The sequence below is a fragment of the Simochromis diagramma genome, unplaced genomic scaffold (assembly GCF_900408965.1).
Source record: "Simochromis diagramma unplaced genomic scaffold, fSimDia1.1 OVJJ01000060.1, whole genome shotgun sequence".
Taxonomy (NCBI): Eukaryota; Metazoa; Chordata; class Actinopteri; order Cichliformes; family Cichlidae; genus Simochromis; species Simochromis diagramma.
In genome coordinates, this window is record NW_024387073.1 from 1 (window position 1) to 52588 (window position 52588).

General features: G+C 40.5%; 3 protein-coding genes across 8 annotated transcripts; 1 reads left to right on the forward strand and 2 right to left on the reverse strand.

Annotated features, from left to right (window-relative positions):
• Positions 1-7874: 7874 nt before the first annotated feature.
• LOC120742204 (protein OS-9-like) lies at positions 7875-20357 on the reverse strand. 3 transcript variants are annotated; one of them, XM_040045372.1, is made up of 15 exons: positions 19815-20357; positions 19274-19456; positions 15822-15885; positions 15642-15718; positions 15452-15550; positions 13839-14040; positions 13499-13633; positions 13234-13349; positions 12124-12184; positions 11930-12009; positions 11627-11830; positions 11279-11480; positions 10708-10875; positions 10226-10335; positions 7875-9210 (listed from the first exon to the last, which is right to left on the reverse strand). In XM_040045372.1, exons 1-15 carry the CDS (start codon positions 20061-20063, stop codon positions 9073-9075), a joined length of 2088 nt encoding a protein of 695 aa, XP_039901306.1. In that variant the 5' UTR covers positions 20064-20357; the 3' UTR covers positions 7875-9072. The 3 variants fall into 3 exon arrangements, with proteins under 3 accessions (XP_039901306.1, XP_039901305.1, XP_039901307.1); XM_040045371.1 differs by having other exon boundaries at positions 11930-12012; positions 19815-20355; XM_040045373.1 differs by lacking the exon at positions 10708-10875 and having other exon boundaries at positions 11930-12012.
• Positions 20358-20813: 456 nt separating this feature from the next.
• LOC120742203 (beta-1,4 N-acetylgalactosaminyltransferase 1-like) lies at positions 20814-43986 on the forward strand. Of its 4 annotated transcripts, none has more exons than XM_040045369.1 (12): positions 20814-20999; positions 24689-24790; positions 35152-35374; positions 35452-35628; positions 36801-36907; positions 37151-37188; positions 37275-37455; positions 40372-40464; positions 40569-40756; positions 40836-40976; positions 41071-41308; positions 42300-43986. In XM_040045369.1, exons 3-12 carry the CDS (start codon positions 35160-35162, stop codon positions 42515-42517), a joined length of 1596 nt encoding a protein of 531 aa, XP_039901303.1. In that variant the 5' UTR covers positions 20814-20999; positions 24689-24790; positions 35152-35159; the 3' UTR covers positions 42518-43986. The 4 variants fall into 4 exon arrangements, with proteins under 4 accessions (XP_039901303.1, XP_039901304.1, XP_039901302.1 ...); XM_040045368.1 differs by lacking the exons at positions 20814-20999; positions 24689-24790 and adding an exon at positions 25026-26205 and having other exon boundaries at positions 42300-42388; positions 42544-43986; XM_040045370.1 differs by lacking the exon at positions 24689-24790 and having other exon boundaries at positions 20978-20999.
• Positions 43987-50659: 6673 nt separating this feature from the next.
• On the reverse strand, positions 50660-52102 carry LOC120742206 (rho guanine nucleotide exchange factor 25-like). The gene is made up of 5 exons (XM_040045374.1): positions 51999-52102; positions 51258-51308; positions 51084-51161; positions 50790-50981; positions 50660-50716 (listed from the first exon to the last, which is right to left on the reverse strand). Exons 1-5 carry the CDS (start codon positions 52020-52022, stop codon positions 50660-50662), a joined length of 402 nt encoding a protein of 133 aa, XP_039901308.1. The 5' UTR covers positions 52023-52102.
• Between the last annotated feature and the right edge of the window lie 486 nt (positions 52103-52588).

The following is a 52588-nucleotide window of genomic DNA, read 5'->3' on the forward strand; positions in this document are numbered from 1 at the left end:
TATCAAATGAAATATTTTGTCCCATGGATGGTATATATATATATATATATATATATATATATATATATATATATATATATGATATATATATATATATATATATACATATATATATATATATATATATATATATATCTATATATATCTATATTAGGGGTGCAACGATACACAAAATTCACGGTTCGGTTCGGTTCGATACTTTGGTGTCACGGTTCGATATTTTTTCGATACAAAAAAAATGGCGGAGTAGTCAAATGCAGATTCACTGAGCGCTCAAACACAGACAGCATCGTCAGAAGGAAAGTTGATAAAATAAATTACAAATTTTGTATTCTTTTTTTTTCTCCCCTTTGGTTTTCTTTCTTTCTCTCCCCCTCTTTCTTTCATTCTTTCCCCCTGTCCTATCCCACAGTCATGTCTGTCCCGTTTGCAACTGAAAATAAAATAAATTCATAATTATAATAAAGGTCAATCAAATGGACCAATATGATGATCCACTTAAAATAAATCCTCTTGGCATCTTTCTTGGCCTCAAGACAACAATTCTGATGGTTATAGATCCAAACGGGACACAAAAAAAAAAAAAAAAAAAAAAAAAAAAAAAAATTAATTTTTTTTTTTTTTTTTTTTTAAATTGTATTGTTCGATACATATGCGTACCGAACCGAAAGCACTGTATCGAACGGTTCAATATCGATACGAATATCGTTGCACCCCTAATATATATATATATATATATATATATATATATATATATATATATATATATATATATATATAACTCTCAAAATCTGGCAAAATACATTTTTTATCACACATTCAGCCTTAATTAAACAGTAACAGCTATTAAAAATGATCTCAGTTGCCAGATTATTAGGTAGACGAGCTGAAACAGAATCCATCCTGAAGTTTTCTCTGTTTAATTAACACATCCAGCTGTGCAATGTTCAAACTACACATAAAACATGTCTGAAACTAGTGTAGAAAGAAGAATTTATTACATGTGTTCTTAGGTCTACCTAATAAACTGGCAACTGATTGTATTAATATTTGATATAACCGATATCATACGTTACTAAATGTATTTTAGGAAAATATTTTGATTGCATACTCCTCAATAGTGAGGTGACTGTTATGCTTTAAAAGGAATCTAAATTTCTACAATGCAGCCAAAGATTTCACACAAGACCACAGTGAAGGCTGATGAGCCTTTTCAGCTGTTATATGTGGTTGAGCTAATTATGTAGTGACTCATGGCGCTTGTGGACTGAACAAAGAGGACTTTGTTTAGTCAGCAAAGATTTTCTGGGAAGGTCAGGTCGGATGAAGAACAAGTTAGTCAAACTTGTTTTTTCTTCTCTGGAATGAAAAATGATCTTAATCAACCGACCCACAGCACATTGTTACCTTTCTGTGTAACGTGCTGCACACAGTTTCCTGCATCTTCCTACAGTGGAGTCATTAGCTTGTGCCTTGTAAATTGAGATTGTATGAGCCAGCCATTAGCTGCACACTTGACTTAGCACTGTGACATGAGCGTGAAGAGAGTGTTGATTCAGATGGCTGTTTTATTTTACCCGAATCCATCTGTTGTAATGTGTTTGAGCTTCATTCAAGTCAGTGAATGTCTTTTTTGTTTTTTTAAGTTTGACGAAGTTGGTGTTATTTTGAAACTCTTTGCCAGTCAGGCCTCATTTGAAGTTGGCACACTTTGCACATGTAAAAAATAAAAGTAATAACAGCTCTTTTGCTAGTTTCTAACCAGACATTAAACCCTGTGGTAGATGCAGTAATCACCAAAGGTGAGCTTAAATGCTGAAAGAAGAAGAAGGAATTTGGCACATATCTGCAGAGTGACTAAAGGTTTTCATGGAACGGTGGCCATTTTTTTTCTTTTTCTTTTATGACCACATTTTCTTCAAGGTTAAAAATGTATGAGGTTGATATTTTCAAATATAACTTTGTGTTTACACTTGGTTTCTGTAGTATGTGCACGAACACATGCATGTTCACCAGAGCATGTTTTAAAAAAATGTTTTTTTCTTCTCATCTTTCTTTTGGCCGCTCACGTTCACATTTGATATCAGCCGCATCATTTCTAATGGTCCTGACAATCTTCTCATTTCAGAGTTTTCTTAAAGGGAATGTGTACAGTGCTATATTTATATTTGGAACATATTTATGTTGGAATTGAAATCTTAATTGAGTCGATACACATCAGTGTGGATATGAGTTCATTTTAATGTGTGAGCACACATGATATAATCAGTGTGCAGGGTTGTTTTTAGTGAAATGGTAATTTAATCACTATAAATAAAAGCATATTTTATTTTATATCTTGATTTTGTTTACATGTATTTGCACAGAGCATTTTTCTCATCACAGCAGAGGAACATTCATGCAGGGTTACTATGACTGTGAATAATATTTGATGGGCGGATGGACATTGTCCACAGTAGCCCTGAGGGTTACAGCGCGATGATACGAGTATGTGTCATGTCTTCATTAAACAAAGCGTTCCATCCTGAAAAAAAGACGTTACGTTTCCTTTTTTTTCTCCTCTCAAATCTGTAGGTTTTTTTTACATCAGCCTGCACGATCAGTACACCTGCCTCCTCTCTTCTGTATATACCACAGGGCATGGTGACTAGTCATACCCATTGCCAACAAAAGTAAAGTACCCTTATACTATCGGTAGAATGCAGCTAGACTATATGTTATATATTCAGCATGAACGTTATATATGTTTTTATGCCTTTACCCCCTCTATGTCTTAATGACTAGTTGTTTAAAAAAAAAAACCTTAGGATGTCTCAGTTTGGCAGTAGCTGTTCTTAGTCACGAGTGGGGTTATGGCTCCACTGAGAGGGATTGGTTTACTGTTACTGTTTTAACACCTACAGTGCCTTGAAAAAGTTTCCATACCACTTAAACTTTTACACATTATACACATACAGTGCTGTTCAAAACATTTTTTGAGCATGCAATTTATTGAAAACAATGCTTAACCTGAAACACATACATACATATACAGCTGATCAAAAGTTTAGGACCACACCTCCAAAAAAAACCATAAACACCCCCAAAACAAAAATCAAAATTCCAAACAAGAACAAGTAATGAGTAGCACCACCGTTATTGTTGATCACTTCACAAATTCTTTGCAGCATGCTTGATGCAAACGTTTCCACGAGGTGAGTGGGAACATTTCTTCAAGTGGTGAAGACAGCTGCACGAAGGGCATCTACTGTCTGGAGCTGTTTTCCATTTTTGTAAACTTCCCTTGCCATCCATCGCCAAATGTTCTCAATTTGATTTAGATCAAGAGAACACGCAGGATGGTCCAAAGAGTGATGTTATTCTCCTAGAAAAAGTCCCATGTTCCATAAATCAAACACAGACAAAGTCCACCTTTCAAATATTTATGAAGAAATGGCTGAGTGCTGCTGTTACTGCTGGTTAGAACAGCTGCCTCACAGCAAAAAGGTTCTGGGTTCAAATACACTATCTGGCCTTTGTGTGTGGGCTCTCTTTGGCTACTCTGGCTTCCTCCCACAGTCCAATGACATGCAATTACCGGGTTAGGTTAGCTGGTGATTCTAAATTCCCTATAGGTGTGAATGTGAGTGCGAATAGTTCTCTGGCTCTGTGTTAGCCCTGCAACTTACTGGTACCCAGCATCTAGCTCTATGGGCTCAAACCTCCGCGTAACCCTCATTTAGATAAGAAGAAGAAAATGGGTGGATAAGTGAATTACTGACTCAATAACTGGAAAGATACAAACTTACAAAAAACTGTGTGCTAGGAGCTTTATGGCATGGAGTGCCATTTCTGAGCAGCTCATGCAGCTGTAATGTGTAGGTCTCCCATATTTTTGTGCATATAGTGTGTTTAGATATGACAGTCATTTGCCATCATGCCATTGCTGTTCACCTCAATAAGCAATTCAAAAAGCAAGTTAAAATGGATTAACATAGCCATGGAGTATTGTATTATTATACAACCCTACATTATTAATTTATTATAGTTAAGCTAAGATTTTGTGAACTTGATACAAACTGATGCTACAGAAATACTTCAGATTCCATGATATAATCTCGGTTAATATAGACAGGTTTCTTGTTTCCAGCTAAAGTTACAGTGCAAACACATTCTTTAGAGTATATTTTTCAGTCCCCCATCAGTAACGTAAATTCTCTGCACTGTCATTAAGCAGTTTGTACACATTTGTGAAACATTCAAACCAGAAGACGTTTGCATTTCTCAGCAAAAAAGAGGTTTTATTCATATTTGTACACACTACATACACTAGACTAAAACTAGACATTTATATTTATGTGTATGTAAATCTCATCCCCATGTCAGTTTTGACTCATTAATTCTTGACATATTAAAGGCAGAGATTTAGTGTAAGTGGAAGGGTTGTCAGGCTCTTCTGCTGATGAGCAAAACAACTGGGGAAAGAAAGAACCAAATTACTCTCAAAGTTTCTACCTTGATCGGAATGGATACGCCTGCAGCACACCAAATCTGCAGAAACACTCCTTCACCAGTACCTCTGTCACTGTTGATGCCCATTGATCATGGGTTGGGATGGCTTGGGTATATTTTGAAGACACATCTATTAACTAACTTTTCAGTCATGGCCTACTTCAAAGCCTAAAACTCCAACTTCATAGAGCAGTTATTATGCATGTTACTCTCTGTAGGCCTAATGTGATGGCTAGCAAATGTTATAGGTCAGCTCTTCCCGGCCTATTTTTGAGAGAGCACTTTGCCTGTTCTCAGATGATGATTCAATTTATTTATGTTTGTACATTTGGTTTCTGAATATTTGATTTGTAGATTCTCCCTTGTGTTAGACCACTGGAAGGAGGCCCTTTTTCAAACTGCAGATCACCAGTGTGTTTCTGTGGTAGGGTTAACCACAAAGGATGGAGGACAGGTAAGGGACAAAGGAGAGGGAAGTGAAGAAAGTGACAGTAAAGGTATGTGACTCACGCTGTAGGTGACGTCAGATGCCGGAGATTTGGAGGAGAGAAAGCAAATGGTAGCTTAGAATGGTGCAGTGAGCTCAAGGGGGCGGTAACGGGGGCAGGTGAGCCACAGGCGGTAGTGATTGTTTAATAACAGTGTTTCTTTCTATTTGTCTATATAGTGACGGCAGAGTCGAGCAGGAGGGAGAGCTAATGGATTGGATTTATATAATAATAATAATAATAATGGATTGGATTTATATAGCGCTTTTCAAGGCACCCAAAGCGCTTTACAATGCCACTATTCATTCACTCTCACATTCATACACTGGTGGAGGCAGCTACGGTTGTAGCCACAGCTGCCCTGGGGCAGACTGACAGAAGCGAGGCTGCCATATCGCGCCATCGGCCCCTCTGGCCATCACCAGTAGGCAGTAGGGTAAAGTGTCTTGCCCAAGGACACAACGACCAGGACAGAGAGCCCGGGGATCGAACCCGGCGACCTTCCGGTTACAGATACGCTTCCTGGACATCCAGAAACGTGGAGAAACGTGAACATTTTATTTGTACTGTATAATCTGCAGATTCTGACCGAAATCTGCAACTATCCTTTGAAGCACTGCTCTTCTCTAAAACAGCAATAATGATAATTATTAAGCCATATGTAAATAACAAAATAGCTTTACAACTTAAAGCAAAACTGGGAAACGTAAAGTTCGAAACAAGTCTCTATATTAAGAGCCATCAGTCAAACAATATTTTTTGGTCTGGATCTAAACAGAGCACGTTGTGTGTGACGTGCTGCTTTGAGGGTTCACACTAGAGTGTGTTTGCTGTCACATTTTATTTGTAGTGTGAACAAGCAGACAAAAAAATTGGATTTGATCAAAAAATCGGAATTGAGCATTAAGACCTGCAGTGTGAACGTAGCCTTTCTTGTGTTTTTGAGAATATCGACTGAGAACATGCCATTTTCAAGCTGCCAAAAAGTGATTGTGGCCTATAACTTGTCACTGAAACAATTTTTATGCTTCAGACTTGCTAGATTTCATTCAGAAGGGTTATATGTGACACATTATACTGCAAACTTCAAGCTAGCCTTCATTGGACAGTGCATAGAAACTCAAATGTCCAAAACCTTGTAGTTCAGAAAATAATCAAAAAGGAGTAATGGCCTGATGTAAACAGGTGGGAAGAAGCTAGACTTTCTGCTGAAAAGTTCTCTTGTGGTCCTCTATAGCCTTGGTGGTGGGACCTTCCGTGTGCTGCGATTATTTATGCACCCATGGTTTGAGCTGCACCATAGTATGAGTAAATGGGTGACGGTGAGCTGCACATATCAGTTGATATCAGTGATTTTCTGGGCCTGGACTTAGTACACCCATACAATTCCTGTGAAATGGTCAGAATCTGTTCTGGATTGTCTTTTCCTCTTAAGGCTGATACTCAGTGGCAACTAGTAGTGATATATATGAGTGAGAGAAAGTGAGACATTTCACAATTTTGTCAGATAAATGCTTCAAATCTACAATCCATTGTCAGGTCCAAGCTGCGTCTCCTCCAAAAAGCAGACATTGGAAACAGTAAAGGGAATGCCTACTTACACTTGCCATTAGCCAGTCCTTTCATGAAAACACGTAACACAAAATTTACGATTCAGTCATTTTTTCCCCACTGTGCTATTTGAACATCATTTGTTCAAATAAGGATGGGTAGGGCTTAGCCAATTTCATACCAGCCACCTCTGCTGATACTTATTCTCTTCCCTAGGCTCCCCGTCTAGATGGTCATAAATAAAAAGCGTTTGTTCGACTGGCGAAAGATGTCGTCCCCTTAACAAGTCTGAACCCTTATCCACCCACTCAACAATACTTACAGCAGTCTTACCCCTGAACTATGGGCATTTCCTTTTACGAGTAAAGTAAATCAGTCTCTCAGTTATTGGAACTGAAATAGAAGAGTACCCTGAGTAGAGAGATTGGTGAAAACAGCACTGATCCCAAGCTGATCAGGTTCACGCTCTTGCCAAATTCGCCGATTCTGTACTTGCAGTTGGGTAGCAAGTCCTTTAGCTGGGCAAGCTCTTCCTCCATAAGAAAATAGAAGAGGAAATTAAAGTACCACCTTATAATTCAGATGTCCATCCTGGAGCTGCTGTTGGAAAAGGAAAAGTACAAATGCAACTATCCTGTCAATAACACCAGAATGTGGCAGCGTGACTGAGGAAAAATGACAGAATAAGTACCAAATTCCAGGACTCAGGGAATAGGCAACAGCTGCTCCTTATAACCAACCACTGATTAGATATCTAGTAGAGGGGTGAATGTTCGTGCTGCGTTCATAGACACCATGTGGGAACAGAACATCTTCTACAAAATCTAACCCTTCAGCTACTCTCTTCAGGGGTATCCACAGGAGCTCATCTGCCTGTATTTCACCTTGCATGCTCTCCTGTCACACCAGCCCTCTACATGTCCTCTTTCACTACCTTCATCCTCATAATAGATCACCCAGTTGAAAAGGTCTCTTATGTTCTTTGATTTTGAGCATTTCAAAAACTTTTCCAGCCTTCTTGATGCATCTGTAGACACTTTAGAAACTTGATAGCATTAAATTCAATCTTGTCATTTTTTTTAATTTCAACGTTTGATTAGTTGTTTTGTACTATTTTACATCCAAAAACAACTTGTCCTTCCATATGCTGCTCCCATCTTGTTCTCAGGTTAGCCACAGTCTTCTCAGTCTCAATATTTTACTAGTCGCCAGGGTTGGCCCACTGATCACTTTAACAGTTATAGTATCGGATGGAAATTTGTTGATACAGTTGGCCTAGCATACAAGTAGCCATACTAGTAAGGATTGTAACACTGAATGTATGAGATAATAAAAATACAAATGTCTAACATTTGGCAGTTTTAATACACAATACAAACAACTGAAAAGAGGCAGCAGAATTGTATTTACAAGATATCCGAGGTAACAGATGCAGACTTTTTAATACGAAAACACTACTGTGTCTGAAAAAAAGAGTGTGTATGTGATTTACATCTCATATGAGATTATTTTTCATAACAGAATGCAGAGTCAGGATTTTTAAAACTCATTTACTCAGGTAACTCCGTCGCAACTTAATCTGTGCTATTTTACAATAAATCAAAAACATATTGACACAATAATTATGTACATGTTGACTTGCAAGTACCCACAAGCATTCACAAAATTTACAAATTCAGCCCTTTAAGTGCATGTTTGCATTAACGTGGTGCACTGAATCTGATTGACACTGTAGATTTATTTGATTTCCTTTGCCAAGTTGAGATATATTAAATCCAGTTACTGTCAAAAAAAAAAAAAAAAAAAGTATTCAAAATTTTTCTGTTCTCTTCTGAATTCACAGGACATTTGTGAAAAAACAAAACAAAAACTATATATCAACTGCCAGTGTGTGCAGACACTGAATCTGTTTACTTGTTTGTTTTCACCAAATGGATCAAATCAGAAAGCTTCGAGGATCAGTGGAAACTGGAATTTGAGGGTTTTATCTTTTGTTTTCAACATTTTTTTTCTTTTACTTTTCAGTAAAAAGAAAGAAAGAAAGAAAGAAAGAAAGAAGAAAAAAAAAACGAACAAAACAACCTGTGCAGACACTCATACAATCTGCTGAAGTAAACAGAATTCCCTTGTTGACTCACACTACGGACGTCTCTGTCAATGGCAACACAGAAGACAAACACAAGTAATAATTTAATTGAGGATAAACAGTGTGCTGCAGACGACGTCGGAACTAATCGTGAATATTTAGTAAAACTGAAAACAAAAACTGAATCCCGTCAAAAAGGGGAAAATGCATAACTTCAACTGCACAAGTACAGCTGACACATTGTGCAACATATAAACGTTGCCCCATTAAAGACACTTGCATTATTGCCTATTCAAGCCACATGAACACATTTTCTGAATGTGTAAACAGCACAGGTTTTAACAGCAATGACCAAATCAAGTGGGCTTTCTCAAAATTATGACTAAACCTTAAGAGTCCTCCTCCCTCCTGCTCTCCATAGGAGTGCAACATCACAAAGGGTCACTCTGAATGAGCTCATATATCCACGTCATCTGAATCAGAGGAGCTGGATGACTTTGACTCCTCCTGGGAATCTCCCCAAACAAATCTATAGTTGTTCTCCAACTCCTGCTGCCTTTTCTCCTCTTTATAAACCTCTTCAGTGCCTCCAGTCTGGTGGTGGTCGGGGGGGGGGGAGAGTAAAAACAGGAATGGGTTAAAAACGAAAACAACAAATCGAATCCACTTTGCTGCTAGAAGATTCATCAAATCTTGCGCTAACACTCAGCTGCCAATCAAAATTCAGCAAAGTGATGCCTACAGAGCAGGATGAAAAATATAAAAGTCCTCTACTGTTTAATTTACCATGAAGATAATAAGAATAAGACCAAAAAAATGAAATTGCACATTTGAGAGTGTAGGATCTTCTGTTACATAAAGATGACACAGAAATCTGTACCATAAAGTCCAAACATGTAACCACAGTGCTCATGGAAGCTTATAAGAGCACCTTTCCTGAGCCCTCAGTCACACAGGTCTAGAGACCAGTTGGCAACTACCGTATCTGGCAATAATCGGTCGCAAAGGAAACTGTACCTACCAACGAATTGAGTAACTAGCCAGCAGCTCTTAATAGTGATGGAAATAGTTGCTTTTGGGTAGTGTGGCAGGAAATTGCACACACTATATTGCAAAGACAGAGGGGGGACGGGAATTCACTTAACATAAACAAATCTGTATTTAGAGTACAGCCAGTAAAAGAAGCAGAAGTGAAAGCTGGCTCCACTTCAACATACACCAGGAAAAAGAGATGATGTGGCAGTCATGAGGGTCTGCTGTGAAAGTGGCATTGACCTTTTCACCTGGTGACAAGGACATTTTGTTCCTTCTTTTCTTTAATACTGCGTCCACAATTCTGTTGAATTGTGCTTACTGACATCTCAACCGATGCCCCCAGCCTGAATAAACTTTAAATGTGTCATAACTACAATCCAATGAGCTTTTGGTTTCTGTAATTAATTTCTGTGAAAGCAGACAAACACACAAGAACAACAGCACACTCTGTTCTTTCTTGCAGACAGGAAAACACTCAGCAAACTGTACAGCGCTTCCGTCAGACACAGTCCAAGTCTGCAAGCAACAGCTAGAAGCATTCAAAGGAACCCAATAGAAGTACTACTTCAGTTACCAGGAGATTAATGAGTAGCTCCCTGAAGGACTTTGTATCTTCCTCAGTCAGCCACTGATCACCTGCCTCTTCTGCGTTTTTTCGTGTCAAGATCTTCACTTCGATTTTTCCTAACAACAAAGAAAAACAGACGGAAGACAAAAAAGGTTCAGCAGTTACGCCTAACACATCCAAATGGCGTAAGAAAACTGCTGAACGAGTCAACAATGACAACAGGATGATTGACATGAATGACACAAACATATGAGTGGAAAAACACAGCACACCTGGCTGAGATATGTTCTTTGATTAAGGTGAGCTTTAAGCTTGCTATTATTTTTTTCCTTAAATGAAAACATATTTTTCAAAATCTTCTCTTTTTAACTCATTAGACAGGTTTTTATTTTACATAGGATACGAAGAGAAATACAGTGCTGTACACTGAAGATAACAGATGGAAGAGAGAAAAGGCCGTGAGTGTTTCGGGCACTCTCCCTTCATACCTTCGGCCTTCAGTCCTGCCTTCTCTAGCTGTTCTTTAACCACGTCCTTTATGTGCTGCCACTGCGGGTCTCCTTCGCCCACCTCCTGAACTTTCACCTCCCCATCAGGGTTGATACCCGTCTTATACTTAGTTATTTTGATCTTAACATGGTCGTCAGCTGCTTGGTCTAGGGTGACGAGACAAAAGAGGGACAAACAAGACAGTTCACCTCAAAACCCACCAGTAGGGCCACGAGATGAAGGAGGCAAGAGCCTCCCATAGCATTGTGTTATGAACATAGATTAAAATACTGTGTCTGATTTCAGAAATTTTAATTTAGATTTAGATTAATGCAATCAAAAAGTCACCCACGGTGACATTAATGGCTGGAGAAGAAAGACTGCAACTGACCAAAAGTGATCTGATAACATAAATTCTCTGAATTCTTCAAATTCCATGTGTGGATCTTTCCTGAGATGGAGAATGTCGTAACACACATCTACTGCACAGACTGATGAATTATGAAGATGATTATACACAGAGGGTGTGGACATGCACATGACTACAAAAGGGTCAAGCCCCCTGGTTACCTGGGTGCTTCGGAGCCAGGCTGGGGCTCCCCCGGGCTGGGTCGCTGGCTCTTTGGCCTCCGGACGTTTTCTGCTCTGGGTCCTGAACGTCTTTCTCCTCCAAATGATCGAGTAGCTTATCCAGCGTCGTCTCCAGTGTCTGTGTTGCCTGAGTGCGGTCAAACTCCCCTTTCAGACCCTCTGTCTCGAGTTCCTGTTGAGCCTACAACACAGATAGAGCCAAGCAACGCCTAAAGTTGGTATTTAGTTTGGTCTTTTCCTTGTTACGCATCTGTCTAATCAAATTTTAGGTATCAACTTATATATATATATATATATATATATATATATATATATATAGTCTTAAACCTCGTTTATGATGTTGTCAAACTCCTTCTGCATTTCCTCCTTTATCTCTTCAATTTTATCTGAAGGCACAGAGAGGTCAGCCATCTCATCCTCAAACTCCTGTAGCACAGGGTCCTCTTCATCTTTCTCCTCCTCGTCAAGTTTCTCCGTTACTCTGTTGTGTCGTGCTGTCTCTTCTCTACTTTTGGCTTGATCTTGTGCTTTCTAAAAATAAAAACAAAACAAAAAAGGATTGGAAAGCCTATGCACTGCCAAGAGAAAAAAGGCAGTCATTTGCTGTCACTAACAACAGCAAATACTGACCTTCCTGTTACTCTCCTTAAGGTGCTGGACAAATTTCATCAGGTCTGCTGGGTCAGTGATGATTTTAAAGTTGAATTTTTCTACTAAAAAAGAAGAATATCAGAGAAGAAAAAGCTCCAGCTTGTATTTGCTTTGTTTTCTTTCTTTTTTAAAAAATAAGCTGTGCACTAAAACAGCACTATCTTTCTCAGTACCTTCATCACCATCATCTATGATTTCATTGTCTGCATGTGAGGTATGGCCACCATCTGCTGCCTGTCAGAAAGAGGAAAAATCAGGTTAGAGGGAGGAAATGGTGACAGAAAGCATCCGACTGCCCCCTCTAGTGGTTAAAAAAGCCAGATCGCACTGTCAAAAATACCTGGAAATTCAGTATTATACGATATACACAGTACTACATTTAATAATAATCAAAAGTGTAAGTAACAGTAGAATGATAATCAGAAGGTGTCAAAAATGTACCAAAATGAACATGTCATTGGACCTTGCAGAGCCAATTACAAATGTATTTTTATGGCTACATTTCAATTTGAGTTACTCACTGTTGTGTGTTTCTACCAAGAAGACAGACCATTGCATCCAGAATTGAATTCAAAATCCTGCTCCTCACATACAAGGTCTTAAATAATCAGGCCCCAGCTTATCTTAATGACCTTGTAGTACCATATCACCCTATTAGAGCACTTTGCTATCACACTGCAGGCCTACTTGTTGTTCCTAGAGTATTTAAAGGTAGAATGGGAGCGAGAGCCTTCAGGCCCCTCTTCTGTGGAACCAGCTTCCAGTTTGGATTCGGGAGACAGACACTATCTCTACTTTCAAGATTAGGCTTAAAACTTTCCTTTTTGGTAAAGCATATAGTTAGGGCTGGACCAGGTGACCCTGAATTCTCCCTTAGTTATGCTGCAATAGACGTAGGCTGCCGGGGATTCCCATGATGCATTGAGTTTTCCTTTCCAGTCACCTTTCTCACTATGTGTTAATAGACCTCTCTGCACTGAATCATATCTGTTATTAACCTCTGTCTCTCTTCCACAGCATGTCTTTTATCCGGACTTCCTTCTCTCACCCCAACCGGTCGCAGCAGATGGCCGCCCCTCCCTGAGCCTGGTTCTGCCGGAGGTTTCTTCCTGTTAAAAGGGAGTTTTTCCTTCCCACTGTCGCCAAAGTGCTTGCTCATAGGGGGTCATATGATTGTTTGGCTTTTCTCTGTATCTACTGTACAATATAAAGCGCCTTGAGGCGATTTTTGTTGTGATTTGGCGCTATATGAATAAAATTGAATTGAATTGCACCTGCTATACCTGATTCTCCTGTTGGAAAGTAGATGTTCTTGAACTTGCTGGCTTTGTCACTCCCTCCCAGAAGTCAGAGTCTTCTGCCTCATCTGACTCTCCATCTTTAGATACATCAGCAGGACCTGTTTCAAAACCAGAAATAGACACTCGTGTCAGAATCAGAATTAATACACACACGCCCATTATGGATGGATCGGCACTTTATTATTAGGTGCACTGACAAGTTACTACTGCGGGGTCGTTTGCCTCATAAGCATCAAAAAAAACTCACCTTTTCTGCGACTGCTAGGCGATGTCTCCTCTGCTGTTACCTTTACTGCACCATCTCCTCCTTCATTACCAGCTAACATCTCATCAAGACTCCTTAATTCTTCCGAGATCTGCTCCACTTTACGTTTTGTGTCCGCTGGGAACGGAAACAGGATGATTGGCAGAGGAATCAACCACAAGACAAAGGAGAGAGCAAGCTTGAAGTTTGAAAGCCAAGTTAGCTTCTTAGCTGGTATTTTTATTAAAAAGACCACAATCTGTTTTAAAATGCGAAAAATAAAAAAATCAAGAGGCCTCCAAGATGCATTGCTTTGCCCTTCAATGTTTTTTTATTCACTCACAGACTTGTGCCTTGACGTAATCCATGTACTGTTGGGCACTTAGTGCTGGCTGGCACACAATGCCCTGAGGCTTGGCAGTGGATGGTGGCCGCAGGAATGGGTGCTGGCAGGTGCGACTGGTGTGAATCGTCAGCACATATCGACATGACTGAGGTTCATCTACTCGCGCAATGTAGTCACCTGAGCCTTCTTCACATACAAACTGGAAACAAAACAGAGCAAAAGTATGCAAACTACTTTGAGCTGAATTAAATGCCCAACTGTTTGGGCGCTGCTGGGTTGCAACATATTTGGTTCTTTTTTCTTTTCTTTTTTTTTTTAGGTGAAAATGTTTAAATACAGTAAATAAACAGGGAATTAATCAACTGTTACAAATGCCAAAACACAGACAGATCAGTATAACCAACATTGGCCAATCTCTGCTTTATTCATGTCTTAACAAGTGCTTACGACTGCCAATACCTTGGTGACTGAGAATTTACAGAGAACCTTTTTCCTGTTTGTGAAATGTTTCCTATGTGACTAACACACACAACTGACAACTCAAATACTTTGACTCTACTCTCTTAAGGTTTCCTTCTGATCACTCTTCCACAGACCCCGATCATTTTCAGATCTTTAGTGAGTTCCTAAAAGGATTCCAGAGTTATTGAGTTTCACTACAACATCTGTGTAATCAGAGAATTATCATCTTCTGATAAACTTAATCTCCTGTAGAAGGGCTAAAGAGTCGACTAACGCCGTATCTCAAAACAAACAGCTGTATATGAATATCTGGGGACCGGGAAGCTTTCTGGATTTTATTTCTTCTCCTCTTTTAGTTCTTGTTCTAATAATCAGTCTCATCTGAGTGTGCAGTTAAGTCCCCATGTGAGCAAAGCACTTGCCTAAATTAATCTCAAAACCATTAGTTTTCAGATGGCAATTTGTCTTTTAATTAGTTTGGGGGTTTAGGGTTGTTTAGCACTAAAAAACTGGCTGCTCCATGAGATTAAGACAGTTGACTAGATGACGGGTTCCTTCATTTAATAAGGTCAAACAGGTTTACTTTTTGGACCCAATAAAGTATCAGGATGAGCAAAATACTTCACATGCCAAACTTTGTGTTTGGCATGTGAAGTATTTTTAGCTCTTTTAAGTACACAAAAAAGCATGCTGTCATAATCTGAACTAATGTCTAAGTCACAGTTTTCATTTTTCCAGAAAAACTAGCCAGCGTCTCCCACCTGACCTCCCTCAAAACTATTCATAAATATTTCGACACAGAAGGAATCGCAAAGATGACTCTGGCATTAAAGTGGAGGTAAAAATGGAGACAGTTAAGATGCTATAACTTGTTTTGACTAGACTACACTACAACAAAGAACAATAATAATTTCTTTACAAATTAAAACTCAACTGAGCCTTTTAAGCAAAGCAACATAAAACATATTCATGTTCAAAATGTCTGCTGCTTGGGATATATTTAAAAGTGAAAGTCTTGTAAATCTGCACAGGCATTTTGCATATGAGTGTTTGGATAAGCAAGAAGAAAGTCAAAAATCAAAAAGAAAAAAAAAGTGAAACACGCAAATCATCTCAAGCAGGATGAGTTCCAAATGTAAATATCTCACCCGGACTTCAGTCTCTCTGGGATTTCCATTTAGGTCACACTTAGAGCCATTTACATAGGTCTGGCTGTGGTACCTCTTTAGCCTGTGCTGTTTGGAGGCCTGAGAGAAAAAACACAATGGATGCACCCACGATTGTTTGGTTCATATTGTACAGTCATGCAAATCAGCCACAACATAGAGGCAACTTTACCTTTGCTGTTTCATTGCTCCAATCAAATTCTGACTCATAATAACCCAGGAAGAGAATGTCCCCTTTGATCTCTGTGTCTAAGGACAAAAGAACAAAATTTGTCAAAAACAATAACTGAAAGCCTCTTGTAGGTTAAAAAACAAAAAAAACAAAACAAAAAACAGAGAAGTGGCCTCTCACCTTCAAGGTGGTATTGTCTGATATGCTGGCCATGGCAGAACTCGTACGTCCACCAGTCCTTCGTCTGCAGGACAGGTATTTCTGTTAGACTTTGACACAGTGCCTAAGCCTGAAACGGTCCCACGCACATATTTGTAAATAGGGCTGCCACAAACGATTATTTTGATAGTCGACTAGTCACCGATTATTTTTGCGATTAGTCGACTAATCAGATCATGCATCCATTGGACATACAGCGTACAGCTTATTGCACCAGCACGCATCTGCTCTTATATAACTATCATTAGCTTAAAGCTTTAAGTGTTTAAGGTATGTGCTAACTAAAAATAAAGACAAGATGATAGTTTATTAAATTTTAATGAAATCTGCAGGTTGTTTCGGTGAAGTTTAACAAACTCCTTGCTATCTAAAATATAACAGGACACCGGAGTATATTCTCGAGCATCTCACACTTCTGATAATCAGTTGTCTGCTTGACATTTATTCAGCTGTGTAAAAACTATAACTTTAATCTCAGCCAAACCGATTTACTCAGGAAAAAATAAAATACTAAAAAAAAAAGCCAAACAATAACATTTTTAAGTTATCTAAGTGACTTATGTATGTTTAACCTGAGTAGCGAAAGACCGCGGTGGGTTTGAAAACGATTTGCCGGGAGTCCGGTGTTCTCACGGGCTCTAGTGAGCCTTGCCCCCGGCTAGCTATCGAGCTAGTGGGTAACAGACGTCTCCGAAAACGTCGGAGCACTTTTGAAAATATGTGGTGTCTTGATAAACTGAGCAGATATTTGAGGTTTACACAGCTACATTCTCGCCTAAAAATATGTTAAACGTTTATTTTGTGACCCAGAAAGAATAATAAGAGTAATATTAAAACTAACTAGCTGCCGCTATTATTGGAAACTGAGCTGGGCTGCGCTATGAATTCTGGGACAGAGCTACTTCTTCGGGGTTTAACGGCAGCTGGCATCCTTGTACATGCAGTGCTGCCATCTTCTGTTTCAGTCTGTTATTACACTCTTAAATACTACTACTTATTCCTGCGTCTTTTGTGATCTTACAAAGCTTCAAACGACGCGTAATCGTGACTAGTCGATTAATCGTGGCAGCCCTATAAATGAGGACTATTTTTCAGGAAGTCTTGTGGTTTAATCAGATGTAACTTTGAAAATCTAAGTCAGACTCCCATGTTGTTTTTAGAGAATATGCTCTTTTCTTCTGGCAGCCCTTCCAAACAAGTCATACTTGTTCAGTCTTTTTCTAACTGTACTGTTGTGAACTTTGGGGTGGCTGTAGCTCAGGTGGCAGAGCAGGTCAGCCACTAATCAGAAGATTGGTGGTTCAATCCCAGGCTGCCTCCTGGCTGCATGCCAAATATCCTTGGGCAAGATACTAACCCCATGTTTGCCTACTGGTGGTGGTCAGAGGGCCTGGTGGCACCAGTGTCCGGCAGCCTCGCCTCTGTCAGTGCGCCCCAGGGTAGCTGTGGCTACAACGTAGCTTACCATTGCCAGTGTGTGAATGTGTGTGTGAATGGGTGAATGACTGAATGTAGTGTAAAACGCTTTGGGGTCCTTAGAGACTGAGTAAAGCGCCATACAAATGCAGGCCATTTACCATTTTAACCAGTGGCGGCTGGCCCATAGGGGGCGCTCGGGCTCCGCCCCCCCAAATGTGGAGGAGTAAAAATATATATTTTTAAAAAATTCATCAATGATAGTTTTACTATGTGTGTGCCCATATACAGCCAGGCGTATTTTAACATTTTCACCAGCTGACTCATTAAAGTTCAACCAACAAACGGTGTTTTTCTTCTTCTGGGGCGCTCGTCAAAGCGCCCTTGATATGCAGCGAAATAGCCTATCATTAAATGGTTGCCAGGGGAAAATAATAAATATTTGACCTATTAGCGTCGCTGAATTAAATGGTTTGGGGGCGCTTAAAATTGCGCCCCTGCAGAAAACGCGCGAAGATTTGCTGTTCTAGAATTTTACCTCAGTCAGTAGCCTAAGTGAGCTATAAGGTCAGAGAGAGACGATGGCAGCGGTATTGTTAACGGTTGAGGCACAGCCTCCCCCAAATTCGGTTAGATCGCTTCTAACCTACCCTTTTGCCAGAAGGACAATGGCAGAAAAACTGCAAGTTAAAGAGTTGGGACCTGACAAGCCCGAAATTCAACTAACCCAGGCAACGAAGGAGAAGTCAAAAGCATACAACAGGACTTTTTGTCGGAGTTGGTTCCAGCGCAAGTCGTGGCTGACAGGCTGTGCATATTGATTTATATGATGCAGCCGGCTTTATATTGTTGCTTGATTACACCACACAACATTGGATTGATGTAGCCTAAGTAATGAGTAAGTGGACACATTCATTTTTGCTTAAAGGCTACTGGATGCTAATTTCTTTCGCTTTCTACCTGTAACTTATGTAGCTAGAGGAAAGCTTTCTGTTGTGTGTTGCCATCTAGTGGGCATGAGGTATCACTGTATGAGTTAATCACCTAGCAACAAATTAAAATTGTGTTGTTTGATGTACTCATTAAATGGGTCATTTTAGTCGATATCATAAAAATTGCCCCCCCCTGAGATTTTTTTCAGGAGCCGCCACTGATTTTAACATTTAACATTCTAACTGCGGCCTGTGGAGTTTGAGCTAGTCTCTTGGGTATTTTTCCAGTTTCTCTGAGGACTGCACAGGCTGACCTTGGGTTTTACTGGGACATCAAGTCCTGGGAATATTGGCGGCTGTCTCAAATGTTGGGAAAAATTCTTACTGTAGAATGATGGAGTTCATTTTGAAGGCAATAGCTTTATAACTCATCAAGACTGATGGGCAGAAACAACTGATTCTTTGAGATCTTTGGTATTGTTTTTCCTCGTTGGTACTGTGCTAACACACCTGAATGCTCCAGAGCACATGATCAATTAATCAAGCACATTTGATTAACAGTACCAGGCTGTGACTTAACCTCTTTATGCCTATGGAAGCGGAAAGTGAGACAAACTTTCTTTGTCTCATGACTATACAAAAAACACATTGTAAGGAGATACATGGATAAGATGCACTGTTAGGAAGAAGATAGTGATAAAGTACTTGTGGGCTTTTGGGTAAACCTTAAATTAACACATAAGCTGAACAATTGAAAACACAGGTACATTAACAGATGTGTGTCTCTTAGATATACTGCTTTTGTACCCAGTCACTGATGCAGACGAGCAACCTTTAATCCAATGAATACTGAATCAAGAGCCTCCCAGTGTTGTTTCTGGCAAGCTTCTGGGGCATCCATGTGTGTCTTTAAAATAGTTTACTTAAGCTGGCAAATATACACACGCTTTCGGTGCGTTTTGCTCTTGTGTTCTTATTGTTGTATTATTATTGTAGTCACACCACTGTGTAAACAGCTTAAGCATTTCACTGTTGGATTACACAGATAAGTAGTTAAGGACCAACCTTGAGTAGACATGGGGCATTGTGCATGGGCTTGAGCAGGTCTGGGATATCTGGCCCAGTGTAACCCTCCGAGTCAGGCTCAGTGGCGGGATCCTGATGAAAACGCACAGCCTGGGCTGGAAGTCGACACTCATAGAGCTGTTTGTACTTACTGGACACCATCATAACCTCCTCTGTCTTAGTCTACAAACGTAAGACAGACATGGAAAAGGGGGTGAATTTAATCTTGACACACATGTTCACACATTACCAACGCATCACGTGAATGCAAACAGATAAAAACATGGTTTGCGGCTTTACTTTTAGCTAGTTATAGACCTGTGGCAATGAACATAACAGCTGTCACAGCATGCTGTGACGTACTTCACCTGAGAATTACTAGTCTTCATGTAACTCTATAAGATTTATTTTAATATGTTTTGTGCTTTTATGACATCAGGTCTCACGCTTTGTGAATTATTTGACACTATGAATAGTAAATAAATAACGCTAGCTCATATTTAAGCTAACAAGCTATATCCGTTAGCATTTTCTGACTCACCTGCCCCAGGATGACAGGATCGGGAAGAATCTGAATCCCATATTTCATGTCATTAAGCTCCTCCAAATTCAAGAAGCCCGGGACACGGAGGGGACATGTCAACAAGAAAACGTACAGTCTCTTTAACAACCAAACCAAGGAAGCAGCCATCATTGACTCTCGCCTCTTACCCCTGTCTGACAGCAACAACACACAATGCCTGACATGGTAGCAGCGGATTGGTCGAGGTGAAAAGCCCTGCTTTGTCATTGGCCAATTTCCAAGTCAATCAAAGTTTTTCCCGAGTTCTGAGGTGCGTTTGGTTTTCATACCAGCGGAGAGACAATGAACGGCGTGTTTGTGCTATATTTAGCACGCTAATGAATAACAGCACATCTCCGCTGTCACCGCCTGTCTTGCGATGAAATAGGCTCACACATAAGCACGAAGACAAGGCGGGCTGTCGCATGGTAAAATGTTTGGTGGGGGGTGTCTTCGTTTGTTTCATTTTGTTTTGATGCAAAGCAGTCCCAAGTAACTGATTTTAAAGGTTTACAATAACAATTAGGTAAAATAATGACAAAACAATAAAACGATTCATATGATACCCAAAAAGTACACACCGAGCTGAGCGAAAAGTGCAGTCAAACTACTGGGTTTAAATATCTGGTGAGGAAAAAATCAAGACAGTTCCTTGAAGAAAAAAAGCATTCCTTAACAGAATACCAGAGAGGAGGGGAAGTACAGAGGGTGAGATACTATAAAAGCTGAATAAGCAGTACACATATTTATCGACTGTGTGCACAGACGCCCACACACACACACACACCAATCTAAACATGTATGTAGACATAAATCTTATTGTTTGATCATAATTCTCCTTTTTTTTTTTCGAGAAATCGTGCAGTCAGTTCAGTGTTATCCTCTCCTCTATGTCTGTGTGTGTGCGTGCTCAGCTGACTGACCGCTGATGAGTCTGATGTAGCGGGGATATCGGTGCGCTCACCGCTGCGCTGCAGCCGCTGTTGCTGCAGGGGGAGCATCCGTCCAACAGCCTGCAGTGCTGCGATGCGCGGCAGCTCCTCTCTGCGCCTCTTCCCCCCGCATAATCGTTTTCAAGACCTCCGAGGAACAGATTCGTGAGAGAGGGGCGAGCTCCGTGCCAGCAGGGAGGTGAAAGAGTCTGTAGTGTACGTCTTAACTGAGGTGAGCTGTGGGGTTATTTGATTTTTTTCTACAGTGGGGTGCTGCTTTAGGCCCGTGTCCCCGTCTTCGGCAGGGGATTTTTTTCTGGGGTTGTTGTTTTTCAGCTCTGACTGAACGTTTGACAGCTTCTTTGATAGACAAAGAGGGGATAGGCATGAGATTTTTTTTTTTAATTTTTGACATTAACATGGTGGTAAAATAACTAAATACACAGTATGTCTTTATTCTGGAGATGTTTTTCAGCATATTAGAAGTGTTGTTTAAAGATAATTTCGGATGCATGAGTTTTCTTGCGCTCTCACTCAGAATAAGGAGGGCTAATAGGCCTGTGTGTAGCCGGGTATTTATATTCGCTACCTCGGATTTCTGTACACACATTCGCATTATTTTTTCCATATTTTCCTCATGTTTCACAGTACGAAGGAAGGTGTGCTAATTTTGTGCTAATTATCTCAAATAGTCCGAAACATGCGAGCAAATCTTTGGTAAGGACCCACGGACTATATGCATGTCCATAGCATGTTCACCGCGGCACTCCCTACCATAGGCTCGTTTTTAGGTTAATTACAACAGCGTGCAGCACACAGCTATGTTCTGATTGGCTTAGATTATCTGTTATGTCTTAGGGCTGTTCCGCTATCGCTGCTAATTATCATTCAGACGGGGAGATCAAATCTGGGAGGCCTGCAGTAATGCAAAACAATGTTTTGCATTACTGCAGGCATATCTTCACAGATATGCATCGTGTCATGTTGTCTTACCTTACAATCTCTGTTGAAATACAGTACTGTGCAAAAAGACCAACCCCTCATTTTTTATATTTTGATTCCAGGAAGCCAGATTTATAATTATTTAAAAAGTAGACATCCTGACGGTCTTAAACATTTTTCTTTTAAAGTCGTTGGCTGCTTATTGACCTAGTTTCAGTCTGGTCCTTGTACCTGAGCAATCTCACAGGAACGTTTTTGTTATTGCTGTTTTGTAAGCCACTGATCTATAAACAATTCAAACATAATCAGGGGATGACCTGTGTGGTGTCCACATTTAGTAAATAACTTGGCAAAGAACCAATTCTAAATTGTATTTTTTTTAACGTAAAATTTGCTCCTATTTCATTTCCTTTTGGAAGGGTGGTGGTACAAGAAGGAAAACTGCAAGAAAACTCTGAGGTATAGCAGATTACCGATTACACAAGAACTAGACTGAAAGGTATGACAGTGAGTGGCCAAAGCCATCTGTAAGCCATCTGCTGATTTAGAGGAACATTGCTAGTTCTGATCCTATTAATCTTTCCCCTGTATTGATTTAGTTTTTCCCCTCCAGACCTTTGTAAAATGTGGAGATACAGAAATTCTTTTATTGCTGCCATATAACCTGCATCATTATAATTGCATTAATAACATTCTCTACAGCATTATTCCATTTAATAATATTTCTCACAGTATTGATATTGCATTAAAGTTGTTTATTGAAGATGTTAATTTAAGGATCCTTTCATTATGTTAACTTTTATTACAGATACAGCCAGGAGTATTTCATACACATTGCATAATATTTGTGCTCATTTAGAGTAGAGATGGACCGATCTGATATTACGTATCGGTATCGGTCCGATACTGACCTAAATTACTGGATCGGATATCGGAGAAAAATAAAAAATGTAATCCGATCCATTAAATATCACGAAAGCACCTCACAAAACTTGCAACACGCCGTAACTCACCTCAGAACGTTAGCACGTCAGCAGTATGCATCAGGTGATAGAGCGGCTGTGGCATGCAGGACCTGTCAGTGGTCTGGATAGCATTTGGAGCTTCGCTAGCAACCCGGCATTTCATCTCCGACAAAGTTATCCCGAGAGAAGTAAAGCAAGCGTGTAAGTCCATCTCTGAATGTTTGTAAAGCATTCCTGCGTTAAGCTTAACAAACGACTGCCTCTTCTTGCTGCTACTTCAATCATGAAACTGCTTAATGATCAGCTGATCGGCTGCAAGTCCGTGTCTCTAGTTTGCTTTTGGCCCACTTTGCACCAGAAAGAGGAAACCAGTGGATAAACAACAGCAGCACGTTTAAGCTCGATAAGCTGTTGTTAGAATTTATTTAATATTACTTTCTACTCTAGGATCTTTTTCTACGTAGCTGACGCTGGTAACTGTGCAGGGGCGGATCTAGCAAAGTTTAGCCAGGGGGGCCGACAGGGCATGAACAGGGAAAAGGGGGCACAAAGACATACTTTTCTTTCTTATTCTCATTTAAAATGTCTCGTTTTTAATAAATAATTATCTGAATCTTACACCCAAAGTTTTAATTTGATGCAAAATGAATAGAAGTCCATTACTGTATATAGTAACTATTAAGTCTAATATATATACCCTAGTAAGCTATAGTACTTTTTCCTTTGGGAAGGTACCATCTGTGCAGTCTGCAATTTTGTTGAAGAAAGATGTTGAATCTATTTAATATTTCTTGAAAAATAATTGATTTCTGTGCATTTTATTTCACACTGCATCAAATTAAGGTTGATTACGTCGATTAAGCATCATGAGGTGGAGCGTGAGGGGTGGTTCCCTATTTTTTATTTATTTATTTTTGTTGTTGCTGGGAGTTGGAACCCTATTAGTTAGGTTGCTTAATATTTACACTAAGTACTCTTTAAAATACCAGAATAGGGAGGATGGTGTAGGTTTAAGTTTATTAGATTGATCAGTATTGCTGAACTATGAAATTTTTTTTTTGCATACAGGTATAACAGAATAGCGTTAGTGTAGTTGTTGTTTTAAACTTGAGTATGAACTTATACAAAATGCAGCAAGATATTTAAAAAACAGTTTTGTTGATTAAAAAAACACTATATCGGATTCATATCGGTATCGGCAGATATCCAAATTTATATCGGTATCGGTCATAAAAAAGTGGTATCGTGCCATCTCTAATTTAGAGTTGTTGCATTAGTCTACAAGAAGGTCTTAAGCTTTATGAAGCGCGAGTCTTCACAATCTATTGTGAAAAGGACTAAAGCATAGAAGGATAATTGCATGCATGCTTACAATACATATAATCTAGGAATGTGTCAGGCCTGAGGCCTTAACTCATTTAGCTTCCAACTGCATTTTAGTCTACTTGGTAACAGATGACCGGAGTCGACAACCAGCCCTCAGAGACCTTGAAGGCTTGAAGTTATTACCTTGTTTGAAAGATGTTATAGAAATGAGAAGTTCTATGTCTGTTTATAGCCATCTAAAATTTGTGCTCATTTAGAGTTGTTGCATTCGTCTACAAGAAGGTCTTAAGCATTTTACTGTAACTGATGTCTTTAACCTATTTTTACGCCATGGGGGGGCGGATACCTCACTGCTTTAAAAGTGTTCTCAACATGTATTTTTGTCAGAAGACATATGCTGATGTTTTCTCCTGGGTGTTAATAAACTCACCGTTTGATTGCACTTTTCTGGGGCCTCCGTGGTTTGTGACACTGCTCTACATTGATTGATTTCGCGACAAAACTAATTTCCTCCGGCAGCTGTGGTACCATGCAGTCACTTAATGACACTACATGGTCACTTACCTCATGATAATATAAGTTTATATGCACTCCAGGTTTCTTAAGAGTACATTCTGTTATATTATTATTAGTTGTTATCCACTTTTTCAGTCTGTACTCTTTGAGTTGTTTTTTTTGTTCTTTCCAGATGGAGAAGGCGCTTGCTCATTTCCACAAATGTTTACATGGTTTCTGGAGATGCAGGTGTCAACAGAGGTTTTCCTTTCAATGACTGGATAGAGGCAGTGAGGTAGATATTCCTATAAATACTTTTTAAACTGCTAGAAATGAAAGTCTGTCTGCTAAATGGTTACAGAATGTTTAATTTAATGTCTTATCAGTGAATTTTGTCATTGTAAGCAAGCCTACACACACACACACACACACACACACACACACACACACACACACACACACACAAGAGACATAGAGTCTTGATTCCATCACTTCAAAGGTTTTCTACATTATTTCTAACACTAGACTTTTCCTACTCTGAACATAAACAAAGTCGTCATCATTAGATGTAAGCATTTATGTCTTTAACAAGAAGGCTGGGGGGGCGCTAGCGAGCGCGATGGAGTGAACACGCTTACTTCAGAGCCTCTGCACATTCCAGCTTAATTTGCATCAAAAATAGGCACTTAAGTTACCAATCTGCTTTCAAAGACAAGCTTAAACTTTTAAACAAAGTTCCTACGGATTTAAATCCAAAAAAGTCGCTTTTATGGCGGCAAATCTGCAGAAATACAAATACGAGGCTTCGTCGACAGCTAAGACCAGTGCAGCCGCGGGCAAAAGTTGTGACAACACCGCTAGCCAAACACCGAAGTCGGCACCGATAGCTAAAATGGATGTGGCAGACCTCAAGACGGATATTCTTACCTCCTTGCGACAAGATAGAAGCTGTCATCCAGCAGGAAGTCAGGTCTGCTCTGGCTGACAGCTTTGATTCGTTGAAAAGGGATATCCAAGACGTGAAGGCAGAAATCAATAGCAACACTACCGCTATTCGAGCCGAGCTGGACCAGGTGAGAGCTAACGTAAAATCTGTCGAAGCGGGTCTGTCGAATTGGTCTGACGAAATGGTGGCCGTACAAGACACGATGGAGTCCCTCACAAAAGAGGTGAAAGCCCTTAAACACAAATGTGAAGACCTCGAGGGACGTATGAGAAGGGGAAACATCCGGATTATCGGTGTGACTGAAACTCAGGGTTCCAGCTCTCCGGCGGCGGTCTCTGCGCTCCTCAAAGAGGTGTTTCAGCTTGACAGAGAAGTCCGCGTGGAAAGATCTCATCGTAGCCTGACTCAACGGAGACCCGGGGATACTCCGCGCCCTATCATTGCTAAATTAAACAGCGAAGGAGACGCGGCGGACATCCTTAGGAGAGCGCGCAGAGGAAAACTACACTTCAAAGGAAACCCAATTGCCATATTCCCCGACTACACGGCCAGCGTGGCGAAAGCCAGAGCGGCTTTCGCTGACGTGAGGAAGATGCTCCACGATAGGCCGGGAGTCCGCTTTGGCATCCTGTACCCTGCCAGATTCCGTGTCTCTTACAACAACGTTGAAAAGGAGTTTGTGGATGCTGCCAAAGCCATGGATTATGTCAAGGAAAATATACTCTCTCCAGCAGATGGTGATTTCTTCTGTCCCAAGGTGGAAGGTAACTCAGAGTTCTCTATGTCAGTAAGCTACATTACTGTGCCTGGTCGTTACTACGTTGTGCAGGGCCTGAGTTCCAATAGTGTTTTAGCAGACAGTACTGAGATTTGTTAGTGGTACTGAGACTGCTCGCCCAGCAATTTTCCCCGAACTTCAGTTCATCATTCCATATGAAGACATCTAAACTTGAGTTAGCTGCACTCGGGGTCCCTTTGACTTTCTGTCCTGCTGTTGTTACCCCTGTTCTGGTCCCTTGTTCTCCCGGGGATCTTTTGATGGGTAAAAAACTTGTACAATATAGTTTATATATTAGTTTCTGGTTTGTTGGTTTGATGGTTCTTTCTGTATTGTCCTATGCTAAGCAAAACTTTGGGTCATCATGGAGTGCAAATTTACTTGTGCCTCTCGGATATCTTTCAAACGTAACCCTAAACAGTCAAGATAGATTTGCTTAAAGTCATAAGCTATAATGTCAATGGCCTCCACAGCCCTATTAAAAGGAAAAAAATTCTAGGCCAGTTAAAAAGTTTCAATTGTCATATAGCTTTTCTGCAGGAGACACATTTATCTGACATTGAGCATGACAAGCTAAAAAGGTCGTGGGCACAGCAAGTGTTTTATTCATCTCACAAGGCTGGCAGGAAAAGAGGTGTGGCTATCCTAGTACATAGACAGATAAACTTCACCCCACTCACTACATATAGAGACCCACATGGAAGGTACATTGTGGTCAACGGCTCTGTTGATGGAGTACTGGTTTCCCTCATCAATATCTATGCCCCTAATGAGGATGAGCCAAATTTCATACATACAATTTCTGATTTAGTACTTCAAAAGTGTTCTGGTGTTTTATTGCTAGGAGGGGATTTTAATTGTGTCTTGTCACCTTATTTGGATAAACAACCAAATTCTAAAAGCCATGCATCGCAAATGAGCAAAGCTCTAAAACATTTAACAACTGAATTGGGACTAATTGATGTCTGGAGAAATAGGTTTCCTAGAGTCAGAGATTATACTTTTTACTCGCATAGACATGCATCTTATTCCAGGATAGATTTATTTTTTACTTCTAACACAGAAGAGCATAGAATTGACAATATTGAAATCTTACCAATTACACTATCTGAACATGCACAATTATCACTAGGGATGGGTATCGTTTAGGTTTTATCCGATACCGGTGCCAAATCGGTACTTTTGAAACGGTGCCGGTGCTCAAACGGTGCTCAAACCGGTGCTTAAAGAATGGAGAACACAAAATTGGTCCAAAAACCTCTCATGTTCAGCTGTTTTTTGTAAAAAGATAACAATGTTAGCCTTTTCTGCAGCTATGGGGCATATATAAGATAAGATAACCTTTATTAGTCCCACACGTGGGAAATTTGTTGTATGGTATCACTCTTGGCTGGAAGCAGTGCTTAAACAATGGAAAAACACAAACTTTATCCAAAAACCTCTCATGTTTAGCCGTTTCCCTCTTTTTCTTTGGTCATTTTAGCCTTTTTGGCCAGGGTGAAGGGAGTATCTGCCATCAAACAAGAAGACAGCCGCATGTAGCTATGATGATGTTTGCTAGTTCACCTTACCTGCATTAATGTAATAACGTGGTTAGCCTACTCAACGTAAATTACACACGGACAACATTAAGCTACTCACGCAGAGAAGAACGGCTGCTGCTGCATCATCATCCGTCATCATTTCTGCTACACTGGCAGGGCTAGGGGCCAGGACTCTCCTCTTCGTGTTTTTGGGGATGTTGCTAACTCCAGGTCCGATAACAGGCACCACACCCGCAGTAGATGTGCACGGTGTGAGGTCTCGCAGCAAGCTATCAAATACGGTGCATTTCTCGACTTTTAAAAAAAAGCCCGCTATGCGTCGCCAGGTGTTTCATCGGATTTGAGGTGTTACCTCCTTTGACAGTATCACAGTATCAGCTTAAAGCACTTGTTGCAGGCTGCTGAGTTTGCATATTTTGCTGTGAAGTAGGGCTGGGCCATATTATACCGTTCACGGTAATACCGGTATAATGTTAGGCAACGATAGGAAAATGAAATATCGCGATAGAATGGGAGTAAAATGCGCATGCGCAGTGCCTTTGTTTTCATACGCACATGGCCGATTGTTGAGTGAAACAGATGAACCAGAATTGGTTTGTAAAAATGGTGCAACTTCCGTGATATGGAACTGGTTTGGTGTTTGTCCGTCAGATACACAACAAAGCACATTTTTTTTGCAGAACATACAAGCGGCCGTCATTATTGTCGTATTTTTTCGGACTAAGAGGCTCTTAAATCTGGGAGTAATCTGGGTCCTAAACTCCGTATTCTTCAGGTCAAACAACACTGCAGCATCACTGAGAGTTAAAAACTGTCTAAATTCTTTCATCTTTAATAAAACGATCAGCATTGCTGCTTTACCAGGTGTAACTATAAAGTTTAACTTCCAGGCATCCATGAAAACAAAAGTTATTACATTTAACGGAGTTAGAAGTTAGCAGGAAGCTAGCGGAAGTTAGCTTGCTAGTTTCGCTAGTTACCTAAGCAGGATATTGCATGTTCTGGCTGAGAGATTTCTGAAAAAATTCAAACGTACAGCTCTGCTATCACTTCCAACATAAATGAAGACAGAAAACTAAACAGCAGTGACGTTTGTAGGGTTACTGAAGTTGGGCTAGCTGGTATATAATGATGTAATACGTGATCGCTAGCGACACAGCTATGTTAGCATAACATAAACAGTGAAGCTGGAGGACGAACACTAACACTTTTCCACTTATAAAAGTTAACGTGAAGGTTCCTCATGGTTAGAGACAAATGCAATCGCATGGCAGGATGCTGTAAACGGACCAAACTTCAGTCAGAACAACTGAGATAATCCATCCACAATACGAGGTTAGTCATTAATATACTGCAACAACATGGGAACAGAGCAGCTGTGATAGAATACAGCATTAATGAATCAATGGTACAGAAGTGGAGGAAGCAAGAAGAATGAGTTTAATAAAGTTTGATTTATCTGACTGCTTTGTTTCGCTTAATGTGCCTTATAATCCCGTGCACCTTATGGTCCGAAAAATGCGTACTGCACACTGCAGTTTAATGTTGCAAAGCACCCCTTTTTAACTTCAGTGGATATTATACATGGTTATGCTCAGGATATGTCAGCCCATTTCTACTGGAAATGCCTTTTGGTTAAACTTTCAGCAAGGAATTTGCATTTGCACTGTTACATTTTTATAAAGCTTTAATGTACATAAAAACCAGCTTCTTGTTTAAGTGAAAATAAATGGAAGGTTGTCTTTTTGCGCTAGTAATGTTGTGGAGTTGTATTTTGTCTCGCATCAATTATATCGTCAGTTATATCGTTATCGCAAATTTTCAAATATATATCGTGATAAATATTTTTGGCCATATCGCCCTGCTCTACTGTGAAGTACAGCCAGACTTTTGACCGCTTCGCCTTGGGCATTTTTAATCTGTAGCTCTGCTCTAAAAGAACGTACGTACCTGGACCCGCCTACTATCCTCGGAAACGTAAAATGATTGGCTAGAAGTGTATCACAGCTCAGGAAAAAAAAGCACAGAAATAAAGCACCGAAATGTGCGCTGCTTTTCGGTCTGGTTACTACCGTTTATGTGGACACCGGTACCCATCCCTAGTTATCACTCTCATGGGACTTAGGATTGACACCAAGACTAAAACTTTGGCGATTAAATGCCTCACTCCTAAATGATAGCCAGTTTTGTGAGTTCATACATACTGAACTAAATACTTACTTGGAGTTGAACACAACTCCGGAGATATCGCCTTTAACTCTCTGGGACTGCGCCAAGGCATACATTAGAGGTCGCATAATATCATTTGCAAGTGCCAGGAAAAAAAGAAAAGCGGCTAGGCGGTGTGAATTGGAGGCCAAAATAAAATACCTAGAGCAACAACACAAAAAAGCACAGACAGCCAATTTGCTTTCCGATCTTAAAATGTTACGTAGTGAGCTTGATAGTTTATTAAACGAGAAAATTGAGGGCAATTTAAGATTCATTAAACAAAAATACTATGAACAGAGTAGCAGGGCTAGTAGATTGCTGGCAATAAGACTCAGGAAACAGCAAACTCGTAATATGGTCCAAAAGTTGAAGTCAGATCAAACCCTAATTACTAAACCAAATCAAATTGCAAGTTGCTTTGCCAATTTTTTTCGAGTCATTATATAAAAATTCAGATACATGTAAAGATGACAATACACTATCTGATTTCTTAGAAAAGATCAATTTAAAAACACTGCCAGAATCTGTAGCAAAGGAGTTAGATGAACCAATTCAGGAACAAGAAATTTTACAGGTGATTTCAAACCTTAAAACTAAAAACAGTCCTGGCCCTGATGAATTTATTAACGAATTCTATAAAAAAAACTTAAGGACAAAGTCGCACCCTTATTACTGAAAGCTTACCACTGCGCTCTGGAGACTGGGACTATGGCGCCATCCTGGAATGATGCTACAATTGTCGTAATCCATAAAGAGGGCAAGGACCCCACAAATTGTCAATCATACAGGCCAATCTCATTACTTAATACTGATTCACGCATTCTCACCACGATTTTAGCCAAAAGAGTTAGTGAAATTATTACACAGGTTATAAATCCAGATCAAACGGGGTTCATTGCAGGAAGGCACTATGGGGACAATGTTCGTAGATTGTTGAACTTAATGTCCTTGTACAAGACCAAACAAGAAGAAACAATGATTCTGTCTCTTGATGCGCAAAAAGCATTCGACAGGGTTTCCTGGCAGTACTTGGGCCATACACTTGAAAGATTCAAATTTGGGCCAAACTTAATTAAGTGGATACAGATTCTTTATTCCAACCCAATGGCGGCTGTACGGGTAAATGGAACAATATCAGCCAGATTTCCGCTGGAACGTGGGTGTAGACAAGGATGCCCACTGTCGCCCCTGCTGTTCGATATAAGTATTGAGCCTCTGGCGCAGTTGATTAGAGACGAACATGAAATTCAGGGCCTTTCAATTAATGGAGAACAGCATAAATTGTCCATCTATGCAGACGATGTACTTTTATACATTTCAAATCCTGCAGTCAGTGTACCTCATTTAAAAGAAATTATTAGTACATACGGTCACCTCTCTGGTTACAAAGTTAATATTGACAAAACATTGGCAATGGATATAGGAGGAAACATTTCACAAACATTTAAGGAGCGATGTGGCTTTAAATGGCCAAACGAAGGTATCAAGTATTTAGGAATTCAGATTCCTCACTCATTATCAGACTTGTTTAAAGTAAATTATGAAGTTATAGTTGCAAAAATAAAAAAAGATTTAGAGAGATGGACAGTCCTGCCTCTGTCTTTCTTAGGTCAGATTGAGAGTATACGTATGAATGTATTGCCAAGACTTCTATACCTTTTCCAAATGCTGCCTATTAACATTCCCAACTCTACATTTGATAATTTAGATCAACTTTTTTCCAAATTTATATGGCAAGGATCAAGTTCCAAACATTAAAACTGTCAAAACTGCAGGGGGGATTGGCTGTTCCTTCTTCCTCCTAGCGTTTTTCCCGCTCGGTTGCAGGGTCCGCTTTTCTGCAAAGTCGTCTCCACTTGGGTCGGTCAAGGGCGTCGGTCAGATCGGCTTCGATCTTCTTCACGTCGTCCTTGATTCGGTCCATCCATCTCCGCTTTGGTCTGCCTCTAGGTTGACGTCCTTGGGGGCTGAGCCGCAGTGCTGTTCTCACCACTGAGTTCTCATCGCTCCGTACCACATGTCCGTACCACCGCAGCCTTGCTTCTTGCATCTTATCTGTGATTGGCGCGATTCCCATCCTCTTTCTAACGTCGGTGTTCATGACGTGGTCCCATCGTGTCAGGCCTAGGCACCATCGCAGCATCCGCATTTCCATCGTGTGAAGGGCTTGTTCGTGCTTTGCGGTGGCTGGCCAGCACTCGGATCCATAGAGGGCGACGGGGCGCACTACACTCTTGTAGATCTTTGACTTGAGGCGATTGGGCATTCTTCGGTCACACAGGACGCCGGTGACTTGGCGCCATTTCATCCACGCTGCGTTGATCCTGGCTCGTACATCTAGTAGGATATCGCCGTCATTGCTGATCATCGATCCGAGGTATTTGAAATGAGGTACTTTCGCCAGATCTTCTCCATCGACGCTGATCATGCCGTCGGTCTGGGGGCCAGCCTCTAAGTATTCGGTCTTGTTGGTGTTGAGCCTCAGGCCGAAGTCAGCTAGGCGAGTCTTCCACTGCTGCGTTTGGTATTGCAGTTCTATTCGCGATTCATCGGCCAGGAAGACATCGTCGGCGTAGAGAAGTGTCCAGGGATGGGGTGACTGGAGATCCGCCGTCGCAATGTCCATGCAAAGGATGAAGAGCAGCGGGGAGAGTGCCGAGCCTTGGTGGACGCCCACATTGATGTTAAAGGGCGGCGATGTTCCCACTGGGCTTCTGACCACGCTGGTGACTTGTCGGTAGAGGGGCTTTGTCCAGTTGACGTAGGCTTCAGGAACTCCATGTGATCGCAGGGAGTGCCAGATGAGGTCGTGTGGGACACGGTCAAACGCCTTTTCCAAGTCGAGGAAGGCCATGTGGATGGTCTTGGACTTCTCTCGGTGCTTCTCCAAAAGCAGGCGGGCAGCATGGATGGCGTCCGTCGTGCCACGCCCCCTGATGAAGCCACATTGGTTGGGCGTTAAGTTGACGATTTCTCGCACCCTGGCGTCGATGATCCGTTCGAAAACCTTCATGGTATGGCTTAGGAGTCGGATCGGGCGGTAGTTGGAGCATTCAGCCACATCGCCTTTCCCTTTCCAGATGGGCACTTGGCTGTTCCAAATCTGAAATATTATTTCTGGGCAGCTCAGATGAGACCCCTGACTGTATGGGTGCGGGATTTATCTGAAACTCAGTGGCTAAACATCGAGAAGACAATGTGCGAAAGATCATTGGAATCCTTGCTTTTTTCTAACATTTCAATTAAAAATTTGCATATGGGGGAATGGACAAGGGTCACACTAAAGATTTGGCGTAGAATCAAACAATCATTTGGTCTTCCAAAAGAAATTTCAATTTTATCAAGCCTCTCCTCCCTGCAGGGTTTTTCTCCTATTGTGGAAGACCCTGGCTTCAGAGCATGGTCAAATAGCGGGCTTTATAAACTATGTCATGTTGTGAGGAATGGGCACCTGAGCTCATTTGAACAGTTGAGAGGTCAGTTTCGGCTTCCTTCTTCTGACTTTTTTTTAGGTTTCTACAGCTAAGAAGCTTTTTGACAAAACATAAAGAATGGAGGCAAGTTTTGGAGCCCTCACCCATTGAGGAAATATTTCTAAAAATATTTCAAAGTAATTCCTCCCCAAAATTAATCAGTAATTTTTATAACGCATTTATGAGTTTCAATACAAATGCAACTTTGGATATTAAGGCAAGGTGGGAAGCTGAGACTGGCACTCAAATTTCAGAGGGCACCTGGGAAGAGGTGTTCGGCGAAGCCCATCTTGTGACTTATTCTGGGCTGTGGAGAGAATTTAAATGGAAGGTGGTCATGAGATATTTTAGAACCCCAGAGATAATGGCCAAAATGAAGCCTACAAATCCTGACACCTGTTGGCGAAATTGTGGTACTTATTTAGGAACCCATTCACATATATTCTGGTCATGCCCAAAACTCTGCTCATTTTGGAATGACATATTTAAAGTTCTCAACACAGTTTTCCAACAACCATTAACGAAAGACCAACAGCTAGCCATTTTAGGAGTATTACCAAATGGTTTTGCGGGAAACAATAAAAAGTATCTCTTAAGAATCTTGCTTACAGCAGCACTAAAGTGTATTACTATTAAATGGCTGAATCTTGACCCACCTTCATATAATATGTGGCTTGATAAAGTGAGAGAAATTTACCAGATGGAGGAAATAACATACGCTCTGCGGATTCAGAGAGAGTTGTTTACTGAGCGTTGGCGACCCATACATGCTTTACTGTTTCAATAATTTAGCATAGGTCTGTTTCGTTTTGTTCATTTATGGCTAGATTTGTCACGTTATTTAATATTACATAAAGTTTTTGTTTTTGTTTTGTTTTTGTTTTTGTTGTTTTGTGTTTGTTTGCTTGCTTGGGTTTTGTTTTGCTTTCCAGTTTTGTTTTGTGCTTCCTAATTGCAGTTCTTATTTTGATCTACATTTCTGCATTGCGGTTTCTGTAACTGTCCTACTTGTGAACATTGACAAGTACAAGTTACAATGTTGTAAATTATAATAAAAATTGAGTTTAAAAAAAAAAACAAGAAGGCTGGATTCCTACTATGTAGCTGTGTATAATATTTAAGTTCCCACAATATGAGCAATTCATTTACAAGAATACCATCTCGCCCACACCCAAGTGCATGCAGAATCAGAAATGGAGTTTTTGTTTTTCACAGCTGGAGGAGAAAGAAGTAATTGTGTGCTGGCAAGTTTCTAAAAGGGGGCACATCTGCATTCAGTTATATACAAGAAGAAGAATCGAGGAGAAAAAATATGGGAGGGGAATGAGGGATTGGAAGGCATTCATGATTTCGTTATGCTGATCCTTTCAGCAGATATATATAGATCTCTTTTAATGGCTCCACTGTGAGTGCAACCACAAAAATGCGAAAAATTTTCCATCGATCTGTAGCTGTGGTGACGACTTAGAAAATCTGCAATTAAACAACTTCCTGTGGGCTGTTTTTGGGGTTGAGCTGAAGTGGAAGGGGTGGTGCAGGGGGATGACATAACCTTTTAACTTTAGCAAAACCTCACAAAGTTGTCACACAAAACAGAGACTGTTGATTTTGTTCCCGTCACTTAAATCGCATTCCTGTTCGGAAATATCGTCAGAGTATAATTATAGAAACCAGAGCGTCATCCAGCATTCTAATCTCTGACAGGTTCCAGAATGCGGTCCATGAGGAAGACGGTGTTGCTAGTCATCTTGGTGTCTGTGGTGCTAGTACTGGCTCTCCTCCATTCGTGGCCCACTCGGGGTTATATCACAGTGGATGTTTGGCAGCGACCAGCGTTTATAGTAGAGAGGCATCTGGAAGAGAGGGTCCCTGAGTCAGACCATCGATTGAGCAATATTCCCTTCCATGTAAGGGATAATGTGGCGAGGTAAGTAATGCTATTTTGAACCAAAGCGGACAGACCTGAGTTTAAATCTGATCACATGTGTCTTATAATCTGTCCAGTTTGCTGGCACGTAATGGATGCATATGTGAGGGCGAAAGTGGGGGGGTAAACCTACCGTTCGCACAACTCTTGTTCCCGCGGGTGTCAGCTCACCCGCTGCACACTGCCTTCGAGGCTTCAGAGCTGGAGGAGATGAAGAGGAGACGGGCTAAAGAGTACAGCAGCTTTCAGACGAGGTAAGGAGTACTTAAGAGATGTTTCACATATTTTTATCTGTGTGGCTAAAATATTATGTGGCCTGATGTGTTGTTTTATTTAAATTAAATAATGATGTAACAAAATGTGTTACTTGAAATAATCCATCTGTCTCAGTGCACGCTACAGGAAATTGTTTTTTAGACTTATCTATCTCTAACATGGAAAATCATCCACGATCTCACATCACTATTGTCAAATCTGCTGATCTGCTTCGCTTTGTGGTTTGTTACTACGCGGTTTGAATATACATGCATTAGAACATATATAAACACAGACCTTGCTTTTTGCTTGCTTCCTGTACACAACTGGCAGCCTTAAAACCTCCCTGCATCTCTGTGGATCGTGCAGGAGTTGTGCATTAGTAAGGCTACATAGACGGGTATTTTTGAAAATGCAGCTTTTTCTGTTTGTTCGGGCCTTTCGTCCGCACGTAAAAGCGTTTTGGATCACTGAAAATAGAGGGTTTTTTAAAAACTCAAGTTTTGCGTTTACGTCTGTACAAAGAAAACAGAGATTTAGCCACGCAACGTCAAAGGTGAGCGCCTTTTTTTTTACGTCAAGCTGTGCGTCACGTTATTGTTTACATGAGATGAATTTGTACAATGGCAAGTATAGATAAAATACTGTTGCTTTTAATCTTACTATCTGCAGTTTTTACATGCTTACATACACACACAGTTACTGTCCCTCCATTTAGAAACACAGAGGCATCAGAGTGAACGTCGACGCGGCTTCTACATTCAACACAGACGCTGTCACAACCCAAATCCCGACGCCATTATTATGAATCACTCAGACTAAATATTCAGTTTCTTTATTGAATAAACTCTGGCTGAGAGAGCCAGTGAGACAAAATCCACTGAATACTGACTTTAGTTATTAACATTTGAAATGATGAAGGCAATTAAAAAGTAACACAAAATTAGCCACCTTTCCAGAAAAATTTAAACTTTTCAGAAGTACTGAAATTAATTCCTAATACGACAAAACTTGTTTTTATCAAAAGCTTTGCTCTCCAGTAAGAAACGTGAGGTCATTTTAATAATGATATCCGCGGATAATAGTAATTGTGACTGTTATTTGCGAAGAGCTTCCTGCTTTCTGCTTGCTGTGCTTGTTCATGTAAAAAAACAAAAACATTTCATTTCAGGTCAAAGACCCCTGCAGATCTACTCATTATTGCTGAGGCTAACAGCCCCTTGCAGTATCCGACACAGGGGGTGGAAGTACGACCCCTGAAAACAATCATCATCCCAGGTACGACTTCAGCGAGTGAGCAACTCAGATATTTATGAAAGTCTCATGGTTTTATCATTTGAAAGTAGTTAAACTGGCCCCTAAACATTAAAAATTAACCTGAACTAGAGGTGGTTTATATACTGGATATTCTTTGTACCTACATATATTGTAAGGTCACCCCCCTGAAAGGCCTTATTTATCCAGCTGGTGCATACAGGAAATGGACTGAAAATCAATCAGTGTTTGTTTCTCCTTTTCCAGGCTTGGCCTTACATGACCTTCCCAGAGATAATTACTCAGTGAGTGCTCAAACGTGTCTGTCTTTAAATATTTTAGATGCCTGCAGTCCTCTGACCTTGACCGCTATTCTTTCCATCATATGCAGATAAACATCACTGCCACGCTGGGAACTCTAAATGTGGCCGCGGAGGTAGACGAGGTGAAAATCAAAGGTGATGGCGAGATGCACATGACTCTTTCCAGCCGCCTGCTGCCGAACATGAACCGACAGCTGCAGTTCGTCACCTACACGAACACGCTGTTTCATCCCAGCACGGCAGACACAGGTGAGCCCTCGGAAACAATCCACCGTCTTATCGGCTCTGGACTTTGTTCTTCTGTATTTTTCAGCAAATTCCACAAAGGAGAAAGTAAAGACACAGAAAAAGAATCATCTCACACCCTAATTTGAGTCTGTGTTTAAATTTAAAGCAATATGTGGATTTTTTTTCACTCTCGGTCATTAGATGAAAACTCTGATACTTTGATCATGCATATACAGTATATACGAAGGTACAGCAGGAGGTGACTGACATGCATGCTTCCATCTCCCGTTTCTGGTAGGTGGCAACTCATACTTTTAGACTCTCCTTTTTCTCCCTCCCTCGTGCTCACAGACACATAACGGGTACAACAGTCCATTCTCCCTGCTGCACGGACTACACTGCCCATGAGGCTACATTCTTTAGGGCTATGCCTGTAACACTCTGCCTATTGCCTTGATATTAAATCATTTTTGGAGTAAAAATTCAAAAAAATATTTCTTCACGTCATTATGCGGGCCGCAAGTAGGGCCGCGAGATTGAGACACAGGCATTAGAGCCTCTTCATGCGCGTTTTGTTTGGGTTTTCACCGGCGTGGAATTACCAAATATAGAGAGGGCATAGCCTAGCATATGAAACAGGAAAATACCGCAGTGTAATCCATTTTTTTCAACAAAGTAACTGTATTCTGAATAATACCTTTTTAAATGGTAACTGTAATAGAATACAGTTACTCATATTTTGTATTTTAAATATGCAACGGCGGTACATGTATTCCATTACTCCCCAACACTGTCTGTACAACACCAAGATTGTTTTGTTTGTTTGCCATCATCACATCATCAGACGTGGCTAACCTTCCCGAGTGTCTCCAGCCTTTATACTAAGCTACTCTGTGTACCTTGCTTTTTTTTCCCTTTTCAGTGGCCTCACACCTGCTCTTGTATGGTATTCCTGGCAGAGAAAATTATTTGCAGAGCTGTTTCTCTTGAGCTAGAATTGGGCAACCAAGCAGGATTCAGTCTGATATCAGAGCCTCTTTGTTCAGCACAAAATTAACAATAGTAAGCATGCACAAAACCTGAATGGCTGAAGGCATGTTTGCCCTTGTCTTTTGACTTTCTGCCTGTATAGTATAACCCAGTTTCAAAACAGCTGGGGCACTTTTTAAAATGTAAATAAAAACTGAGTGCAATCGATTTTATTCACAGCAAAACTTAGAAAATACAATGAGTCTTTATAATGAGAGTATGGACCTTATACAAAAAGGCAGATCAGCATTTTGTCTTCATGACAGAATCATGTCTGTCTTTAATGCACGCGCATCTGAGTGATGTAGGACATTAAATCGAATTTGCCTAACCACAAGTAGGAAAGGCTTTCACAATCTTTCCGCTGAGGATGACAATGTATCTGAACATGACCATAGCTGGACTGGTGCATCAAACCCCGGGTTCCTGTCTCACAAGAAAAAGTAAAACCCACAATGAAAAACTGTCTTTAAAGCTCTTTTAACAACTTTTTGCCATTTCAACCAACGGAAACAAGACATTGCCTTGTCTTGTCCCTTGCAAAAAGAGATTTATCAAGGTTCTCTGAATCTTTCGATGATATTTTTTTTACTGCAGATGACGAGATATTTAAAGTCTTCACAGTTTTACAGTGAGGAACACAATTCTTTCACAATCGGTAGACACTGTTTTATGCAGATTGGTGAACCTCTCCCCTTCTTTACTTCTGAGAAAACTTTTTAAGATGCTTTTTTTTCCCTTAAATGGTCCTCTAGCTATTTCTTTTCTATTTTTAGTAACACTTACTTTTCCAGCATTTCCTGTCTCAATTGGGGACATGTTGCTTCCATCAAATTTAAACTGAACTAATATTTTCCTTAAAATGGCCGTTTAAACACTGGATATGCTTTAATACAGTGATCCCCAACCTCCAGTGTCAAACAATATTTTCACAAACTGGCCTTTAAGGTGTCACAGATAAATACAACAAAATAAAATGATATGACCAAGACAAAAACCGTGGTAATTTGCAAATATCATAATAAATGCGAATTCACTTTGTAATTGTGTAACTTTATTAGCATTTTCCTCCTGAAAATGTGCCAACAACATTGCGAGTGACATCCTCCTCTCTGCCCCTTAATGCTCTCTGGTCGCTATGGTAACGTTTAAATATTTCTTTCAAAATAAGACACTACAACTACAAAGACCCAGGGAAACAGAGTTAACAATAAAAATGCTGAAAACCATAAATTTCACATTTGAGCCACGGGCGACCGTGGTTGGGAATCGCATCTGTAACCGGAAGGTCGCCGGTTCAATCCCTGGGCTCTCTGTCCTGGTCGTTGTGTCCTTGGGCAAGACACTTTACCCTACTTGCCTACTGGTGTTGGCCAGAGGGGCCGATGGCGCGATATGGCAGCCTCGCTTCTGTCAGTCTGCCCCAGGGCAGCTGTGGCTACAACCGTAGCTGCCTCCACCAGTGTATGAATGTGAGAGTGAATGAATAGTGGCATTGTAAAGCGCTTTGGGTGCCTTGAAAAGCGCTGTATAAATCCAATCCATTATTATTATGAGCTTCAACTCTCGCGTCCCAGTACCGAACGACTCGGCCTGGGGTTAATATCTGTTAATAACATCTGTCTTTACTTGTCATCCCAACCCTGTAGAGTTTTTATGAAGGGTAAATTAGTCGTATGAACTAAAAGTGCTTTGTGTTTTGTTTTTTTTGTGTTGTTTTTTTTTACTGGAATTGTCTATAAAATGCTGTAGAGTTTAGCATTTTAACCTGAGGGTCTGAAAAATTGGTTTTGTACAAAGACATGACATTGTTATGTCTACATGCTTTACGAGAACCAGATGAGAGTGAGGCATTCATAGTTTTATCTTAATGATACTCGTGTTTTTTTTGTGTCGGGGGTCTTTTAGTGCAGCTTGAGACAGAGGGACATCAAGCTGTCTTCAGCATCAAGATCCGACACGGAACAACACCTAAACTGTACAACACTGGATCCAAAGGAGGTACAGCACCGGCATGTTGACGGTGTTTATAACTAAAGTCAGACGTCCTTTCTGAGTCAAACAGCACTTTCTAAAGTCAGTTTTCCTCCATCAACTCTTTGCAGAGTACAACATCAGCGCCCTCGTGACAATAGCCACAAAAACGTTCCTGCGTTACGATAAGCTTAGAGATCTTATCGACAGCATCAGAAGATACTACCCTACTGTTACCATAGTTATAGCTGATGACAGTGAAAATCCCCAAACCATCTCTGGGCCTTACATCGAACATTACATCATGCCCTTTGGAAAGGTAAGGACACACTGGAGTCTTCTCCCTGCTGTCACTGGTGATGCGATCTCAATCTAAACCTCAGCGTTGCGTCTCTTAGGGTTGGTTTGCCGGCCGAAACCTGGCCGTATCCCAGGTGACCACGAAGTACGTACTGTGGGTGGACGATGACTTCATCTTCACAGCCAACACCAAGCTGGAGAAGCTTGTGGATGTTTTAGAAAGGACCACTCTGGATCTAGTGAGTAGCAGAAGAATATTTTTTTTCTTTTTCTCAGTTAATATTAAAGTTTTGGGGCTCTTGCAGAGACAGTGTATCTATGTGTGTGAACTAGGTGGGTGGTGCAGTGCGGGAGGCCACGGGGTACACCGCCACCTACCGTCAAACCATCTCCATTGAGCCAGGAGAGGAAGATGGTGACTGTTTACACATGAGGAGAGGATTTCATCACGTCATTGAAGGCTTCCCCAACTGCGTTGTGACTGATGGGGTCATCAACTTCTTTTTAGCTCGCACAGACAAAGTCCAGCAGGTCGGCTTTGACCCACGCCTCACCAGGGTCGCTCATCTGGGTGAGTACAGGGCTTCCTTTCATATCAAAGGAGCAAATTTAGCATCATGCCATCTGTTATTTATTCAGTGTTTTGACTGCCGGTTGCAAAAAGATGCCAAAATTGAAAAAAAAAAAAATGTTATCATTATTATTATTTACGCATTTATACACAAGTCTTGAGCCACCATTCTTTTTTTTTTTTAATTGTTTTGGGAAATATTTCTCCAGGCATTCAGAGGCTCTTTGAAAGTTTTTCTTTCTTTGAGTGTCCAGAACCCGGGCCTCAACATTGTTGAAGCAGTGTGGGATCAGAAAACAGAACAAAAGGCAGCAAACACTCAGCTTTGAATGTCCTTTGAGAAGCCTGAAGAACTATTCCTGAAGGCTGCTTCAAGAAATTATAAGAAAGCTAAAGCTCAGGCTGTGTTTAAGGAGAAAGGTGGTAAAACCAAATATTTACTTTCAAGCTTGTTAGAATTGTACAAACACTGTTTTTGATCACCCATTTCCCATTTGTTCTAGAAAAATATATAGAAATGAGGTGTAACTCAAGACTTTTGCACTTTATCGTATATTCATATTCATTGTTTTTCTATCCTCCTGCAGCACTGAGTCAATTTGTGTGCCATATAAAATTAATTTAATGTTTCCTTAATCATTTAAGAATAAAAGGGAGATGAATATCTCAGATTAAGGTATTGATAGCAACAATATCTTAGCAATTTAAGAAAAAAGATTCATATCTTATTTTACTTACTGAGACGATAATGTGTGCAAGATAATTTTTGCTAGCAAATTATGCTGTGACATTTTCTTATCAGCACACACCACCATGGAGGAGTCGCAGCTCGGCTTTAATTTACCTACATTAAACTGAATGAAATGTGATTTAAATGGAACATTTAGCTCACGCCACCTTCTCCTCACTTTCATACCTGCAATATTTCATCAATTAAAAGTGTTCCTGACCCACTGAGGAATGTTTACCCCCCTCCCTTTTTTTTTTCTAGAGTTTTTCATCGATGGCCTCGGCTCTCTCCATGTGGGCTCTTGCGATGATGTCATTGTCAATCACGCGACCAAAATCAAACTACCCTGGGTAAGCCAGTCAGAGAGCGACAAGACCTACGCCAAGTTCCGTTACCCATCAGCCTCCTCTGATGCCACGCACACCAAAAACGGCCTCCTGTACTTCAAGAATCGGTTTCAGTGCTTGACTCATAATTAGCTTCCCCTCTCCTCTTTTTCTCGAAGGTTCCTCCGCTCTCCCCGAGTTGCCAAAGAAGTTCTCCTCCCCCACGCCCTGTCAGATAAGATTTTGGTTTGCCTTCTCTTGAGAACCTTGAAATTATTTTTCCAGCTTCAGCCTTTAGAGCAGTTTTAGCATGTTTTATCTGTCAGTGCACAGCTCTGCGGTGAGCTAAAAAGTCCTCTAGCATCTAGAAGCCCAACATAAAAATTTAGGCTTCCTTTTTGGTGTGAAGACAGGAGAAAATGAGCTGCAGTGCCCAGTAACATCTCGAGTCATAAAGGGATCTTGGTCATACCCTGCACAAAGACCAGGCTTTGGGAGAACCGAACAGGTAGCAGCCAGTGTAACTTCATTGTCATGCTGTTCTGGGTAGATGTGCATGCATTCTCCTTCGATTTGCACTAGCCGAATATAGAATTGAGCTTGGAACAAGGTCTTTCTGTCAGTGACAACAAACCCTATCAGTTAAGTGACAGAGCTGCAGACTCGGAGCTCCAGTGTGACCTTCTTGCCAATGCCACATGAAGAACGTGTTCCAAGTCTTTTCATTTGTCGGGTTCTGGTACTGACTGGCCGTGCCAAAGGTCTGGATGCTGCTAGCTCTTGGGTGCTTTAATCTGTGTGTGTATTATGGTTTTACTGCCCATTACCCAGAATCCTTTTGTGTCATCCATGGAGAGATAAGTAAGATCTGAGGAGGAGAACCTTTTGGTCTCAGTTCATCAGGTGTTACCTGGTTGTGGGAGCAGCTGTAATCGTCGTCTTCTGCTGTTTGTCTGTTTCCCCAACAAGCATCTGAGGAAAACGAGGCGTTTGAGTGCTCACCACCGGATCTTTACATGTGGTCAAAAGAAACATTGGTTGAACTAAAGTACTTGTAAAATACTCACATCATTATGAAAAGAGGATGGAGAAGGGGGGGGGGATGAAGCAAGAATACAGTTTTTTATACTGAAACTCCTCTTTGGAGCACTCCTGCATGTCAGAGACTCAAGTGGTGATGCTGTTCTTTTATACCATGGTCTTTAGATGGCGCCCTTGTATCACTGTATTTGTTTCCTAAGCAAGTTTTTTAACTTTGTTTTGTTAGCAATAAGGTGCCAGAGATTTATCAACTGTTTTTTTTAATCCCCAAGAGAAATATCGACTTATTTGTAACTATTTTATTTATTAATTTATTAACAATTTGTTTGCCTTTTATTAGATAGAACAGTGAAGAGAGACAAGTAAGCAGGGGGGTGTCGGGTCAGAAAGCAGCACATCGGAATCGAACCTGATCTGCTCTGAGCTACACCGGCATCTGTTTGTGACTTTTAATTCATTTCTATTTTTCACCAAAATGTGACGTTCGTTCTGTTGATGGAAGAAACTAACAGCAGTGTTCCTGCTGCTTGGTTTGTATGTAGTTGTGTACTGAAGAATTTGTCTCACATTTTAATTTGTAAGTGTTGACAGATGTAGAATTTTTTTAAACAGTGATGTTTATTGTGTGGACACAGAAATCATTTGTTGCCTGCTTCACCCACCCACCCCCACACCCAAAACAAAAAAATATGAGTTGTTTGAGCATTATGAGAGTTTTTACATTCATTTCAAATGTTATAAAAATGTGTGTGGGGAAAAAAAAACGAAATCTTGTGTTCAATGTTGTGATGTTGGTTCAAAGGATGAAGACGCTGACTTACAATAGATTACAGTCTTTTGATTACAGATTACAGAACTTAATTTATAAGCACATCTTTTATGCTACCTATGATAGATGAGAGGCAAAAACTGTCAAATAATAGCAAGCACGGTTTATATTTGAGACTAAAAGCCTGCGTTTAAAACCAGGTTTTGAATTTAATGGCTGAAGTTGTCTGAGAGTGTCGGAGCCTGGAAGCTGAAGGCTCTATCCCTGAGCGTCTGAAACTTGGAGAGAGGAATGTACAGCAACCACATGTCAACACAGGAGGAAGATTTCTCAGGTGGGGCTGGGGGGTGTAGAGCTGAAGGAGATCAGAGAGGTACTGAGGGCCATGAACATGAAGGAACATGCAGGTAAGGAGTCTTATATCTAGCTTCATCTTGCTCGTGCCAGGTTGTGCCCTGTCTTTCTTTCAAAACAGCTTTAATTATTTGTGGCAAAGATTTAACAAGTTGTTAGAAACATTCCTCAGAGATTTTAGTCCAGATCAGCGTCACACAGTTGCTGCAGATTTGTCTGCTGCACATCCATGATGAGAATCTGCCGTTCCACCACATCCCGAGTCTGGTCTATTAGATTGAGAGCTGGTGACTGTGGAGGCCATGTGAGTACAGGGAACTCATTGTCATGCTCAAGAAACCAGTCTGAGATAGTTTGAGCTTTGTGACGTTGTGCATTATCCTGCTGGAGGCAGTCATCAAAATACCAGTTCGATGTGGTGATAAAGGGTTGAACATGGTCTGCAAGAGTACTCGGATAGGCTGTGGCATTTAAACAATTCTCTGTTGGTATTTAGGGACCCAATCTGTGCCAAGAAAATATCCTCTACACCCTCACACCATCAACAGCAGACTAAACTGTTTATACAAGGCAGCATGGATCTGTGCTTTACTGCTTACCACCAGATTTTGATAGCAAAAGTTCAATTTAACCCTCGGTTTCCTGTTCTTAGTTGACAGGAGTGATCCTCTGTGTGGTATTCTGCTGCCGTAGCCCAGCTGCTTCAAGGTTCTGCTTCTTCACACCTTGGTTGTAACAAGTGGTTATTTAAGTTACCGTTGCCTTCCTATCAGCTCAACGCAGTCTGGTCAGTTTCACCCAGAGAAACTGCATAATGGATGTTCCCTTAAAATTCCGCCAAGCACAAAAATAAAAAACAAAAGCCTTCGTATTAATTACAAGGTTTCGTCTTCATTTTCAGTGGCAATATTAAGATGTTAAACAAGCAGACAAACATGTAAAAGATGAGGCAGTGTGAGTCTGTGCGATGCAAATGAACAACAAGGATGTTGTGTGTCACATAGTCAGATGACTGAAGGACAAATGGCCTCTGTGTGATGCAGAAATTTCAGGCAGTCTTTTGCTTGGAGTACTGAAATTTTTTATGTTCAGAAGTGTAGAGCAGGTGCCAGCAGCGCGAGTTTATGCCTTTTCATGATTTTGCTTACTGTATAAAAATTCGGTTTATATGTATGTGTATAAACCCAGCTGCAATTTTTAATATAAAAATATAATAATTAATTAGTTAGACCATATAATTAATCATAATATAAAATATTTGACTTGTAAACTGGTAAATTAAAGAGCTCACATTGTGACTCACTCTTTAATTCATAATGATGAGCATTTCCCTCCACTAGAGGGTGCTAAGCACCATCGGGTTCCCTGCTTTGTAGACCAGAGATCAGATTGTGTGCAGCTTCGATTCGTTTGGATTTTCTTTTTAAATAATCTTATAAAAACAAGACAAAACAACCTGATTATTACACATTTGGGAACATAAATCTTCTGGATAGCGACCAAAGGCATCCATTAAGTTATACACTGCACATTATAATGAGGCTAGGAAGGGGTCCTCTGGCCTGTATTAGGAAAACTAATTCATGGAAAAGACAATAAATGACAGGAAATAGCTGCTGACTTACACTCTGGCTGATCGATTGCAGACTGTTAGTTTAAGATGGAAATAATTCATATTTCCCAGCAACTATGCTTTAATGGGTCATTTATATTTAAAATAGACGGGAAACATGGAAGGATAAATGAACTGACCTATCAGCCTTGAGACCTCATAGGCACAAGGGCCAAAGCAAATATCGAGAACAAGTTACTCAATGGGACCAAATAACAAGAGACACACAACAGTCAGGAGACGCTAAAAGAGACACATGAAGTGAAAAACTAAAAATGATGATAACAAATATCTGAACAACTTCTTTAATTCCACGAGTGTATCAGGACAGCACGAGATTCACCGATATGATCCAACACAAAATTATTTACATTCAAGACGACAATGACAAATGAGCACCTCGGTTTTATCTCTGTTCCCTTTTTCCTCTCTCTGCTTGGTTATGACACGTGCTTTGTGTAAGTCCACAAATGTTTAGTTCAGATAAGACTGACAATGGCAGGGTTAAAACAGGCCACCAGACAGAAAGCACAGCTATTCGCTAATCTCCAGGGACTGCAGGGATACACATAACTCGTGTGGATTGAGATCCTGGACTATAACTGGGATTACAGTCACTTGGCATTTCATGGATACAGTTATTTGAGGAGGGATTTAAGATCTCAGTTCTCTGTGGGAATAAAGTGGAATTGGTCTCCTGTGAAAATATTACGCATTATACAAAGATCCATCAGAGAATTTTCAAAGGAAACAGGAAGAAATGAATACATAAACACCGTGAAGCACAGTCTCTGTGGTGACACAGATATATACACTTCATGTACATATATATATATATATATATATATATATATATATATATATATATGCATGCCTGCATTTACACCAATCAGCCAAGACATTAAAATAACCTGCTTAGTGAAAAGACCTCTTTGGAGAAAGGGTGTCAAACATAAGGCCCGGGGGCCAGAATCTTCCTGACACAGACACCAATCTGGTCTACTGGAAAATGTGAAAGAGGGCGTAGTCTCGACTTTTAACTCTATTTTGGTATATTTAACAGCTTTTTCTGCTGATAAGGACCGCCCTCCTGGGCATTCATGCTACACTAAAGTATTAACAATTAGAAAAAAAACAGAATTTTTGTTTGCCTCCATTTTTGTTTACTCTTAAATATCTACTCTTAAAACATTTCTTGTTTGTTTGTTTTATAATGGGTCCACATTAAAAACAATAATAATAAAATAATTTAAAAATGTGAATTAACAACAATGTTCTGTTTTATAATTACAGGACAGTCAAGGAAATGAGATACCAGAACTTTTTCTGTAATTTTACACATTTATTTCTTACAATTTAACCCCAAAGTCATCCTGATGTCTTATGGCAACATTTTTTTAATCAAGCAGAAAAACTGAGACAAAATTTTGAAATTGCACTTTTTTCTTATATTAAGATATCACGGCATTAAATGTGTAGATAAACCTAACCCACTTGAAATCAAAGTGGGCTGTATGTGCCCCCTCAATGTAAAATGAATTTGGCATCCCAGCTTTGGAGGCATGGATGCAGGTTCACTGAGTCTGTGGAAAACTTTGTGTTCTGTGGAATGGACGTGATGCCTGTGGACGGGGCTTTCTCGTGCCTTCATGCAGATCCTCAGTCAGAATGGGTAAAGTTTGGAGGCCAAGTCAACAAATCTGACTTTACGTCCAGTTTTTGCAGTGCGTATTGTGCACTGTCCAGCTGGAAGAGGCTGCTTCGCTAATAGGTGGAAGAAACATTATTTAGATGGTCTCTGAATATCAGCGTAACATCCAGATGAATGGCAGCACCTAAGGCTTCGCAGCAGGTTTTTGCATTGCAAGAGATGATCAGAATTGTTCGGTTCATCTTGTTTTTAATGTTATAGCTGATTGGTAATGTATATGCAGATGCACTCAAATGAATACAGTCACACCACGTAACTTCACTAGAATAGTCCCCACATTATAAGCCTAAAGGAAATATGAGACAATATGTGAAAACAGAGACGCGCAGACTCGGACAGCTTGTGTACATGAGTGGAACAAAGTGTCCTGGCAGTCAGACCTAGTCGAGGTACTCCAGCTCCAGAAGGGTAAACTGAGTCATGTGACACTGCAGCGCTTATTGATCGCTCTCCTTGAGCTGATCCAAGTTATTTAGTTGATGCGCTGAATAAGTCCCAGCGTCCTTAAATGTGATCGTCTGGAAAACTGGCGGGCACACCCTGAGAGGAAATAGGCAAATTTTTACACTGGCATTTGAAGCAAAGACACACTGCAGATTTCAAAGGCTTTCCTGTTTAATCAGGTGATTGATTCTGGCATCAGTGTAATTCAGGTACATTTGCAAAATAAGACTGAAAAGGCAAACTTTAAAAATAACACGGAGATAAAAGAATTGTGCTGTTAAGGCTGTAATTTAGCATTTGCAGAATAAAGTGATTTGTTTTTCACCACTTGAGGTAAATTTGAGGTAATTTAAACAAAAATTGTTAAATTATTTAATACAGTATGCACAAAAAAAACTATAAACATACATTTTAAAAAATAGAAACTTTAATCAATTAAAGTAATACTAGAAGTAAATAAGGCTAATGCTTGCATAATAAACAGCCCGGAAACCCTGCTCAAGTAAACTCAAAGCAAGCGAGAATAAATAGGGTTTTTTTAGTCATTAGGTAAATCATATGTGAAAAGGTCAGTTGTTGCACCGAGTATGAAGGGCCCTGTCACCTCTACTTTTTAGCCTGGATCTAGGAGAATAGGGCTGCAAAAGTTATGTGCAATTACTTCATCAGTAATGAAAAATGAACCGGTACTCAGTGACTTTCTTTACATAAATGTAATTAAGAAGCTGTTACATAAAATGGCACGTAGTCAAGAATCATGCATGACATGTGTGACAAAGGCTGTGTGAAAAGGTAGATAGGAAACTTTTCTTTTCTTTTCTTGTGCATTTAAAGAACAATAGAAACACAGCTGATCCAAAACACAAAGAGCAAGCCAAGAGGACAGAACAACTTTGTGGAATCAGGCCAGATCAGCACGTCTAATAATTATTGTAATCAAACTGCTTCCTCCTCTTGGTGGAAGTCTGAATGAATGAGATAAAAGAGCAGGTCAACGGGTTTTCCATAAACTGGCTGCAGGTTAGGTCAACCAGGTTGTAAATCCATGCAATAACAACAACAGGAATATTTCACAAAGGCATACAGAGAGTCATTTCCCATCACCATCAATGATCGCCACAACAAACAGCCTCAGTCCACACACACAGACCAGCTCCACAGAGCTGATCTACATCACTTTATTTTATTTAGAAATGCTGACTGCATTGAATTATATCACATTCTGCAGCCGACGGCACGAGTGTTGACTAAATGGCTGCCCAGAGCTTGATGGTTGTGCACATTCACCATCCTTTGATGACAGGGCAATTGTCCAGACGACTGATTGGATCTTTCTGCAAACAGTTGCAGTCTGACTTGGACTGACTGCAATCACTCTTAGAGACATTGTTGAAATTTTGCAAAAAAAACCTGCTAATTTATAAATGCAGACAGACTTGTGACATTTTGCCATCAGTCTGAATGAGTCTTTGACCAATGACCACAGCTCAAAGGCTCAATTGGCTGCCTGCAAATGTAATCGTTAATGTGAATTTCTACCTATACAGATAGTTTGGGTTCAAATAGACACTTTAATGTTCACTGATGACACCAGTGCATAACTATAGACCATAAACAACTTTTACCGTATTTTCTTTCAGGAAGAATAAATTATCAGCATGGCAGATGCCTCATCTGTTAAATACTGAGGTCAGTCAGCGTTGTGTATTATTTACCTGCAGCTGTGATAGCTGCAGGGAGCCAGGCCATTGGATGTGCCACAGTCACGTCTCACCTCTGAGCACAGACTGAGCTGCATGGGGGAGGAAGTGAGGGGTGAGCTGCACGAAGTGTTACCACGCAAGGGTTAGACACCTTAAAGAGACAAAGAAGTCAAAGTTAAATTGTGAGAAAATACAGATGCATGTTTGTGCATAAAATGATGGTGAGCACTGCTGTTTCACACGCACCCGTTGCGAGGCCGGGCTGTGCTGGGATGAATGCATAGAGGGCAAGGAGGTGTTATAAGACAGCAAGCAGGGCTGCTGACGGCCTGTCCACGGATGCTGAGGAGTGAGGCCACAGGCCAGATGCTGATGTAGACGGAGACTTTGTGTTCCTGCCCAGGCTGTTTGACTTACTTTCCCTCCGTTGGTATTCTATCGGAGATTGAAGAGCTGCAGCAGACAGGAAGATATGTTGCATTATTCAGACAGACCAAACTCTTAAAATAAACAGTCGTAATAAGAAGACTGAGCTCCGGTACCATTAAGGAAGTTCCTCTGAGTCTCTAATATCTGGACCACATACTGTGCAAGCCGCTGTATATCCGGAGATGATGCCTGCATGATGAGCGCGTCACACTGCCGTCAGTGCCTCGAGAAGTCAGGACAACAGCAATGGATCTTCTTCAGAGTGCTCCTCCACACCAAGGCAGCTTACCTGCAAAGCACAACATGCTCATTTTGAACATTAACAAAAGCACTCAACACTCAGCACTCAAATATAATCTCACCTTGATGCTGTTTTTAAAGGTGTACCCTGGCAAAGGGAAACCCTTTTTCTTATCAATTGGCTCACTGAAGATGACCAGCTGCTCAAACAGGAAGACCCGCCTCTCCCTCGCTTTGGACAGGAAGCCACTTTCCTGCTCGCTGACGGAGAAGGTATCCTGCTGGAGCAGCTTCCCCTGAGCCGTGATTTTCCCCTGAGCAGTACATATATCATATACCATTGTCAAAGAACACAAGTCATCCCGGATATGCGTCTTATTTTTTAAGAACACATTAAAAAACGGCTGGGATCTTACCTCAAAACCTTGGAGCCTTCCCACATTCATCATATCATTACATCGTTTTGGCACAAAACACATAACCTCCACTGCTCTCTGAGTCAGATGGATAGCAGTGAAAACATAATTTTAGTGTGCGATTGAAATGATAAAGCATTTTATTGGAGTTACCATTTCATAATGAGCTCGTACCTGCAGCTCCTCCACATCCTTCCCAGCTTTGCTGTAATACTTCAAGAAGTCCTGAAGGTGCCAGTCAATAAGAGATTTATTTTAATTTTTCATAAAATAAACTGAAACAACTTGAATAGAAAACTGTAACATAAAGTAAGGAAATAAGGACTTATAATGGTTCAGTATAATAAAAACCTCCTTGTGACTAGGATCAAAATCAGTGGCTGAATTGAATTTTTCATATTTGGCAACCGGTTGCAAAAAACTGGGTGACAGCTGTTTGCAACCAGTTGCCGAACCTTTTGCATTCACTTTGCACAGGTCACCTGGACCTGTGCAAAGTGAATGCACAGGTCACCTGGATTGAAGGAAACTGTCTCAAAATAATAATCTCCCTCTGCAACCACTCTCAGACAGATTGGAGAAGGTTTTTAAATAGCTGCCCTCTAATTTAAAAAAGCAAATGGATTTTCAGTAAGTTGCAATCAGCATGAGCCTGAGTACAACTCGTTCGCAAGACATCTTTCTGCAATAGAGAACTTGACTCAACTGGTTACCCGCTAGTTGTATGCAAGGTTGCTGAGAGCCTACTCACAATTTTCAGTTGTGAATGTTTTAATTTAAGTAAATTAACCCTTTTACTATTTAATATTTTGATCATTTTGATGTTTCCTGAATCAAACGAATGACAGATTATTTTAATATTAACATGTAGCAGGTGCCATGCAAGTGAATAGGTCATCTTTTTAAGTAGCAAACCTTCAACAGTAGCTGATACTTCATGATCCTCTGAACAGGTTTGATAAGCAGGTCATTGAGCTGCAGTCTGTGACCCAGCTGTTGTCTGAGATCCTGTCAGAAGAAAATGGAAAGAAATGTGAAAAACAAGGGTTTTTTATTGCTGAAAAAGTCATCTCTGGGGACAGAGACCGTTGGGCTCTCAAAGTATGTCTCGATGTATTCAGAGACAATGTGCTCGGACTTGGGTTTGTTCTGACAGTAAACCACATACATGTGAAGACGCCGCTCCTGGAAGTGGAAGAGGGATAATGGAAATTATTACAAATAAGTGTGGAGCAATGAGCAGGGTAAGAATTACACCTTAGAATTAGACATGCTGCAGAAACTTAAAGAAATAAAGATGTTTGGCCCGAAAATCAAATCAAAATTATGAGTTTATTCTGTTTTATATTCCTGCTGTAGCACAGCGATACGGATGCTCGACTGTAAAGTGCCAATAATCGTTTTCCACACCCTTCCAGTTTCTCCACATTTTGATGTTTTACATCAAAACACAAAATAAAAGTTGCTTTCTTGTGTTTATGTTGCCGTTTGCAATGATGATATCA

Bases quoted from the DNA above. Each gene is read 5' to 3' on its own strand.
- LOC120742203 (XM_040045367.1), top strand. From the start codon at position 25,392: ATGTGGCAGACCTCAAGACGGATATTCTTACCTCCTTGCGACAAGATA. The intron at 40,977-41,070 runs GTGAGTAGCAGA...TGTGTGAACTAG, and splicing joins AAAGGACCACTCTGGATCTA to GTGGGTGGTGCAGTGCGGGA. The intron at 41,309-42,299 runs GTGAGTACAGGG...TTTTTTTTCTAG, and splicing joins CACCAGGGTCGCTCATCTGG to AGTTTTTCATCGATGGCCTC.
- LOC120742204 (XM_040045371.1), bottom strand. From the start codon at position 20,063: ATGACAAAGCAGGGCTTTTCACCTCGACCAATCCGCTGCTACCATGTC. The intron at 13,350-13,498 runs GTGAGTTTTTTT...GTTTTGAAACAG, and splicing joins GCCTAGCAGTCGCAGAAAAG to GTCCTGCTGATGTATCTAAA. The intron at 11,481-11,626 runs GTTTAAGACTAT...TCTGTGTTGTAG, and splicing joins TTGACAACATCATAAACGAG to GCTCAACAGGAACTCGAGAC.
- LOC120742206 (XM_040045374.1), bottom strand. From the start codon at position 52,022: ATGAAGTATCAGCTACTGTTGAAG. The intron at 51,309-51,998 runs GTTTGCTACTTA...TGGCACCTTCAG, and splicing joins AGTATCAGCTACTGTTGAAG to GACTTCTTGAAGTATTACAG. The intron at 50,982-51,083 runs GTAAGATCCCAG...TGTACTGCTCAG, and splicing joins GAAGGCTCCAAGGTTTTGAG to GGGAAAATCACGGCTCAGGG.